We start from the raw sequence: 69,888 nt of genomic DNA, 5'->3' as shown, positions 1-69,888 counted from the left end.
CCTCGGCCACGGGTTTGTTCTCCAGGTCTTCAGGCTGGTATCCTCCAGAGTCCACCCGGGCCATACCGTAGTTGGACTTGGACAGGACCGCCTCTATCTTCTCATTCTTGTAACCCGTCAGGACAGCACTGAAGAAGTAATGCCCATTTATGGGGGCGGTGAAAGTACCTGGAGGAGACAAAGATCGCAACAGAAGAGCGTCAAAATAATGATCTAATTCTGTGGACTTTTACTGACCTGCTGGTTCTGTTTCTTCTTCAAATCAAACACAATGAAAAACACTTTATCAACACTCCAAATACATCTATGACTAAAGAAAAGTAAACTATGCGTCCCTCCAGAGGACATGAGCAGTAACTACCTGTACATAACCATAGAACTAAACTTGTTGTCTTTTTTAAACTCACAGCAGGGCAGGATCTGAGAAAAACACTCACTTCACGTCTGGTTGTTCTGGTTTCAGTTCTCCTAGTCCTAGTTTCAACTCTGTTAGTCCTGGTTTCAGTCCTGCTAATCCTGAGTTCAGGTCATCTAGTCCTGGTTTCAGTTCTATTATTCCTGGTTTCAGGTCCTACTAGGGGTGTAACGATACACTAATCTCACGATACGGTACGATACACGATATTGAGGTCACGATAACGATACGATATTATAGCAGTATTTTTTTAACAACCTTGAATGAGGAACATATGACTGGAAAAAATTGTCTTTATTTGTAGTAACAAAACACAAAACAATGCTGTGCATTTGCCCTAATGTTCCAGTTTGTAATGCTTTATAACTGTTTAAGTTTTAAAGTTTTAAAGAGAAAGCCAGGCCAACCATTTTCCACAAACTGAACTAAAAGTAAATGTCAGGTTTGCATTATGATCTTCAGTTTCATACAAGTACAAATATTTTGCCACAAACTGAAAAGTTTCTCTCATGTTTGACTTGACTTTTTTCTTTTCCAGAAATTTAACAACTAAAATTAAATAAATAAATAAAAGTAAATAAAAACATACAATTTTACATCATAAAAAGATTGATTCATGCTCACCTTATAAGTGTAAGAGGAGATTTATTTTTGTTAAGAAGGTTATTTTGGTAATTCAGGGTTCATTATTTTATAAATCTATTCTTTATATTCTGATGTAAATCAGGGACTATAATGACACTAGTCAGTTTATCTGTAGTGATTAGTGTGTTTTAGATTGGGCGGAGTGATACGCCACAGTACGGCACTAGGTGCTGTGTTGATGTTCTAAAATCCTACACTGTTGAGGGACATTAAAGTACACTGGAACTCAGCAGAAGTTGTCCCCGTGTTTATCCTACTCACGACCCAAAAAGGTTTAATTTAATAAGGTAAGGCTTAACTCTACACCAGCCTTACATAAGTAAAAGTTCAGAGCTCAAAACCCCCAAGAGCCCCGTGATCGGGACCAAAACGGGACTAGTTTCTTCTGAGCGGAGGAAGATTTTGGTCCGCGGGTCGAGGCGCGGCCGTTTCTAGTCAACACAATAGATTAATATTAATAATCCAATATCGTGATACAGTTTGTCACCTCCACGACACGTATCGTGACGTTTTTGTATCGTGACATTTCGTGGCACGATATATTGTTACACCCCTAGGTCCTACTAGCCCTGGTTTCTGTCTTGCTAGTCCTGGGTCCGGATCTTCTAGTCCTGGTTTCTAGTTCTCCAGTGCTGGTTTCAGCTGTACTTATTGTCTACTAGTCACTTTACCACGCAAATGTTAGCATGGAGGCTAGGCTAACATCTATGGTTGAATTAGCTAGCTGGTCCAATCAACAGGGTGCATGATGCTCTCCAGGGATGTGGTGTAGTAAATGTGAAGCGGTGTGGAGGAGGTGGTGGGAACCAGACCGGGGGTCCGGGTCCAGCCCTGTTGCCTAAGGAGATCATGTCCTACACTGTAGGACATGATCATGGTTTCACCTCTGCTAACAATAAGCTACAGCAGAAATTTAAAAAACTTTTAGCTCTCAGCTTCCTGATATGTTGTGACGTATGTGCAAACTTAACTACGCAGACACTTACGTATCCGAACGTAAACCATGCAGTCTCAATCCCTAGGGAACATTACAAGGGCCCTACGCCTGTGGCTTCATTTTTAGGGTGAAGTGGTAGTGGGTGAAGGCTAGTGGTAGAAAGTAGGGGGTGTATTGGGATTGGCCCTTTCTCAGTATTCACCTGTTCCCGGGTCGTAGAAATCTCCCTCATTGACAAAGATCTTGTCAAAGACAATGGTCCCTGCTTGATCCATGGGAAAAGTGAGGGCAGCAGAGAACGAGAGCCTGGGAACGTGAGCGTCGATGCCTGGAAGACCTGCAAGACCTGGAAACAAGGAAAAACAGCAGGATGAAGGTTGCTGACAGTTCCTGGAAACCACAAGTCCAGTGAAATGAGCTGGGAAGCTGCTGTTTTCAGGTGTTCCTCACAGGCTTACCTGGTTGACCTTTCGGACCTGGAACAAAGAAAAAAAAAGAAATCATTAGAACAGGTGAAACAACAAGAAGCTGTGGCAGCAGCCAATAGGACGTTCTGTTTTAAAGAATGTGGAACCACGTCAGCTACTGAAGCTCAGAAACTCCATTATGAATTCCCTCAGAATACTGCGGTTATACTTTCATCTACATCAGAGGTTTTCAACTGGTTTTGAGGGAACCACCATTATAACCAAGAAGCAACTCGGGGACCAACTGGGGATGTTTGTTTTATTTTGCACCTTGCTTTTAAATAAGAGTAGCGGCCTCTATAGGCTATTTATTTGCATCAGTGTATATTTTTATTTGCACCTTTTGCTATAAAAAACAAAATAAACCAAAAAACAGTATATGAAAAATGAACAATAGGAAGCCAAGAGGGCTTATAATATTACAAAGTTCACTCTCACTAATTTGACATAATTTGGATGGGTAAATTATTCACAAAAATGAATAGTAAATGGAAAATAAATTGAGTCTAAAGAATAAATATATTTTTTTTAATTATTATTGTTTTCCATTTACAATTTCACGGACCACCTGCAATACCAGCGCGGGCCACAAGAGGGCCGCGGACCACCGGTTGACAATCCCTGATCTACATCAATGGGAAGCTTCTTTCATTTCCCACTGTCAGTATGTGCTTTATCCTTCTCGTTCCTGAATTTCACTTTTAACATAAAACTGGGAATATTAAAAGTTAAGAGAAACAAATGTAGTCGAGCTTCAGTCAACAGATTTAATTCATTTAAAAAATAGATTTTTCTCATGTTTGGATGCACCTGTCCACAGGTACAACCAAAACTTTGGAAACGTAACAACTCTGTCCTACCAGGCAGACCTCGGGCACCCCGTTCTCCTTGCCGTCCCGGAGGTCCGGCGGGCCCCCGGGGCCCCTGGAGCCCCGGCAGCCTGTCAAAGCCGCCCTCTCCTGGGAGTCCAGGTAAGCCTGTGTGAGGAAGAGAAGAGGGCTGTTGGAGTTTACACATGTGGACAAATCACTAAAAGAACTCGACTAAACAACAATTCACTGAACGATGAAAAATGAAACTCAGACATTGCTTCTGAACCGTGGTTGAACAGAATCATCTAAAACAAAACAATGTCGTTGACAGATTATGTGTAACCCCCGAAGAAAGACTGAAAATAATGTGATCATAGTTGAACTAAAGTGTGTCCTGAAACTAACAGCACAACCGTCTTCAATCTTCAGTCAGGCTTAATATTTATCAGAGAATGAGGTCGGAAGGACCCAGGATGAGGGGGAGAGGTGGAAGTATAAAGGCTGAGTTATGGTTCTGCGTCAAAACGACACCGTGCCTACGGCGTAGGGTACGCGTCGACGCCGGGTACATTGACGCCGTCACCGACGCCGTCACTGACGTGCACCTCCCAAAAATTGTAACTACGCGTCGAGGTGACGCAGACCACACGCAGACGAGAGGGCTGTGATTGGTTCGCTTGGTAGCAACGCATTTCCGGTTTCCGGTTTGAAGCCGTCGTGAACTTTCAACGCTCTTTTCTTCGTGTATGTGTGATTTTTTTTGTTTGTTTTTTATGCACAATAGTTGTCCTTATCTATTTCATTCACTGTGACCGGAAAAAGTCGGATAAACCATTCAGGAAAAGCGGTCACGGGGGGTACTGCACCGCGGAGAAATGGAGTGACGGAGAAGTCCGAAGGTTCACGACGGCGTCACGGTGACGGCGTAGGCACGGCGTCGTTTTGACGCAGAACCATAATTCAGGCTTAAGGTGGAGAAGACCCAGGATGAGGTGGGGAGGTGCAAATATAAAGTGGAGAAGACCCGGCATGAGGTGGGGAGGAGCCAGGATTAGGTTGAGAAGATCCAGGATGAGTTGAGAAGGGGCCAGGATAAGGTGGGGAGGACCCAGAATGAGGTGGTGTGGGAACAAGATAAGGTGGGGAGGAGCCAGGATGAGGTGGAGAGTTGCCAGGATAAGTTGGACAACACCCAGGATGAGGTGGGGAGGTGCAAGTATAAGGTGGAGAAGACCCAGGATGAGGCGGAGAGGAGCCAGGATGAGGTGAGGAGGGGCCAGGATGAGGTGCAGCTGGTAATGATCAGGTCGATGGTGGAGCACAACTGGGCCTCCAAAAGGCAATATTGGGGCCGAGTCAAAGCCAAGTCTTCACCAGCAACAACACTGTAAGGAAAACCGCCAGCAAGAACCACCCACACATACATTTCGAACGTGACCAAAGAGATGTCAACATCTGGCACAAACCAGAGACTTAGCATTAGAGATGCACCGATCGATCGGCCACGGATCGATCGGTGCATCTCTACTTAGCATCAACCCTGTTAATCCTCCCCATCAAGACTAGAGGACTCAGGCCAGAAACCCTGTTGGATACTGGAAGCACCTTCACCCTGATGCAGAAAAGCTTGTGGCAAAGGATAAGTAGGCCGGGTGACAGCTCAGAACCAGAGACCCCTTAACCTTCTTTCTGGCGGCTGCCCAGACAAACAACTGAAGAAAAGTTTTCTTAGGTTATACATGGCACGACACCTTATGGACCATTGAAACGTATGTGATGGCTGATGATGATGTTTCTGTTAATGTTAGTATTGGACTTTCTTAGGAAAACTAAAATTCAGGTCAACTTGGGTGACAATACCTAGGGGTTGCATGTTAAGGCAAAATGGTTCACTTTTACTTTCTCCAAAAACATTGGCACACATGACTTGGGGCCCCTACTACCTCAGCTGTAAACCTGTATGCGTTTCTTGGTCCGTCGTTGTTTCCCACATCTCACGACAAAGTATTTCCACAAGGGCCACAGAAGCTTGGAGCTAAAGCATACCGAGTTTCTCCCATGAAGAGAATGATTATCGTGGATCACGTGAGAAAAATGCTGCAGGATGATGTGATTGACCTGTCACGGTCAGCATGGGCATCTCCGGTAGTTTTGGTATAGTTCACATCAGTTTTGTTTAGACTACAGACAGCTCAACACCAACACACCACAAGATGCTTATCTGATGCCATTCATACACAACATCCTGGGATCCCTACATGGAGCCAAATTCTTTGGCTCATTGGTTCTACAGCCAGGCTACTGGCAGGTAGCCATGGACCTGCACTGACCCCTCTGAATCAGATAAGAGGCTTGATGTTAAACCTTGAAGGTTCTTATCCAGCACCGCTGCATAGACATTACCATCCCCAAAGACCTGGCCTCCTCCACTGAAGATCACAACAAACAGGTGTGATAAGGTAAAAAAGGAACAGAAGCTTCAGTTCTTCTTGCACCTTCAGGAGCAGAACACCAACACTTTAAATGTTTTGACTTGTGGCACTGCTTGTGATGTTTCACACTCGAAACACACAAAGAAACCTGCATAAGGTGAACTCATAAAGGCAGTTCTGACCTTCTCCTCATGTAGTTTGTGCTGACAGAGACAACATGAACCACTGCAATGTGGTGGGAACAGAGTAGAGGACGTCTAAAGGCTCTTACCAGAAGAACCCTGCAGGTCTCGAAGGACATGGTTCAGGCTGGAGTTCAGGTTCTTCATCCTGCTGTGGACGTCGTCCTGGTTCTTCTGGATGGAGTCCAGGATTCCCCCATGATGGATGACGGACTCGTTCAGACCAGAAACGCAGTTCCAGAGACTGGACACGTGTTTGTTTAGACCTGAAAGAAGAAAAGAAGCAGCGTTTGAGTCTAGAAACCTCAGCCAGGACTCTGGTCTGACCCAGAGCTTCATCAGGACTCGCCTCAGGCAGTGCTGTGGTCAGACCTCCTGCCAGTTCCTGGACTCGCTCTGCCATGGTGTTTCTTTCTTCAGCAAGATTCTGTTTCTCTTTTTTTTTTTAGCTTTATTGTCAATAATCAAGCAAAGACAGAATAGCTGACAATCTGGCAACAGTGAGAGGAGGAATAGAAGAGGAAACAAATAAATAAAGAAGTAAACAAACCAATAAATATAATTTCATATACCACACACCTTCATTAAGATACAGGATAATGGTGGTCCTTCTTATAAACCAAAGGCAATTCATTCGCAATCAGGGTTTGCACTGCAAAAACTCAAAATCTAACTAGGAATATTTGTCTTATTTCTAGTAAAAATGTCTCATTTTTAGTCAAAAAATCTCATTACATTGTTTTTTCCAGTGATGAATCTTATTTTAAGTGTAATGAGATTTTTTTGACTAAAAATGAGACATTTTAACTAGAAATAATGGAATAATTTGAGTTTTTGCAGTGATACATTTTACTTATCCTGTGAAGGACAGAGTCATATTGATAAGTTCAGAAAAGTGTTTTTTATTGTTGTGTTTTGATGTATTTGATGTAAGCCCAGTGGATATTTAAAGCTTACAGAAGGCTGCATTTAACTGCTGCTATGTCATTCCTGCAGTATTTCTGCAGGTGTTTTGGTCACTGCTATTATTTGTAATATATTACATTATTTGTAATCAGCACAAATTATCTGTCCCCATATGATAAAATCCACCATCCCCCCTGTTTTTTTTACAGCTCGAGTACTGGTCATAATCAGAATCAAAATCGCTGTTTGGTTCTTGTACTAATCACGAACTATCATCAATCACCTGAGGTTTATCCGTGTTAACCTTGTATCCTGACAGCGCTGGGGCAGAAGTCACGACGTTCAATGCTCAGTGTGAACACAGAACGAGACAGAGATTCTCCCTGACATGCATTTTTTACTTGTCAAGTACAGGGGGCTTTTGCAGCGCTGGTATCTGAACGGTGTCGGGTGTATAAACCCGTAGAGGAGCCCGTGTTAAAAGCCTACAAATCCATTCCTGAGGCTTGTGGACAACATTTCTGGAATTGGAAGAAATCTGGAAGACAACCGCTTTGGTCACACATTTTGGTCACTGCTGTTCTGCATCAGTTTTAGCTTCATTTGAAGATTAGTGTGACCTTGTTGTACTGGAACAGTTTAGGCAGTCTGTACCTGGCTGTATCGCTACTGACATCAATGACAGAAAAGTTAAGACTCCAAGTGAAGCAGCAGTTCTTGCTGATGAGTTTGTGCTCACCGCCAAATACATTTTTTGGTGACAGAGATTGGAAAGATGCTGTTTCTTAAAGGCGGTCCTGATAAAGATCTGTCAGATTTGGATAGTTTGGCATGACAGGGTTGTGCCTTTTGGAGGAAAGACCCAAGTAAGACGTGTAATTATTGCAACAAAAAGGACACTGGAAAAGTGAATGCGCCTCTTTGAAACAAATTAGTCTGTAATAAGTTGCGGGCTTGGCTGTGCCAGGAGACGCTTCCACAGCACGTTGATGGTGTGGCTTCTCCTTTTCAGATGCAGACTAATGGAGCTTTTCCACCAGCACCTACTCAGCTCTACTCATCTCTACTCGGCCTGGTTTCTTTTCCACTACAATCAGCACCTGGAGCAGAAGTAGGAGGTTGGAGTGAAGCTGCTGTGACGTATTTGATTGTGTGATCTAAACGAAGAAGACAACAACACTAAAGATGTAGAACCTATATATGTATTTTATTTAAATTTTTTTTTACTTTTTTGTATTCTTTTTTTAACATGCATGTTCGAAATAAAATCTTCAAATCAAATCAAAATCCAAAGTTGATTTTTTTTTTAATTCAAGATCTTTTTATTAAAATTTTCACAAAGTAAAAAAGGTGAAGTGCTGCATGTCAATTACAAACATTTTGATTAGGCATGGGCATGTTAATCATAGCATACACCAGTGTACAGAATATAAAAAACAATTAAACAGTATGAAAAAATATAAAATAGTAACAAAAACAAACTACAGACCAAACTAATCCCTCCCCTGTCACTGCCAGATTACTAATCACAATATGAGGTCACTCTATCATCAAAAGCCTGCACTAGGAATATAAAAGAAATATGAAGTATAGTTCACAGGGTCTGGAATGCTTCTAGAAAAGGTCCCCACACTTTCTGGAACTTATTTGATTGCTGAAGCGAGTATCTAATTTTCTCCAGTTTTAAGCAGGACATGATGTCTTCCAGCCATTGCGCACGAGTAGGAGGGAAGGGATCCTTCCACCTGAACAGAATTGCCCGACGAGCCAAAAGGGAGGCAAAAGACAAAGTGTGCCCCTGTGCAGTGGTTAACTTCCTTCCTCCCTCCATGACCCCAAACAGGGCAGTCAGTGGGTTTGGTTCTAATCTGATTTTAAGCACCAGAGAGAGAGTATGGAAGACTTCCATCCAGTATTTGTTTAGACATGGGCAGGACCAGTACATGTGGATGAGAGAGGCTTCTGCTACTTTACATCTTACACAGTATGGACTAATATCTGGGTACATGGAGGATAACTTTGCTTTGGAAATATGAGCCCTGTGTACCACTTTAAACTGAATTAAGCAGTGACGTGCGCACAGGGAGGTTGTATTAACCAGTTTGAGTATGGACTCCCAGGTATCCTCTGATAAGGGAAGCCCTAAGTCCTGCTCCCATGCTGCTTTGAGTTTATCTGTAGGGGCACTCTTAAGATCCAGCAACATGCCATAGAAAGACGAAATGAGCCCCTTTTTGAATGGGTCTGTGGCAAGAACTTTGTCAACTGTGGTCAAGCCTATCGATGCACCAGGGCTGGGTGTCTGGGAAAGAACAAAATGTCTAGCCTGAAGATACCTAAAGAAATGTGATTTTGGAAGGCTGAATTTACTACTTAACTGCTCAAAAGATGCCACGGTGCCGTCTATGAACATATCTCTAAAACGAATCATACCCCTCCTGTGCCATTCCTGGAAGGTGGGGTCCTCAAGGGATGGTTTGAAAGAGTGATTTGATGCAATGGGGCTAAGAAGAGAGAAGCTGTGAAAACCAAAAAACTTCCTAAATTGGGCCCAAATTCTAAGAGAATGTTTAACCACTGGGTTTTTGATTGATTTAAGTGAAGGAAGTGGAAGTGAGGAGCCGAGTAGGGCAGGAATTGACAGGTCATCAGTTGGATGTAACTCCATCGCCACCCAGTCAGGGCGGTCAGCGCCGTCGCAGTAGAAGGACCAGAATGCAAGGCAGCGCAGGTTAGCAGCCCAATAATAATAACGAAAGTTTGGGAGGGCCAGACCACCTGCAGACTTAATTTTTTGAAGGTGAGTTTTGTTCAAACGTGGCCGTTTACCCCGCCATAGGTATGTAGATATAACTGAGTCAAGGGACTGAAAAAAGGAACCAGGAATAAAGAGTGGTAAGGTCTGGAAAAGGTACAAAAATTTAGGTAAAATGGTCATTTTAACTGAATTGATGCGACCCACAAGAGACATTGACAGGGGTGACCATTGTGTAAGGGTTTGTTTGGTCTCATTTAACAATGAGATAAGATTCTCTTGGAGCAGGTCTTTGTGTTTCCTTGTCACAGATATGCCTAAATAGGAGAATTTGTCATTTGCGATTTTAAAGGGAAAATTGGAAAGGTCTAAAGCATGCGATTCGAGATTGGTAGGGAAAAGCTCACTTTTGCTGAGATTCAGTTTATAGCCTGAGAGTTTCCCAAACTGACTGAGAAGTGACAGCGCAGGGGGTAATGAGGCCAGAGGGTGAGAGATGAAAAGCAAGAGGTCATCGGCATAAAGCGAGACCTTATGTTCCCTGCCACCTCTCCAGATACCGGACACATCCTCACAAGATCGGAGCGCTGTGGCAAGCGGTTCGATAGCCATGTCAAAAAGCATGGGACTAAGGGGGCACCCCTGACGGGTTCCACGATGCAGATTAAATGGTTTTGACCGTTGAGAGTTAGTACGAATTGAGGCTGTTGGGTGTAAATAGAGAAGCTTAATCCACAGAGCAAAGTTCGGACCAAAACCAAACCTGTCCAGCACAGCAAAGAGATAATCCCATTGGACGCGATCAAATGCCTTCTCCGCATCCAGAGAGACAACGCATTCAGGGATAGCCTCAGAGGCAGAGTAGATAATATTGAACAGTCGCCTTGTGTTGAAGTAAGACTGCCTACCTTTAATGAAGCCAGTTTGGTCTTCAGATATAATTGTGGGGAGGGCATTCTCCAGCCTATGGGCTAGGACTTTAGCTAGGATTTTAGCATCTGTGTTTAAGAGGGAGATGGGCCTGTAGGAGGCGCATTCAGTAGGATCCTTCCCTTTTTTAGCTATGAGGGTGATGCAGGCCTCCGAAAAAGAAGGAGGGAGGGAACCGTGGCTGAAGGATTCTGAAAGAACTGTAGATAGCAGTGGGGAAAGCAGAGTAGAAAATTTCTTTAGAAATTCCGCCGGGAAGCCATCAGGGCCAGGACATTTACCCGACTGCAGTGAAGAAATGGCTCGAGTAATTTCCATCAGGGATATCGGTTCTTCTAATGTCTTCCTTAGATCTGGTGAAAGACTGGGAATACTAAGACTATTTAAAAAGTCCGCAATCTCATCTCGATCAGTCTGAGATTCCGAGGTGTATAGCCTGGTATAAAAGTCCCTGAATGCTTCATTTATGAGTAAGTGGTCTGTAGTTACATGGCCATTTGGTAATCGAATCTTAGAAATATTTTGTTTAGCCTTAGAGCCTTTAAGTTGGTTGGCTAATAATTTGTCAGATTTGTCTCCATAAACATAAAACCTGGTTTTACTTTTCAGAAGTGACTGTTCAATTGGGTGAGTGGTAAGCAGGTCAAATTTAGTTTTAAGTTCTAGCCGCTTTTTGTAAAGATCTGGGGATTTAGTCCGAGAATATTCTTCATCGACCTCTTTGATTTGGCGGGCAAGGTCTGATCGCTCCCTATAAGATTTTTGCCTCACCCTAGCAGTGTAGGATATAATCTGTCCCCGGAGATAAGCCTTGAGGGAGTCCCAGACAGTTAGACTAGACATTCCTGGAGTCATATTCGTGGATAGGAAAAAGGCTATTTCCGTTTCCATAGATTTAACAAAATTTGTGTCCGACAGCAGAGTTGAATTGAATCGCCACTGTCTGTCTCTCTGAGGTAGGTCAGGAAGGGACATGGTTAGAACCACAGGAGCGTGGTCGGAAATGACAATGCTCTGATAAGCACAGGAATGAACCAGGGGAATCAGTTGATTATCAATAAAAAAATAATCAATCCTCGAGTATGTGTGGTGCACTTGTGAGAAAAAGGAGTATTCTCTGTCACATGGATGTAAAGAACGCCACACATCACAAACACCGTAGTCAGAAAGGAACGCCTGAATAAGACGGGCTGACTTACTTGCTGTGCCGGGGTTGGTAGAGGATCGGTCTAGGACTGGGTCGAGCCAGCAATTAAAATCACCACCCAGTATGAGAGAATATGTATTAAGGTCAGGGAGCAGTGAAAACAGTCGTTCAAAAAAGACTGCATCATCTGAATTAGGGGCATAAACGTTCACAAGTACGACCAATGTATTGAATAATTTCCCAGAAACGATCACGTAGCGACCAAACTTGTCAGAAATCACATTGTGCTGCTCAAATGAAACATCCTGACTGATCAGAACTGAAACTCCTTTGGCCTTAGCTTGAAAGGAGGAGTGAAATCTCTGCCCTGACCACCTCGGGAACAGGCGGCTATTATCAGAACTGCGAATATGAGTTTCTTGTAGAAAGGCTATTTCTGTTTTAAGGTGTTTTAGATGTGAGAAGATCCTCTTCCTTTTAACAGGGTGATTCAGACCCTTAACATTCCAGCTCACCAACTTCAAGTATCTACTCATAATATCTAAGAAGAAAAATTAGGTGTGCACAATGACCTAGGCAAAAAAAAAGAGAACGGAAAGGAGGTTGAATGTGACCCACATTGAGTAATGAGTTGAAAAGAGTTAATGCAAAGTTTCTGGCAGTGACATATCCCCCCGACCCACCCCCCCCAACTAAGACAGCTGCTATAGAAAAATAAAAAAAAAGCAGCAAGCTCTTCAAAACAAACAAAGTGCAATAACGCATCTTCCAATCCTACACACTAATAGCTTTTGCTCCCGTATCATGGGTGTATACCTATTAGCACCTTAAAACGTGTAGATATAAATAAAAAAAAGGAATACCCTCTCAAATCTTGACCTGGAAGTCCCGATATGAGCCCAGAAATATTTGTACAAAAATATAAAATATAAAACGTCCGACTTAAGCAGCGTAAAAGTAAGGTTAACAGCTTACAATTATTACAAAACTTATAGGTAAATCGGAAAAGCTTTTTCTTTTTTTTTTCTCTCCCTCTTCACCACTTATTTTCCCCCTTCCCTCAAATAGCCAAAAAGAACTGCAAATTAATAATATTTGCAAAAGGGCAGTCAAACTAACAACAGAGAAAATACTGGTTGTCGCGGGGTTACTCACCCTCCCCTCAGGAATAATGTGACTCACGTAAAAAAAAAGAGAGAGAAAAAAAAGTCAGTCCGTGAGCGTCAGTGAGCCGCACCGGGCTGCAGGCGGAGCCGTGACAGCCTCCAACGGTCCCGTTACGGCGGGTTTGAAGTTTTGCTGCGACTCGTGATGAATTTGCGCGCCTCATCCACGGAGCCGATCCACTTCCTGGCCCCCCCGGACAGCGTGAGCCGGAGCCGGGCGGGGAAGAGCAGAGCCGGCCTCAGACCCAGCTGGTAGAGCTCCGACATGACTCCGCTGTATTCCGCTCGTTGGCTGGCAACTTCGGGGCTGTAATCCTCCACTATCCGGATGGGGTGGCCGCGATATTCCACCTTTCCTCTACGGCGCGCCTCCCTGATGAGGATATCTTTCGTCTGGTACCGGTGAAGGCGGAGGATGACCGGACGCGGTCTCTGTCCCGGGGCCGGCTTGGCGGCGAGCGAGCGGTGCGCTCTGTCTATCTCTGGCGGTGACGGCAGCGTATCATTCCCGAACACCTCACACAGCAGCTTGGAGAAGAAAGCCGCCGGAGAACCGCTCTCGGTCGACTCCGGTAAGCCCAGGATACGGATGTTCTGCCTTCTGCTTCGGCTTTCCAAATCCACCACCTTAGCCTTCAGCCGAGCATTATCATCCCGTAGAGTCGAGCAGATGCCTTCAAGGTCCGTAACTCGCTGGCTGAGGTCTTCTGTGGCGAGTTCAAGGGACGAAACCCGTTGGCCATGGTCCTCGACCGCGAGCCGCGTTTGGTCGAGTTTGGAGTCGAGCTGACTGAAAGTATTTTTGAACTCGGCGGCCAGGGCAGCGCGGTGTTCCTCCAGCAACGTGGTAATGGCCGCCAGGGTTAAGACAGCGCCAGCCTCGTCCTTTTTTCCCGACTTGCCGCTCTTCGAAGCCATCTCGGAGGTAAGTGGGCTCGTTCGAGACAAAGAAAAAGAAAAACAGCAACAGGGAATCCCTTTTAAAGGAAAAAGTTTGAAAGTTTGAGGGCTTGGTGGTTTAAAAAGTTTGGCATTTACGGGAGCACTCACGAAACACGTCTACTCCATCTGCTCACCAACCGGAAGCCCCTCTGTTGAGTTTTAAAAAAATATTGAAAGACAAAAAAATTAAGGATTACAATGCAAAATCGTTTGAATATAATTTAATTATGCAGAGCGATTTAGAGTAAATTTTCTTTTCTTTCTTTTCTTTTGTATTTCTGATAAACTGGGTTATCTTTTGGAAGGTACAGGATCGGCAAAAATAAGCTTCGGCTTCAGCCTGCTCCTTTTTCGGTTACACAGAGTTTGTGTGTTATTGTTTATTGTGTGAAACTGATTAGTGTAAATATGTATGATAATGTTTTGTCAGTTACATGCACACAAGTTAAGTTGCATATAATGTAATTTAACCGAAATAAACTATTCATTCATTCATTCATTCATTCATTCATTCATTCAAAAATGGTCTGCAACGAGGATGCACCACCTACATATTTGAAAACAGCTGTCAAACGTTTTCTTCAGGTGACATGATGACAATTAGTCAATAAATTATTCAGAAAGCAGTAATTGCTTCTGCTATTGGGTCTCAAGCTGACACCAGGTTGCACATGGGGAAGTGATTTCTCGGTCTTGTCTTTTGTGCAGACATGGAACTCGCTGTGCAGGGGAAGTTGCAGCGGTGGCCAACAACTCCAACTGCGTTGTCGGCATCGCCTACGATGCTCACATTGGAGGTAAACTTCTCTTTCTTTTATATGCAGACACTTCCGAGAACCAGTGCAGACATTTGCTCTGTTGTCTTTGTTTTTTAACGACACTCTCGATGTCATTCAGTGAAATATCTTGTAATTGCATGGACATTACTGGAGTCTTTGCATCTACTAATGAAGTCAACCATGTTTTCTTCATCCAGTCATGTGGTTCATAACATACACACTCTGCAGTGGAAATTCTGTAGGTCGGCGTTATCAGACACCTGTGGCTGGGAGGGAAGCACCTGCTGTTGACGGAGAAGCACAATGAAAGTTGAAGGATGTGCAACAGAAGTACTGGACTTAAAGACTCCGGATCAAAATCTTAAGACCAGCTATGAAATTGCAAGAATTTTCATTTTGCACTGCTGGATCTTAAGAAGGTTCGAAGTTGAGCTTCAAAATGCAAAAAGAAGAAATGAGAACAAAGGAAAGAAAATGAGCCTGCAACTGGTTGAAAACAACAATTTAACGTGCCCTCGCCATCCGGAGATCAGGGCCGAGTGATTACTTGAGGATTTAAATACTACTAATATTCATACCACAGTGCAGCGTGATAGATTTATAATCTGAACTTGTGTTTTATGTCTAGAGTCAGATGTATACATGTATACATCAGTGACTGTGCCGTTAGCTGAACCTTCTTTCTTCCATTTCTTCCATTTCCTTCATTCTCGTCGCGAAGCTGCTCTGTTGTTTTGACAGCAGGGATTGTGTTTGTTGGGAAAAGGGATCCGGATGCTGGACGGGGATGTCACCGACATAGTGGAGGCCAAGTCCCTGGGGATTAGACCCGACTACATCCACATCTACAGCGCCAGCTGGGGGCCCAAAGACGATGGCAGGACAGTGGACGGCCCGGGGCCCCTCACCAAGCAGGCCTTTGAGCAAGGCATCCGGAAGGTCTCAAAGAAATTATCTTCTTTCCAAAAGTGTCTGAATAGTACGGAAGAGTATTAGGGCCAGGCAGGAGAAAAATAAAAGTAATATTTTAGAGGAGGAAGATTTTTTTTTCATTATGCACTTCGAGAAAAAAGTCGAAATGTCGAGAAAAAAGTTGAAGTGTTGAGAATAATGTTGAAGTACAATTTCAAGTAAAAGTCGAAATGTTGAGAAAAAGTCAAAATTTCGTGAATAAAGTTGAAATGTTGAGAAAAAAAAAAGGCAAACCCAAAATGTTGAAAGAGCCATATTGGACCAAAAACACAAAAACCAAATATGTCTGGAAATATGTCCGCATAAAATGAAAAGTCTTGTATAAGCCTTAGAATGAAGGCAACACATGCTGCATGTATCTATATTAGTTATAACTGGGGGAAGATCTTTTTTTTTCATAATGCACTTCGAGAAAAAAGTCGAAATGTGGAGAAAAAAGTCGAAATGTTGAGATTAATGTTGAAGTAATTTCGAGAAAAAAGTCGAAATGTCGAGAATAATGTTGAAATACAATTTCGAGAAAAAAGTCAAAATGTATTTCAACATTATTTTCGACATTTCGACTTTATTCTCGAAATTTCAACTTTATTCTTGAAATTTTATTTCAACATTAATCTCGACATTTTGACTTTATTCTTTAAATTGTATTTTAACATTAATCTCGACATTTCGACTTTTTTCTCAAAGTGCACAATAAAAAAAAATCTTCCCCTCTCAAATATGTTTTGTCCTGCATGGCCCTGATACTCTTCCGTAGAATAAAGGCGTATGTGGACATGCACATGTCCGAGTTCCCTCCCAGCAACACATCTCTCTCCACTGTCTGCTCCCACAGGGGCGCAGAGGCCTGGGCTCCATCTTTGTTTGGGCAGCAGGTAACGGAGGTCGGCAGGGGGACCACTGCTCGTGTGACGGCTACACCACCAGCATCTACACCATCTCCATCTCCAGCACCACGGAGAACGGAAACAAGCCCTGGTACCTGGAGGTGTGTAGCTCCATCATGGCCACCACCTACAGCAGCGGAGAGTTCCACGAGAGGAAGATCGTAAGTCCTGCTGCTTCAACTGTACGAGGGGGGGGTCTGGTCCTGAGTACTGGTGTCCAGAGGCAATACAGTCCGAAAGACAGAGTTCAACATTTAAATAAAGCTTGGCAATAAGGCTGGAGATCCATTCAAATGTCAAGAATCGATTCGATTCCGATTCTTAAGATTCAGAATCGATTATCAAGATTTGATTCGATCTGATCCGATATTGATTTGGGTTAGTGTTATTAAAACTGCTTTTTGAGCTGTTGCATGAATTATATGACTGTGTAGTTATGCAATATATTAATACTAGTATTATATTGAGATTCAACAGCAAGTATTGCAGCTAATGATGCTGTAAGGACCAATCAGCTCCCAGAATGATGATATAACTGCTTTCAGAAACATCATGTGGTTCAGAATTACCAAACAGATCCAGGGCAGCAAACAGAGACGGATGAAATCGCTTTTATTTTTTAACACATTCCTTTTTTCATTTTTTCCATTTTTCTGTCTATTTCGGTTTTGAATTTTTGAGAATTTGGTATTTTAGCATTTTATGCAAATGTAACCCCAAGACAGTATATAAAGTAATGAAATATAGACAATTTATGTAATTATAACTGAAAACTTTAATGTTTTCATACCTTTAAACATATTTAAAGGCAAAAACATGGCACCAGTTATTCTCATGTCCAACAAAACATTCCTTTTTCGGGCATAAACAAAAATGTTTTTGTAACCCGCTAGGTGCAACAGGGTTAATAATGAATGGGCTAGTACTAGGTTCGTAGAGGAGGGTTTGAAGGAAAACGACAACCACAATGAATAAATGGAGCCACAAGGTAGTTTAAATGGAAAATGAACTGTATTAAAGTGAAAAGGTTGTATCAAAATAAAATAACACATTCAGTAATATTCAACTGATCTTCAAATATAAACAGAAATTGTCCGTACAAATAATTGTACAGTAATGTCCTTTGAAATGTTCCTTTAAATCAAAAATGTTCCTTTAGGTCAAAAATGTTCCTTTAGGGTGAAAAAAGAACTGCAGCGCGCGATAGTTCAGAGTCAAGTCAAGTCAGGGGATTTGTAAACAGTCAGGGCTCAATAGTCAAGGGTATGTGCAGTGGTCCTACCACAACACACTCAATTAAGGCTGGCCGTCCTCCTCGGCTCAGGTGCTCGTTCTCTGCTCCTTGGGTTAGGAGTGTTTCCACTGGCTCGCCATCTCCGTCCACGAGGAGAATCCAGATCCAGATCCACAGAAAGTTCTGAGGGTTCTCAAAAACCTAGCCTGTATAAAAACAGGACTATTACTACTTTCAAATCCTCAACTTTGTATTATGGCCATATCCAAATCTCATCACACACTACTGGAACACAGTAATGATTAGATGAATGATCTTCTTTAACTGTACAGTTCTCTTTTTTTCTCAAGGTAAGTACCTCAGTAGTTTACCATGAATTATGGTATTTTTTATCTGTTTACCAGATGAAATAAAATGAATTTCAACACTCTTTTTAACCATGAACTGAAAATAACAAAATGCACCTTTAACACACATTAAAATAATACATTCAAGACTTCAGCAGGCTTTAACACATACTTCATAACAGTGCATCTAAGAATAAAACAGAAAATACACACACAGAACAGCAAAATAAATAGCAAACCTCATTGTTCATCAGATAATCCGAGCAAAATAAGAGCTTTGCCTCTTAACACACACACAATGAAAAGTAGTTGTAAGTCACGTTCATGTACAAATTCTCCGCCATTTCATGGACTGATAAAACATGTAGCTACGGCTGTTAGCATTCGCTAGCTAGCGCGAGCTAGCTCAGATAACTCACCAGGTCCCTTGCCGAAAACAACTAACAGGTCTTCAAACACTGCTCCGCTTCCGGTGAGGTATAATTTCAGAGATCTTCTGTGCTGTATTATTATTATTATTAGTATTATTATTATTATTATGTATAGTATATTATATTATTATTAGTATAGGTATCGGACAGGTGAATGGATGAATGAATGGGATGCCTGGGTCTGGGGCCCTCCGTTGTCGGGCCTGCGCGGGTGTCGCCTTGTTGGGGGGTTCCCTCTCTCCGGGCCCGTCTCCGGTCCCCCCCGCTGCCTCTACGGCGGGGCGCCCCTCTGGTCTTGGAGGGCCACTTTCGTGGGGGACGGGTGCGCCTGCCCGCGTCGGCGGCCGGGGCGGCTCTGTCTCTCCGGGCAGGCTGGCCCCCTGCCGGGTGGGGGTCGTTGGCCTGAAGGGTGAGGGCCTCCTGGCCGCGTGTCCGGCCCGGACCGGGTGGCCGGGGATTGCCTGGGTCGCGGTCCGCCGCCGCGGGATCCCTGGCTGCTTCTTTCCGCGCCGTGGGGGCCCCGCCCGCGGGCCCCCTCGGCCGCCGCCGGGTGGGGGGGGGGCCTCGCAGGCGGTGGGTTGCCTCCCTCCTACTTCTCCCCTCTGTGGGGTTGCCGGTGGCCTGGGTTCCGGGCTCTTCCTTGTCGGCCTCTGGTCTCGCGGGTGGCGGGGTTGCTCCCCCCCCTCCCCCACTATAGATACACTTCAGGTGGAGCTTTGTTTGGTTTATTACACACACACACACACACACACACACACACACACACACACACACACACACACACACACACACACACACACACACACACACACATACACACACACATACACACATATAGTCATTTAGTCACATGCATACACACACACACACACACACACACACACACACACACACACACACACACACACACATGCATGATCATATACATACACACACACACACATAGACATACACACTGGCTTGTTCACCTGCATGCTGCGTGTTTTGGATGGCTCCGTGCCGGTTTCGTGCTTTGTTTGTGGTTTTTTGTTGCAGATTTCCAGTGCTTGACGTGTGTCTCCGTGTGTTCCTGCTTCCTGGATTGGCAGTGGATGTCGTCACCCCCCCCCCCCCCCCCCCACCACCTCCCCCCCCCCCCCCAAAAAAAAAAAAAAAAAACACTGGGTTTGTATGTGTATGTTTATGTATGTGTACGCATATGTGTGCGTATATATATGTATATATTACATATAGTAATAATGCACATATATACACTTTTGTTTTCTACCGTCATGGTATCAATCAATAATATGTGTGCAGACAAGGTAAAAAAAAAAAAAAAAAAAAAAAAAAAAAAGAGATCTTCTGTGCTTCTAAGTGAGTTAACAACCGCTTTTTTGTTTAATAGTTGTGACTTTCTTCTGTATTGTCATCTGCTCGTTATCTATGCCATGACTCAGCTTTTCTGCCCGCATTTCTCTCTCTCGCGCTAACTCTCGCGAGAATAGGCGGAACTCTCGCGAGAATAGGATGGAAGTGTGGAGTGTGTGCAAAATAAATAAATAAAATAATAACCCAATGAGAGTTAATAAATAAAATAAACATTTTCAAAGAAACAATAATATTACCAGTTCCAATTTTGTACTGGATTTCATATATATATTTCTAGTCCCAATTATCTACTGGGTTACATTTTCTACTACTGTTTCATGATATAAAAACTCCTGCTTCAGTGTTACTTTTGATTTGTGTGTCTGAAGTTACAGATTTCTTACGGAAAAGTATTAGGGCCATGCAGGAGAAAAACTATTTGAGAGGGGAAGATTTTTTTCTATTGTGCACTTCGATAAAAAAGTCGAAATGTTGAAAAAAAAAAGTTGAAATGCCGAGATTAATGTTGAAATACAATTTCAAGAATAAAGTCGAAATTTCGTGAATAAAGTCGAAATTTTGCCCTTTTTTTTCTCAACATTTCAACTTTATTCACGAAATTTTGACTTTTTTCTCAACATTTCGACTTTTTTCTCGACATTTCGACTTTTTTCTTGAAATTGTACTTCAACATTAATCTCGACATTTCGACTTTTTTCTCGAAGTGCATAAGGAAAAAAAAATCTTCCTCCTCTAAAATATTATTTTTATTTTTCTCCTGCCTGGCCCTAATACTCTTCCGTAGATTTCTACTTGTTGTAGTGTTTAGTGTTCAAGTATGCAGATTGTTAGCAGTCATCAGTGGTTGGAGGGAAGGAGGTGCAGGTGACTGGTCCTCGTTGCACACAGAGATGAGCAGCTGTTCTTGTTCATGGTGAAACACGATCAGGGCTGCCACGAGTCATACGTGTGCTGAAGCACATTTCTTATCTAATATCTGAACATCTGTCCTTCTTCCTGGCAGGTGACCACCGACGTGTGGCAGCGCTGCACCGACGGACACACCGGCACCTCCGTGTCGGCTCCCATCGCTGCAGGGGTCATCGCGCTCGCTCTGGAGGCCAAGTCAGTCTCTTCCCCGTGTTGTTATTTCATTAAAAGGAACCCTGGTTATTAAGACTTGTAGTCCCTAATTAGCCACAATTGTTCTCTTATACTAAAATATGTTGTTAGAAACACATAAAATAATCTAATTGCTTTAAAAATCTACAATGTTTATCACATATTTTGACCTGCGGGAGGCGCCATGTTTTACCTGCGCAATGCATTCTGGGGGCGATGACGTAAAGCGGTGGCTCTGGGAAGATAAGCCCCGTTAGTTTAACTGGGACAGGTATCTAAAACATAGATGAGCAGCACTCTCCCGGCCGTGGAGGCTGACGAGGGAGCCCATAAGACGTCTCGGTTCAGGCAAACTGGATCAAAGTTCTGTGATGCACGTGAGATCTGCAAAAATGATCAATGTCGTGCGCATCTCACCAGTGCATTAGGCTCCTACGGAAACGGCGTAGCCTACGGCGTAGACGGCGTAGCCGGGGCTTTAGAGCCTGCAGCGCACTGCCATCCGCTCTCCGCTCTCCTCTCTCCGCTCTCGCCGCCGCCGAGATGGAGACGCCGGTGGGCAATATGCACGTTTGGGAGGGCATAGCCCACCCCTGCCCCCCCTAAAACCGGCTTCGGTGCTGGGTGATGACAGATCAGATGCTGAGGGGACTGGCCCGGGACTTTGACGAAACGGGAGGCGCAGACTTCGCTTCAAATAGGCAAGAACATCTTTATTTAATTTAATGACGCCAGATCTGGCTGGGGTTTTTATTGTAGCATCGGCTATCTGCTAGTTGAAACGTGTGGTCGGTTAGTCTATCTGAGTTTTATGGTGTTTTTGTAGTTCATGCTTTATGGTGCGGTACTTTTTTTTTTTTTTTTTTTTTTACTTTTTTGTAGGTGCGCCGTCACCTTAATGTTTAGCTGTGTTTTGATCTGTGTTTCTGGTGCGCCGTCACCTGTTTAGGTGTGTTTTCATCTGTTTCTGGGTGTCAAAACAGTGGACGGGGGTTAGCAGGAGCCACCGTCTGACGTCACTACCCAGAATGTATTGCGGTGTAAACAACAATGGCGACCTACTAGTTAAATTATATTTTCAAATTTTATAAAAACGAAGACATCAACAAGGTTTTTTATATCACATTGTTATAATTGATACCAACATTTATCTTTTAAGACCTACATGTCTTAATAGCCAGGATTCCTTTTAACAAGTAACGTTTTCACAGGGTACTATCAAGTACTACAGTATATTTCTGTTATCGCAGTACCCAGAATGAATACTTCATATTTGCTTGCTCCCACAGAAACATGAAATGCAACTGTCGTTTATATGAATTCATTTCATGGTGTGCTCATTGATTGACTGCCCAAAACATACTATTGTGCTGTTTTTGAGCTGCGTTACTAAAGTTTAAATAGCACAAATGTTTCTGGATGTTGTTAGGGAGTTAACGTACTGAGATCAGTGAAGGTGTTGGAGCTGGAGGAGCCTGTAGTGCAGTAAACCAATAAACAGCAGCTGCTGTAGCGGCTGACTGATCCTATGCAGGTTACGTCAGCCCCTGTTTCCCCGCGCCACAGCATCTGCAGCTCATGCAGCATCCGCTTCCTCTTTAAGCCAGAGAACCGTTTATAACCTACAACCCTTTCTTCTAACAAAGCTTAACCGTGGAGGTGTGCGCTCCGTCTCAGCGGCCTGTGTGATCCCCCAAGACCTTATCTCAGATAGTAGATATTTGTATGTGTTACTGAGTGTTTTGGCTTTAAAACAGGGCGCCTAAAGGCACAGTCTCCAACGCGCTGTAATGCGCTTTCATACATGTTTTCTGGGTTACTTACATGGGATGAATTGTTGGTTGAAGGTCCGGGTTGATTTGCTGCAGGTTGAGTGAATGAATGAACAAATGTACGAGTGGATGTGAGCGAGTGTGCCGTGCGGTCTTATAAACAACAAAAACATAGAAGTTGCTATGCATGCATGCATCAAAAAGGCTGATGGTTCAAAGTACAAATAAACTCGTTCAAAATGTCAAAACTAGATAAAGATTTAAGCGCATTCAAACTATGCAAGTGTACGGAAGCGTATTGCATTCACTTGAGAAAAAAAAATCTGCTCTGTTTTTATGAATTAACGAGATAATTATCTCAGAATTCTGAGAAAAGTTTTAATAAAAAAAAAATCTGCTCTGTTTTTACGAATTAACGAAATAATTATCTCAAAATTCTGAAAAAAGTTTTAAAGAAAAAAAATAATTCTGCTCTGTTTTTCTGAATTAACCAGATACGTCACAACTTGCAAGAAGCTGTCATTCACTAGAGAGCTGGATTTCATGGAAGCAAACATGTTCCTGTCCAGTTTAATCCAGTTTTATTTTGCTTTTGGTTTGAAACATTAGGAGATACTCTTGTCTTTAAGTTATATAGATGGTATTGTTATTAGTTTGTCGACTTTGCGCAGGAACCTCAGGACTTTGTGGTTGTTCAGACGGAAAGCCCATTCTGATCTGCTGGACATTGCAACTTTTCTCCAGGATAATTATCTTGTTAATTCAGAAAAACAAAGCAGATTTTTTTTTTCTCACGTGAATGCAGTGTGTGTCATCAAGTGTCTAACGAGTGTGCGGTTGAAACAATTTCTGCTCGGCATCCTTCAGCACCCGCACACCTGCGCCTGCTCTTCTTAATGAGATGTGTGTTGATGACGTCAACTCAACTCAAAATGCGACGCCTTGTAGTTCTTTACAAAACAAAACAAGAAAATGTCTCGTACCCTGAGTGTGATCCAGATAACAGGAGCGGTGTGTTGTGCAGCCTCCTGCTCACCTGGAGGGATGTGCAGCACCTGCTGGTGGAGACGTCCAGACCGCTGCACCTGAAGGCTGACGACTGGAGGACCAACGCTGCTGGACACAGAGGCAATCTGCATTCTACTTCTAATGCTAAAATACTACATTGCTGTTTTAAGTACTTGAAGCTTTCACTTTTCTCATACATTGCTGTTGTCACACGCCCGAGCCCTTTTCACTCCGACAGCCGAGTGATTTCTCTTGGTGATGGTTGTTGTTGCAGTCAGCAGCCTGTACGGGTTCGGTCTGGTGGACGCAGAGGCCATGGTGATGGAGGCGGTGAAGTGGAGGACCGTTCCTGCTCAGCACACCTGCAGCCACGTGTCTGTGCAGCATGGCAGGTGAGCAGCGCCCCCTAGAGGGGGTGGGGGGGGGGCTTTAACTAGACAGGATTTGCTGGCAGGCTTGTGGAGGTTTTTTTGTTTTTGTTTTTTATCCTGTGCATTAATGGTGAGTTAAAAAAAATGTACGGCGTTCAGAGGACGTTAAGTCAAAGCGTTATTAATGCGTTACCTTTGACAGCCCTAATTGTTTTATGTGTGGCCCCTTGAGTGTCCTTGTTGCTGCCTTGCCTTAACGGTGTGATGCTCAGCCTGGTTCCTGTTCAGGCACCTCCCTGCCGGCCGGAGCCTGAACAGCAGCATCAGCACCTCCGGATGTTCAGACACGCCCCAGCAGCATGTGGATTACCTGGAGCACGTCGTCGTCAAGGTGTTCATTGCTCACCCGCGACGGGGAGACCTGGAGATCAACCTCCATTCTCCGTCAGGGACCAGCTCACAGCTCCTGGCCAAGAGGTGAGGGAGCTGGACATGGGAGCGTCTGTTCAAACACTGTCCAGGCTGATGCAAGAATTCTTCTTCCCTTTTCTGATATCCATGTATGACCTTTAAAAAACACGTTCTTTACCAAATATACACTAAATGACCACATATTGTGTGCTCCATCCCCGGACTGCGTTGCACCGTTCAGCTGCGCTGGAGCCAGAGGTGGGTAGTAACGAGTTACATTTACTCTGTTACATTTACTTGAGTAACTTTTGGGAAATGTTGTACTTTTAGGAGTAGTTTAGAATCACTTTACTTTTTACTTTTACTTGAGTAGATTTGTGAAGAAGAAACTGTTCCTCTTCCTCCGCTACATTAGGCTACGTTGAGCTGTTACTTTTCTTTTATCCCTTTTATCCACGTACGCGTAAATCTCATGACATCACTGGGTGATTCTTTGGGAAAAATGTTAGTTTTTGCATGTTTTGTCACATTTACACAGACTCAAACACACACAGAGTTTCTATGAGTTCATGTTTGTTCTACTTCTGCCTGGTTAAAAAAGAAAAGTACAAAGGCTGGAAATTTTGTGCTACTTGTGCTTAATATTTTTTTTTATTCTGTTATTATTTTATTTATTAAAGTACTTGCATTTACTTTAAGATTACTTTAATTTAAGCTATTTTTTTATTTTTTATTAATTTTTATTTATTTTATTATTTTATTGATTTAATTTGCCTGAAGATGATTATTTTTTACTTTTGTTTGTTTGAATCAGACGTTACTCAACAGTTACTCAGTACTTGAGTAGTTTTTTCACCAAGTACTTTTTTACTTTTACTCAAGTAATTATTTGGATGACTACTTTTTACTTCTACTTGAGTCATATTATTCTGAAGTAACAGTACTTTTACTTGAGTACAGTTTTTGGCTACTCTACCCAGCTCTGGCTGGAGCCGGGTGGTTAGACACAGGATAGATGAAGGAAACGCAGCGGTTGACATCCCGTCACCCATCCTGGTGAAAGATTCTCAGGAACCAGATGTTCTCACATGCAACAGTTCCATTGAACTGCTAGTGGTCTCATTGATTACATTGTCACGAAGTGGGGTGGACGGGACCCAGATGCAGGAGACCAGGAGACAGGAGTTCCAAAAATAGTGATTTATTATCAAAAAGCCCTGCTGAGCAGGATCCAAAAAACCAGAATATGAACGTGACAAACCTGACCAGAAACATGGAGGGAGGAAACAGTACGGAGCAGCAGGGAGAGGGGGAAAGACAAGACCAGATATACAGAAGCTTGACAAGACACAGGTGCAGACAATCAGGGCAGATGGAAAACAGGAAGTCAAAACAGAACTGAAACACAAAGACACAGGTTTCAAAATAAAACTGGAACTAAATAACCAAACCGTGACAACCTGTAGTTGTAACAAACCTGTGCAGGCTGTACTTCACAAACTCTAAAAAAACTGTCTGGTTGTATAATTTGGTTAAAAAGATGAATCTCTAGCAGCAGATTTTTTTCATTTAATTGATTTGAATTGATTTTAAAAAAATCAGTTCTACTGATATAGCGTCTCAACAGAAGTTGTGTCTAGGATCTTTTAAAATTTAAGAGACCAGAGCATGACCCCCGATCAATTATTACATAAACATAAACAAAGGCAGGTTAAAACAACAAAGTTGAAAGCTGATTGGTTAATTGGTTCCTTCATGTATGGTCTTCTCCCTGTTGCGTTTGCAGATTGTTTGACAGCTCTAAAGAGGGCTTCAGGAACTGGGAGTTCATGACTGTTCATTTCTGGGGTGAGAGGTCAGAGGGCACGTGGACCCTGGAGATTACTGATTCACCGTCGAAGCTGCGTAACCCTCAGGTTCTGGGTAAGACGGGTCCACACAGGAACGTTTTACATCTTATCTATCTTTATACTCACACCAGTGGCATTTACCAAGGGCTTACTATCAGTTATTTGAAATATATTTCTTTTTTTTATTTTTTATTTGGAAGAGCCTTGATTTCAGTTTCAGTTTCAAAGTTTATTTAGACGGGACAATGCATATTAATTAACACTACATTGAGCAGTGTAAAAACACCGGGTTTAGCAGAAATGCTAGTTTCCACCCGCAGTCCCCACAAACAACCAGACACACTCACACTCACACTCACACCTACGGGCAATTTAGAATGATCAATTAACCTAGCATGCATGTTTTTGGACTGTGGGAGGAAACCGGAGTACCCGGAGAGAACCCACGCAAACACAGGGGAAAACATGCAAACTCCACACAGAAAGGTCCTGCTGGGCCTGGGTCACAGATGCAGATTTACATAGCGCCGAAATAACTTCAAGTTTTAAAATATTTATATGGAACATGGAAAGCTTCTCATCTGAAATATTACATACAGAAAATTACACACAAAGCAGAATGAGTAAAGATTGTGCAGTAGATTATATCAATATATTCCTCCCGTGGGAGATTAATAAAGTAAACCTTGACCTTGAATATATCATATTACAAAACACATTTTGATCCCACTCCTTATTTTTGTCAAGTTAGCAAAAGTCAGACCTAATAGGTTTTATGTTCTCAGTCCACTTAGACACATCTGGTAACATTTCTCCTTCTCCATTTTTAGGGGGAATGACAACTTTTCCATTTCATATATTTCATATATTATTCCCATCCATTCATCTATAGTGGGGGATTCGCTGCAAAGAGTATCTGTAGCAGTTTCTTATCTTTGTTATTCCACTTTCAAATTGGATGTCACCCATATATATATAGTATCAAACCGGTAAGGAATTTTGACTCCAAATATATTATGAATGTGTTTGTGTTTCCCCCCAATAGGGTAAAATAACCTTGCAATCCCAAAATATATGGAAGTGATTGGCATCCTGAGTCCCACATTTTCTCCTGCAATCATTTCTGCTTCCCTGGTGTTGCTTTTGTAGAGGTGTAATAAAAAAACCTTACAATGTTTTTCCAACAGAATTCTCGCCATGTAGAGTTAGTTGAATCCATTGTACTTGACAAATTTTACTTCAGCCTTCCGAATCCTCTGTAATAATTACATTTCCCTCCTTCTCTCACTTCTAATTTCTGTATATTGTATTTTAAATATATTTATTTATATAATAGTTATGGGCTGTTACTTTGCACAGGGAACCTGAAAGAATGGACTCTAATCCTTCACGGCACCTCTCAGAACCCTCGGCAGCCCGACGGTACTCAGGTCCACTCCAGAACGCCGGAGGTCCCAGGAGGGACCGTGCAGGAGCCGGGTCTCCAGGAGGACGAGGACGACGAGGAGTACGACGGTGAGGGCTGTATGGATTCATAAAAGTACATTTTTAGAGACTTATTTCTTGGCATTGGTACAGTGGGGCAACAAAATATTTAGTCAGCCACCAATTGTGAAGTTCTCCCACTTAAAAAGATGAGAGAGGCCTGTAATTGTCATCATAGGTAACTTCAACTATGAGAGACAGAATGGGGGGAAAGAATCCAGGAAATCCCATTTTAGGATTTTTACTAAATTAATTGGTAAATTCCTCAGTAAAATAAGTATTTAATCACCTACAAACAAGCAAGATTTCTTCTTTAAGAGGTTCATCTGTCCTCCACTTGTTACCTGTATTAATGGCACCTGTTTTAACTGGTTATTAGTATAAAAGACACCTGTCCACAACCTCAAACAGTCACACTCCAAACTCCACTATGGCCAAGACCAAAGAGCTGTCAAAGGACGTGAGAAACTAAATTGTAGACCTGCACCAGCTGGGAAGACTGAATCTGCAATAGGTAACAGCTTGGTGTGAATAAATCAACTGTGGGAGCAATTATTAGAAAATGGAAGACATACAAGACACTGATAATCTCCCTGGATCTGGAGCTCCAAGATCTCACCCCGTGGGGTAAAAATGATCACAAGAACGGTGAGTAAAGATCCCAGAACCACACGGGGACCTAGTGAAGGACCTGCAGAGAGCTGGGACCAAAGTAACAAAGGTACCATCAGTAACACACTACAATCAGGGACTCAGATCCTGCAGGGCCAGACGTTCCCCCTGCTGAAGCCAGTACATGTCCAGACATGTCCCCCTGCTTAAGACAGTACATGTCCAGGTCTGAAGTTTGCTAGAGAACATTTGGATGATGCAGAAGAGGATTGGGAGAATGTCATACGGTCAGATGAAACCAAAATAGAACATTTTGGTAGAAACACAACTTGTCGTGTTTGGAGGAGAAAGAAAGCTGAGTTGCATCCAAACAACACCAAACCTACTGTGAAGCACGGGGGTGGAAACATCATGCTTTGGGGATGTTTTTCTGCAATGGGACCAGGACGACTGATCCGTGTAAGGGAAAGAATAAATGGGGCCATGTATGGTGAGATTTAGAGTGAAAACCTCCTTCCATCAGCAGCATTGAAGAGGAAACGTGGCTGGGTCTTTCAGCAGGACAATGATCCAAACACATCGCCACGGCAACAAAGGAGTGGCTTCGTAAGAAACATTTCAAGGTCCTGGAGTGGCCTAGCCAGTCTCCAGATCTCAACCCCATAGAAAATCTTTGGAGGGAGTTGAAAGTCCTTGTTTCCCAGCGACAGCCCCAAAACATCACTGCTCTAGAGGAGATCATGGAGGAATGGGCCAAAATACCAGTAACAGTGAGAAAACCTTGTGAAGACTTACAGAAAACTTTTGACCTCTGTCATTGCCAACAAAGGGAATATTCCAAAGTACTGAGATGAACTTTAGTTATTGAATGACCAATTACTTATTTACCACTATAATTTGCAAATACATTCTTTAAAAATCAGACTATTGATTTTCTAGATTTTTTTTTCATTTTGTCTCTCATAGTTGAGAAATACCTGTGATAAAAATTACAGGTCTCTCTTACCTTTTTAAGTGGGAAAACTGGTGTCTGACTAAAATTAGAATATTGTGATAAAGTTCTTTATTTTCTGTAATGCAATTAAAAAAAACAAAAACGTCATACATTCTGGATTCATTACAAATCAACTGAAATATTGCAAGCCTTTTATTATTTTAATATTGCTGATTATGGTTTACAGTTTAAGATTAAGATTCCCAGAATATTCTAATTTTTTGAGATAGGATATTTGAGTTTTCTTAAGTTGTAAGCCATGATCAGCAATATTAAAATAATAAAATGCTTGCAATATTTCAGTTGATTTGTAATGAATCCAGAATGTATGACGTTTTTTGTAATTGCATTACAGAAAATCACAATATTCAAATTTTCTGAGACAGTCCTGTATAAATGTAAGAAAGAAGAAATTTAATATTGATTGGAATTCACAGAGATACATTTTTTTCATTGAATTTAAGACAAAATTAGAAATGGTGAGCTATTTCTACAGATTACGTAGAGCACGGGTTTTCAATCCTGGTCCTCGGGCCCCTGCCCTGCATGTCCTGGATGCCACCCTGCTTTCAGCACACTGTGGTACAAGGAGCTGTGTCATCAACAGAGATGTGCAGACCTGGATGACAAGCTGATGAGGAGCGTTAATTAGAATCAGGTGTGCTGATGCAGGGAAACATCTAAAACATTCAGGGCAGAGGGTCCCGAGGACCAGGGTTGAAAACCCCTGACATAGAGGGCAGTTCTGATGGCTTTAATCCTCAGGTCCATAAGGTTATTGATTGTAATGGGGATAATCCATGTGCTGCAGGGCCGTGCCACCGTGACTGTGGAGACCAGGACTGTGACGGGCCGGGGGCTGAACACTGTCTCAACTGTGTTCACTTCAGCTTGGGGAACGTCAAAAGTGGCAGGTAACCAGTGTTGAGCAAGTTCCTACTTCTCATGAACTAGTTCAAAGTTCAGTTCACATAGTTTAAAAATGAATAGTTCACATTCATAGTTCACCATTTTCATTTTGAACTAGTTTAAATTCAGTTCATTTCAATATTTTTAGGTGAGAAGTACGAATGAAACACCCCCCTATCCTAAAACTGTTCACTGTACAATCATGTTTTGTCCTAGTGGCTTTTCAACTTTACTCAGAGGCTGTAAATCTCCAACAACGTAGTCCATTATCAGTTTGTCTCCCTGTTGCAGGTAAATCCTCCCCCTGAAGGAGCAGCAGTGACTGGGGTCGTTTGGGGCTGTTGGGTCTTCTTGGTCTTTCATGATCACTTTGTTTGATTGTCAAGGACTTGCAGATATTTCCTCCCACTGGACGGATGCTTTAACTCCACATGACGTTTACAATGTGAAGTTGACGAGGCAGACGCTTGGACTTGTTTTCTCAGTGCAGGTGGACATAATTTGCACAGAAAGGTTAGATTTTTACCGTCTGACTCTTTGGGAGACGATGTGTAAAACTCCCACAGATAATGATAAGCGGATCATCATCTGACGTCTCGCTGACGCAACGTCTCTCTCTTCACTGTCATGTAAAGATGCACCGGGCTCGGGCCGCCGTTGCCATGGAGCTGGTGCCCGTTGCTATGCTAGTGTGTGCACTGCATTGTGGGTAATGTAGTGTGAAGTTAAATGTTCCCGCTGGTGAAATGTATTCTGTAATTATTGGACCTAAACAGTGAATTTGAAACTTACATAATCTGAACAGTTCAAATTCCAGTTCTTGATCTGCAGATCTGAACAAGTTCATGTTCAAGTTCTTTATTTGCAAATATGTTCAGTTCAGTTCAACGTTCTCACAGAAATGAACGTGTTCAATGAACGCGTTCGTTTGAACTCGTTCATGCACAACACTGCAGGTAACAGAGTAAACGGATCAATGGTTTGGGTGTTAGGGCTGCTCAAGCTGACGCACAGCCAAGCCCAAACCCAGACACTCAGGGAAAACATCTACCCGTCACAACAATGACTTCCTACTTGAGACATCATCGGAGGCTGACGGTGTATTCAAAATAAGAGAACAACAAATGATGGAAGACTTTATTTTGTGACTTCAAGTATGTCTTGGCTTATTTAGTCCGATGGCAGATAGACTGACGGGGCTGCGGGTGTTGGTGAGCACCTCTTCAGGCTAGGTGTCATGTCGCTCTTTGAGGGGACCCAGGGAGTCATGGCAGAAGAATAATAGCGCTTTTCCACTAGCACCTACTCGGCTCGACTCAGCTCGGCCTGGTTTCTTTTCCACTACAATTCAGCACCTGGATAAGAAGTAGGAGGTTGGAGAAGCTGCTGTGACGTATTTGATTGTGTGATCTAGACGAAGACGACAACAACACTAAAGATGTAGAACCTGGAGGAGATGATAGATGTGCTGCTGGATCTGTGGCTTGTGTTTGATATCAAGTTAAAAAATGAGAGTGAGAGAAGCTTCAACGGGCGACGCTTTTTAATTTTTGTTAGTTTGTCTCTGTGCTGCTGAAAAGTCAGCTGGAGCCGTGAGCAGCTATGAAGAGACAGAGCTCCTGGTAGATCTGGTCGTTCCTTATCTCCGTCTAGATCCCTTTTTAATTCTCTCCTCAGCACCAGGTTTATGAACATCTGCACCTCAGAGTTGGATCAGAAACAGACTTCTGCTGCCGTTGATGGGGGAATAAAATGAACAAGAATCCATCAGAGTCTCTTTCTCTGATTTCCTCCTCCTGATTCAGACGTCTGACTCCAACACCCCGACCAATCGGTGGCCTGTAGTGTGATGATGTCAGATACAGCCGACTCAGCAGATTAGAACCTCAGCAGAATAGATACAGAAAAGTATCTACTCGGCACGTTAGACCCCTAGTGGGAAAGGACCAAACCGAGTGGAGGAGAGTCGAGTCGGGCTGAGTAGGTTCTAGTGGAAAAGTGCCATAAAGGACCAGACAAGAGACCAAACAAGGACAGCATCGTAACAGGGACGTAACCTCTGTGACTACGGCGTAACCCAGGTGGTTCCATTAACTGAGCTAAAAATGACAAAGGTTCAAAACCTATGTGGACAAAGAGCGGCACTTCTGCGTCATACAGACGGTTTTCTTGTTGTTTCCATGACCTCTGGGAGAAATCTTGGTGAGGGGCGTCCTCTCTTTCCCAGGAAGTCTGCCTGAGTTAGACCACTGAACCGACTTCCACACGGGGATTCTTCATTCTCTGTTAAGCCTGAATTATGGTTCCGTGTCAAAACGACGCCGTACCTATGCCGTCGCCGTGACGCCGTCATGAACCATTCGGACTTCTCCGTCACTCCATTTCGTCGCGGTGCAATACCCCCCGTGACCGCTAATTCGCAATCTTTTCCTGAATGGTTTATCCGACTTTTTCCGGTCACAGTGAATCAAAGAGATAAGGACAACTATTGTGCAAAAAAACAAAACAAAACAAAAAAAAAAATCACACATACACGAAGAAAAGAGCACGGAAAGTTCACGACTGCCTCAAACCGGAAACCGAAAATGCGTTGCTACCAAGCGAACCAATCACAGCCCTCTCGTCTGCGTCGCCTTGACGTGTAGTTACAATTTTGGGAGGAGCACGTCAGGCTACGGCGTGTGGTCTGCGTCGACGCGTTGTTTTGACGCAGAACCATAACTCAGCCTTTACTCTTATCAGCTACAGTAACTGTTGTTGGATGTTGTCTTCCGGGTGTAGGACCTGTGTGAGTCACTGTCCCCTTGGCTACTACGAGGACGCAGCGTCCCGCCGCTGCAGGCGCTGCCCCCGAGGCTGTGAGAGGTGTGAGGGCCCGTCCCCCGGCAGCTGCCTCTCCTGCAGGAGGGGCCTCCACCTCCATGCCACCAGCTCCACCTGCACCCACACCTGCCCCCCCGGCCACTTCGCAGATGAGAGTGAGTACTATCCAGAATATTACCACAGTCTCACTTTAGGTACCATATATTTACTTGATACACAGGTCCTTCACTTTTCTTTTTCTTCAGTGGTCATAAGAGTGAGTGATGAATGGCAGCCTGGTTAAATATCAGGTGCTGGAGTCTGCAGAAGTGCAGCACCGGTTAGAGCATGCTGTTGTCTGACTGTAGTATTGGTAGTAGTAGTAGTAGCATACCCTTCGCTATGGGCGGGCCATAGGGGGCCGGGCCCGCCCATAGCAATGGGTGTGCTGGGTGGGGGGCGGGGCACGTAAGAAACAAACATTTTTTTAATCTTTATTTTATTATTTTTTTGTTAAAAATACTTAATGTTGCTTTCTTTATCACTAAAATATTAAAAAGATAATGGAAGAATGGTGTGTTTATGTTTGATCAACGGCAACGTCAGATTACGACGTAGCCTACGTCATAACCATTACGCGCCATTCGAATTTATGAATGAATCTGCGGTCTAGTTTTCGCTGGCTTTCTATTTAGTTGACATGGATATACGAAAGTGGTTTAAAAATCCACCGACGATCAAATCAGAACCAACACTTCCTGATGCTGCCTGCGGAGGACAACAGTCTGAGCCAGACCTGGAGCCCGTTATCAGCTCCACAGAGCCCGACCCCGCCCCCGGCAGCGGCCACAGAGAGGAGGCTACCGGCAGCAGGTCAAGTGCACCCGCGACTGGGGCAGTATTGGGGCCACAGCTGCCTGATGCATCTGTGAGTGATCTCGGCACAGACAACCCCAAACAGGTTGTCTTAAAAAAATACCCTGTCACAATGTTTGGCTCAAAAAAACGATCATTTTCCTCCAGCTGGTACTTAAACAGGGACTGGCTGGAATACTCCGTAGAAAAGGACGCAGCATTTTGTTTTGCTTGCAGAAAATTCAGATCATCATCAGATGCGACCTTCTCCATAAAGGGATATAATGACTGGAAGCATGCCATTGAAACAGGCAAGGGCTTAAATAAGCATGCGGCTTCAAAGGAACACTTAGCGTGTGAAGCAATGTGGAGGGACTCTGACAAACGTAGGGAGACAGGAAAGGAGATTTCCACTCTATTAAATTCAGAGCAACTGGCTCGCAACAGATATTACATGTCTGCAGTGATTGATATGATCGAGTTTTTAGTGGTCAATCAACTGCCGTTACGTGGACATAATGCTGGTTTTGCCAGTGTGCAAGATGACAAAAATGGGGCTGTTCTTGTCTCTTTTCGAGTACTCCATGCGCAAAGACGCAGAACTGACGAGGATTACAAAAACAATTCCACAAAATGCACGCTATACCAGCCCGCAGATACAAAACGAAATAATCGAAATGATGAGCAAACTTGTGACAGAGGAAATAGTGAGAAAAGTCGGGGATGGCTGGTATTCAATTAAAGTGGATGGCACAAGGGATCCTTTAGGCCGAGAAAATATCTCCATTGTGGTGCGTTTTGTTGACGAAAACTGAGGTGTGTGTGAGCACCTCTTGGTGATGGCCACGTCTGAGAAAGGTGATGCAGAGACTCTGACAGGTGTGATCATTGATGAGCTCACTCAGCACAGACAAAATTCTGAGCCAGGTTTATGATGGTGCATCACTCATCTGGCAGGCATGGTGGTGTGCAGAAATTGCTCCAAAACAAGCTGGGTCGCAACATACCATACATTCACTGCTTTAATCACCAGCTTCATCTGGTTGTGATTCATGCTATGTCCAGTGAAGCAGCTGTGGAGGATTTTTTTGGAGTATGCAACATGCTGTACAACTTCATCAGGAAGCCAACCGTCGCTATGTTGTACAAAGGCGAGACCCTGAAACGTCTCTTGGACCAGAGATGGACTGGCCACTTGGCAACGGTCAAAGTTGTGGTGAAGAGTTTTCAGGACATTTTCACATTACTGACCGAGGTGGAGAACACACGAGGCCTTGGAGCGGAGGTACGCGTCGAGGCAACAGGGCTGCTCCGTGCCATTACGCAGCACAGTTTTCTGTTCATTGCGCACCTTGTCATGAAACTGTTGTCACTTTTTGAGCCGCCAAACAAACTACTACAGGCCAAAGATATGGACTTTTTCACTGCAGTGACTCTTGTGAATAGCGCTTCTGACTGTGTGAAGACACTGCGCACAGAAAAGGAATTTGCTGCGCTATGGGATCTCTGCGCTCTTCCAGTCACGGCCAGCGAGGCTGTGCCAGTGACCGGCCCCGGTCCAAGCAAGAGAAGACGCACTGTCAACAAGAACCTCTGTGGATTTGCAGTTGAAGAAACCATTGGGCAAGCACAGAGTGACATAGATGAAAAGACAGAGTTCAAGAGGCTATTTTACAGTGTCATCGATGCTGTGCAAGGAGAGATGGATGCGCGTTTTGGAGAGCGCAGCAGCGAGCTCATAGGCGCACTGGCTGCTCTGGATCCAGAGGCTGAGAATAATTTCCTGGACCCATCAAAGGTAACCCCTCTACTGGAATTAGCTGGAGCTGATGTGGTTGAATCTGAATATGCTGTGGCCCGTGAGTTTTTGGCGAAGAAAATGACGAACACCCCGGTCCCCCCCGAAGATGGAAAATGGACAATAGCCAACATCCTTCGCACATTCAACTGTGCTCTCCAGGCTATGCCGACTGTTGTCACAGCATACACCCTTGCCCTAACTTTAGGAGCTTCCACAGCAGTATGTGAAAACTCATTTTCCACGCTCAAAAACGTGTTCTCGGAGCATCGGCGCAGTATGCTGCACAGACGCAAGGCCCAGCTGATTCAGCTCGCTTTTGAAAAGGACCTCACTCACAGGTTCAAGTCCCAGTGGAAGGATTCATTGATGAGGAGGTTCAGCTCAGAGAAACGCCGCCTCCTGCTGTACTGACACAGGATGGACTAATAAGAGGACAGCAGTGCCTCCACTAAAAGTGGGATCAAAGTGCGTGTGCCTGCAGGACTATTTCAGAAAATTAGAATATTGTGATTTTCTGTAATGCAATTACAAAAACAAAAATGTCAAACATTCTGGATTCATTAGAAATCAACTGAAATATTGCAAGACTTTTATTATTTTAATATTGCTGATCATGGCTTACAGCTTAAGAAAACTCAAATATCTTATCTCAAAAAATTAGAATATTCTGGGAATCTTAATCTTAAACTGTAAACCATAATCAGCAATATTAAAATAATAAAAGGCTTGCAATATTTCAGTGGATTTGTAATGAATCCAGAATGTATGACATTTTTGTTTTTTTAATCACATTACGGAAAATAAAGAACTTTATCACAATATTCAAATTTTCTGAGGCAGTCCTGTATGTGTGCGAGCGCGTAATGGAAATGCATATCCCTCTGTTGACTGTTTTAAAATGCACCCGCCGTGTTGCTTTTTCAGTTTGAGACACGATTCTGGTGTTACATATGTTGCATAGTCAAGTGTTTTGTGGATATTGCTTCAATGTTTTTGCTTCAATGTTTTGTGGATACTGCTTTGATGTTATGATTAAAATTGCGAGGAATGATGCTATAGCTGGTCATATTTGCTGTTGGTTATGTTTAACGTGATTGTTGGAGCCAAAATACTTAGATTTATTTTGTTTTATTTAAACTGAATCTTGAATTGTCACCCCCTTTATGGTGACGTCATGTTTAGCCTGTCAATCAGCCAGGTGGGTGGTTGTCATGGTACCCATTATAACCTTCCTGGGTGGTGATTGCACGCAGGTGCGACAGGGGGAAGACAAACAGTTTTTGACCGTGCAAGGTGTGCAAAGAAGACAAGACGTGCAAAGGCGTTCTTGTTAAGTTTATGTTGAGTTTAAACAGTGGAATTACGTTTGTTTTGACTACTGCTGAATATGGAATAAATGGATTGGCATATCTGACCCGGATTCTAAGTCTGAGCGTTTGAATCAATTTGAAGCACGCGTCCTAACAAAACCAACCCTGTTGCCCTGAGTATAGCCTATTGGTACAGGCTCTACAGTGATGGTTATGTGTATCAGTGCTGCGCGAATATATGGCTGAAGTAATGGTGCCCCCCCCATGCAGTTCAATTCAATTCAATTCAATTTTATTTATATAGCGTCTAATACAACAGAGTTGTCTCTAGACGCTTTCCAGAGACCCATACCCAGAACATGACCCCCGAGCAGTTATTACATTAATGGCAGGTAAAAACTCCCCTAGTGGGAGAAAAACCTTAAGCCAAACAGTGGCAAGGAAAAACTCCCCTTTAGGAGGGAAGAAACCTTGAGCAGGACCTGGCTCATAAGGGGGGACCCTCCTGCCGAGGGCCAGACTGGTGGGTCAGGGACGGCAACAGCACAGCAGGCAGGTGGAAGCAGCAACGGGATGACCAGGGGTGGGGACCGCAGGCCAGCACGCAGCTCCCGAAGCTCCGGCCCAATCAGCAAGTCCCAGGTTGGGGTGCAGGGTCAGGGAAAGACTTGTGCTCCGTAATGCAAGCTACAAGCCACCCACGACCACCTGCAGAGAGAGAAAAGGGAGGAGAAGGGGGGCCAGCAACGGGATGACCAGGGGTGGATGACCAGTTGATATGCCTCCCTTAAGACTGAGGTCTGGCGACGGGTCTGAGTAGTAGTAGTAGTAGTAGTAGTAGTAGTAGTAGTAGTAGTAGTAGTAGTAGTAGTAGCAGTAGCAGTAGTAGTAGTAGTAGTAGTAGTAGTAGTAGTAGTAGTAGTAGTAGTAGTAGTAGTAGTAGCAGTAGCAGTAGTAGTAGTAGTAGTAGTAGTAGTAGTAGTAGTAGTAGTACTGTGCGGATGCTCTGCTCGTTCAGTTGTACTCAGCCTGTCGTATCAGGGGTCAACAGGGTTGAAGGAACTGGTGTTACTGACCTAACTGTTGGAGGTTGTGATGGGAGGAATCTGACACACAGACAGCTAGGAGGCTGCAGTAAACGAGTTTAATGAGTGCAGCTTTAGACGACGTGATGATTATGTGGCAAGAAATTATCAACTTTATTTATAAAGCACTTGACTGAGTTGATGTAATGTTTCCTTTTGGTTTGACTGCTACTATTACTGCTAATACTAGTACTACTACTACTACCACCACCACCACTACTACTACCACCACCACCACTACTACTACTAATACTACTACCATGACTACTACTACTACTACTACTACTGCTACTACCACTACCACCTTTACTACCACCACTACCAAAACTACTACTACCACTACTACTACTACTACTACCACTACTACTACTACTACTACTACCACCTCTACTACTACTACTACTACCACCTCTACCACTCCTCAGGTACACATTCCCAACAGGAACAATGAGAAGTTGACTCTGATCCAGTGACACTGGCTCTTTGCCGTCCCTGTCAGATCAGAGGAGGTGTGTGAGTTGCCATGACAACTGCACGGCGTGTGTGAGCTCTGCAGACAGGTGCACGGCGTGCGGCGAGGGCTACAGGTAAAGGAGACTGTTCTTTAGACCTCTGGAACCCCCAGTGGAACCTGTCTGAGTGTGGTGTGTGTCTCCAGCCTGGCCGGGATGACCTGCCTGCCTCTGTGTGCCGACGGAACCTTCTTCCACCTGGAGGAGATGACCTGCAGCCCCTGTCACTCCTCCTGTCACACCTGCACAGGTCAGTGTGTCGGCAACCACCCGCACGTTTGTCACATCCTGGGATTGGGTGGAATCATGTGAAAGGGAAAGCTGCCCTTCAATCCCAGCCTTTCATTTGTACACGTGGGTTTTAGGAACACACCCGGGTTGATGTTCAGAGCTGTCAAAAGTATTCACATTCATTACTCAGGTAGAAGTATAGATACTAGAGTTTAAAAATACTCCTGTAGAAGTTGAAGTATCAACTCAAGTTTTTTACTCAAGTAAAAGTATAAAAGTACTGGTTTCAAAACTACTTAAAGTATAAAAGTAAAAGTAATGTAAGGGGGAAAAAAGCCATGAAGGACAAAATCCATTGAAAATGAATGAATCTTAGTATAATGTAAATATATTAAAGAAGCATATATGTGTACTATTGACATTAACATGTGTTTCAGAGAGCAGGAGATATGATGACTAGTTGCCTATAAGTATTGTAATGGTGCAAAAAGTCAAACTTCAGAGGCATGTTATCATTTATCCTAACCTTTATTGGAATGTACATCCAAGTTTAGTTGCAGGAATCTGAGGGAACGGATGTAAGAACAAAACTGGACAAGAACATCTGAAACAACCACAACCAAATTCACTCTATCCGGATGGAGCAATTTAACTGGATAGTTTTTTTTTTTAAAGGCCGAAATGAAATAGAGTAACGAGGCTGTTTTTAAAATGTAAGGAGTAAAAAGTACAGATAATTGTGTGAAAATGTAAGGAGTAAAAGTAAAAAGTCGTCTGAAAAATAATGACTCCAGTGAAGTATAAATAACCAAAATTTCTACTCAAGTAAGGTAACAAAGTATTTGAACTTCGTTACTTGACACCTCTGGTGATGTTGGGGCACGCTCTTATGACTCTTTTCCTCTTATGGCGCTTTTCCACTAGTACCTACTCAGCTCTACTCATCTCAACTCGGCCTGGTTTTTTTTTCATAACAATTCAGCACAATTCAGCTGCTGTGACGTATTTGATTGTGTGATCTAAAGGAAGAAGACAACAACACTAAAGATGTAGAACCTGGAGGAGATGATAGATGTGCTGCTGGGTCTGTGGCTTGTGTTTGATATCAAGTAAAAAATGAGAGAGAGAGAAGCTTCAAGCGGCAACGCTTTCTTTTTTTGTTTGTTTGTCTCGGCGCTGCTGAAAAGTCAGCTGGAGCCGTGAGCAGCTATGAAGAGACAGAGATCCGGGTAGATCTGGTCGTTCCTTATCTCCGTCTAGATCCCTGTTTAATTCTCTCCTCAGCACCAGGTTTATGAACATCTGCACCTCAGAGTTGGATCATGAAACAGACTTTTGCTGCCATTGCTGGTTGAATAAAATGAACAAGAATCCGTCAGAGTCTCTTTCTCTGATTTCCTCCTCCTGACTCAGACGTCTGACTCCAACCCCCCGACCAATCAGTGGCCTGTAGTGTGATGATGTCAGATACAGCCGACTCAGCCGCTTAGAACCTCGACAGAATAGATACAGAAAAGGTTTCTATTAGAAAAAGTACAGTAGGACAAATTGTGACTGGCGCGTATTTCCCTGCTCTTCTGATGCCGCTGCATCCTGACTCGCTCTGCAACGTCTTTTTCTTCTAAAGTCTGCGGTGCAGGTGTGTTTTTTCCAGAGAAGAACATAGTTATGGGTCGTTGTTGTCGCTCTTTTTTCTTATACATTCTTATAAGCCGACATGCCACCATCGATTATATTTGAGAACTGTAATGAACGACTCATCAAAGAGTCCCATTCGCTGAAGTTCATTGGTCGTTGTTGCTAAGCAACCAACGTTATTGACACAGGAAGTGAAGAAGCGGGGAGACTGTTTAGCCAATCAGAATGCAGAACACAATGCACAATGCAGCGAGACGTGAAAGGTGAACCGCGTTATAACCTGGGATTACTGTATTCATTTAATTACATGTTTTGATCATAGTCTGATAAAGCCTGGGAATTAAAAAGGGGTTGCTTTCCTTTTCACATGAGCTAATGCCCTCCCGTCATTCCTGAAGCACTGGGTGTTCTGAGCACTGGGCCCGGACTCTTCACAGCGTAATGTGTGCTGTCTTTTCCAGGGCCGGGGGAGGAGGAGTGTATTCACTGTGCGGAGGGTTTCCTGCAGCAGGAGTGGCAGTGTGTGCAGGCCTGTGCTCCTGGATACTACTCTGGAAAGGCAGCAAGACTCCCTCATAAGATCTGCCACAGGTTACTCCTTTATCTTTGAATGCATGAGGGCAACTGTGGCTCCAGAGGTCAAGAAGTCACCTGCCAACTTAAAAAGTTTGTGATTGGATCAGCAGTCACCTGCCAACTGTAACTGTGGTGCAGTAAATGACTGCAGCGGCTGAGTAGAAACAGAACGGTTGGAGACTGAGGCCACGTTTACACATAGCTGGGTATTTACAAAAATGGATATTTCCCCCTCTACATTTTGAAAAATACCATCATTTACACGAACCCGCATAAATACACTTTAAGGTGCTATGAGCAGCCAAACCTACAGGGGGCAGTGTAACGAGAAGATAAAGTCATGCTAGCCAATCAGAATCCTGGAAAAAAACATCAACAAATGACACGAGTAACTTCCAGTTACTTCCAAGATGAACGAGAGTCTTTCGTTTGGAGTGACAGAGAAGTGGAGTTACTTTTAAGTGTGACATAAAATACAAGAAAATATTGACGGTGGCCAAACTAATTGTAAACACAGGTTGCACACATGGCGCTGGTGATGTTTCTGTCGCATAATGTGACGTTCTGAAGACTAAATGTCCGTTTCGCTCTGTTTACAAGCAAACGTTAAGACAGAGGTTTTGCAAATCTCCACTTCGGCCGGAGTTTTCAGAAATGATAGTTTTCGGTGACTTTGAGCTTCGTTTTCGTGTAAACGAACGGCCAAAACGCATGAAAACACCACCGTTTTTGCTACGTGGAAACGGGGCCTGAGAGTGCTGTCTGAATGGGAGTGGATGGGGGGCTGCCAGTTTGAGCAGAACCCTTGTTTTGTCTCCAGGTGTGAGGACAACTGTCTGAGCTGCAGCGGTTCTGGGAACACGTGCAACAAGTGCAAAGCAGGCTACCGTCTGATCAGCAGGACCTGCATCGCAAATGCAGCTTGTAATAATGGTGAGTTGGATGTTATGACCCCACACTGGTTTTAAACGTCCTGGAAGGTTCCTCACAAGTCCACCTCTGCTTCCACCTGTCTGTGTAGATGTCTGTGTTGGGCACCCCACAGGTAGAAATTGGTCTGGGTTCTTATAGGTTAATTACAACATGTACATGGCTTACGGAAACCAACCTTGTGGCCCCAGTGGGATCATAATGACCCCCGACACGTTTCTTATGAGGTCTCCCTCTCTGTCTCCCTCCCAGCTGATGAGGTGTTCTGTGAGATGGTGAAGTCCAACCGTCTCTGTGAGAGGAAGTTCTACCACCAGTTCTGCTGCCGTACCTGTCTGATGAATGGATGAAGAGCTAATCGTCCCTCGCTCCTCTGGTTTCGCTCCAAATCACACATTCGAAAAGAAACAGATGAGTGGTTGCTGGTTTGAAGAGTCTGACTTGTATTGAGTTCTTTCTTTTCCAAATGTGATGTTCAACATCACCAGCCACTCTCTATTCTCCAGGTGAAATGTGTAGAAAATACTCCAAAGACTATATATTATGAACCTGAGGCTCAACACTATGTTATCTGTGTAAGTCATTTTATCCCCTTTATATAAACTGATCCAACTAAATTGACCACACCTGCCGATGTTTTTGTGTAAAGCTTTATTTTGAAATGGTACCCCAATTTATTGGCTGCCCACTTTGCCCCAGTCCTGCTTTGTTATACCTGCAGATAATTAAACATTTTTAATCAATGTCTTGCTTCATCACTTTTTAGCGCTGTTAAAGTTGCAGCAGCAGTTGCTTTCATTGTAGCAATTGTTCTATACAAAAGCCATTAAAATATCTCTTAAATAATAATTTTATTTATTTTTTTTATTTTATTAGTTTGCACACAATAAAATTAACACTTGCAATCAAAATAGTAAAACAAATGTGACAGGAGGGGTCAAAAAGCCAACAGGCTTATGCAACGGACCTCCCCTCAATTTAGGAAGTAAAACAGTAATTACAAAAAATCAAAAAACAAAAACAAGAAGACGAAGACCATAAACAAAAACAAAGAAGGTTTGACTACATGGTTATAGATCATCAACACACACAAAAAAAAACCAAACAAACAAACACAAAAAAAAAAAAAAAAAAAAACAAAGAAAACTTGCCATTTTTTAAATGTGAATTAAATGAGATGATAAATTTCTTTTAAAAATCTCTAGAGAAGCAGAGCTTTTGATAATGTGAGATTTGGAGTTCCATATCTGCACACCGCGATATCTGAGGGAAAACTGGCCGTGTTTAGTTTTATAAAAAGGAAAATGAAAATGATTAACCTGTCTAGTTTTATATGAATGTATTTGAGAATTATAAGTGAAAAAATTACAAAACGATAGTGGTAAAGAAAAAGGCAAAAACATATGTTTGTATAAAAACACACATATCTGATGAATATTTATGTCAAATACTGAAAGAAGTTTGAGTTTTCTGAACAAAGGAGTAGAAGGTTCCGTAGAGTTAGAAAAAGTTGCCAGTCTTACAAATCATTTTTGCAAAAAATAAAGTTGACGAAGACTGGAAGGGTATGTATTTGCCCAAACAATATTACCATAAATCAAATAAGGATAAATCATAGAATAATACAGAGTTAATAAGCAAGAAATATTAACGAGATTCTGCAGTTTGCTGATGATTCCCAATGACTTCACAGTTTTATTATGAATGAAATTTATATGTTTTTTCCAATTCAATTTCTCATCAACCAAAATACCCAAAAATCGAGTATGTGAGACTTGGGAAATTTCATTTCCATCTACTGCTACTCTAATATAATCTTTAAGATATTTCCTACCCCTACCTGCAAATATGATAAAATTTGATTTTTTGATATTTAATGCAAGCTTGTTGAGTTGGAACCATTTTGAGATTCTCATCATTTCTTCATTTGTATTATTAATTAGAGTATGTAAATCAGTATGTGATAAAATCATATTGGTATCATCAGCAAATAAAATGGGAAAAGAAAATTTACAAACTGATGAAAAATCATTTATGTAAATAAGAAATAATAAGGGTCCTAAGATAGATCCTTGCGGAACACCGCATGATATCTGAGTTATATTTGAGGCACAACCATTTATAACTACATATTGTTCCCTCTCACTCATATAATTTGCAAACCATTTGAGTATATTTCCTTGGAAGCCATAATGTTTCATTTTAGCTAACAAAATGTCATAATTAACTGTGTCAAATGCTTTACTGAGATCTAAAAAAATACCAAGTGCAAATTTGTTGTCATTTATAGCTGTATGTACTTTGTCTGTGAGTTGCAATAATGCCATAAAGGTGGAGTGGCCTTTTCTAAATCCATACTGATGCTCGTATAGTATGTTGTGCTCATCTAGATGTTTTAAAATTCTATTATAAATTAATTTCTCCAAAATTTTAGAAAAACAAGGTAAGATAGACACAGGACGATAATTTGTAAAATTTCCTGAATCACCAGTTTTAAATAAAGGTGTAATTTTTGCTTTTTTTAAATCCTTTGGAACAATACCAGTTTCCATGGATAGACCTAAAACATGAGTGAGAGGTTCGAGTATGAAACTAGATATCTCTTTTACCAGTGAACTACTAATTTCATCATGGCCAGCAGAGGTGTTTTTTAAATTTTTTATGATATCCCTTACTTCATTTATTTGTGGTGGTTCAAATTGTAGCTTATCTGGATATTGTTGTTCTAAGAAATCCAAAGGACTACCCACAGTGTTATCAATCTTATTAGAAAGAGAAGCACCCACATTTGCAAAAAAAGTATTAAAACCACATGCGATTTCATATGGATCGCTAATTAAAATATCTCCATTTTGAAACTGAGAAGCCAGACCTGATGTTTTCTTTCTTTTATTTAGTAATTGATTAATAACATTCCATGTTGATTTTATGTTATTTGTTGATTCCTTCAGTTTCTTTGAGAAATATGTTTTTTTTGTTGAACGTAAAATATTCACATATTTATTTTTATATGTTTTATATTCTTTTAAGTTTAGAGGGGTTGGATTCAAAATATATTTTTTGTAAAACTTATTCTTTTTCAAAGACATTTTTTTGAGATCTAACGTAAACCAAGGCTTATGAAAATCATCATTCTTCTTTTTTCTTGTTTTTTTAAGTGGAAAACACTGATTAAATAAACTACCAAATAAATTCATGAAATTTGAATAGGCTAATTCAGTATTGTTCTCACAAAGAACATTTTCCCATGAGATATTTGCCATCTTAGATCTAAAGTTGTCCTTATTGTTCTTATTATATACTCGATGATAATAGTTGACAGAAGAATTATTCATTGCATTATTTGTTTTAGTCATACTAAAGATAGGTAAATGATCAGAGATATCAGTATATAATATACCACTATTGTAATCCCAGTCAAAGAAATTTGTAAAAATATTATCAATAAGGGTTGCAGATGTGTTAGAAATTCTAGTTGCCATATGAATTAAAGGATAAAAATAATTGGAATACATAGTGTTTAGAAATTCTGCAGTTTGTGGATGATTCTCTTTCTTAAACAAATTTATATTAAAATCACCTATAAGATAACAAACTTTATCCTCTTTGGATATAAGTTCAAGAAGGTTCAAAAGCCATTGATTGAAGAGATCAATATCTGTATTGGGTGGCTGTATTGGGTAATCAGAATTTATATTTAATATTAAGTTCATTTATTTCATTAGGCAAGTTGTTTGTTCGTTATAACTATATCATTTATTTCTCTATGCGACATAAGCTTCTACACTTTCCTTTTCTTTCAAATTTTGGAAAGACCCATGAAATGTATTACATCTATGTTTTCAGGTGAATTCTTTTCAAGAAAATCAACAACATGAACTGGGAGGTGCATTTGGGCTGATGTTTGGCTGTAAAAATATCCCGTTCTCAGAGTGCAGGTTTACTTGTAGTTCCTAGAGTATCTAAATGTAGATTTGGAGGGCGGGCGTTCTGCTATCAGGCGCCACTACTATGGAACCAACTTCCAATCTGGGTTAAGGGGGCTGACACCACCTCCACCTTTAAAACTAAACTTAAAACATTTCTGTTTAGTAAAGCCTATAGTTAGTGTTTAGTAAACCTCTAGCTGGTGTTGGTAAATCTCTAGGTAGTGTAAACTTTAGTGTGTCAGAGTCGCTCCTGTGGTTTCTTGTGCTGGCCCCCCCTTCTCCTCCCTTTTCTCTCTTTTGTCCATGTTGCAGCATCCTTTGCCGGACACCGGAACCTGCAGGTGGTCGTGGGTGGCTTGTAGCTTGCATTACGGAGCACAAGTCTTTCCCCGAACCTGCACCCCAACCTGGGACTTGCTGATTGGGCCGGAGCTTCGGGAGCTGCGTGCTGGCCTGCGGTCCCCACCCCTGGTCATCCCGTTGCTGGCCCCCCCTTCTCCTCCCTTTTCTCTCTTTTGTCCTGCAGGTGGCCGTGGGTGGCTTGTAGCTTGCATTACGGAGCACAAGTCTTTTCCTGACCCCGCACCCCAACCTGGGACTTGCTGATTGGGCCGGAGCTTCGGGAGCTGTGTGCTGGCCTGCGGTCCCCACCCCCGGTCATCCCGTTGCTGCTTCCACCTGCCTGCTGTGCTGTTGCCGTCCCTGACCCACCAGTCTGGCCCTCGGCAGGAGGGTCCCCCCTGATGAGCCTGGTCCTGCTCAAGGTTTCTTCCCTCCTAAAGGGGAGTTTTTCCTTGCCACTGTTTGGCTTAAGGTTTTTCTCCCACTAGGGGAGTTTTTACCTGCCATTGTTTATGTAATAACTGCTCGGGGGTCATGTTCTGGGTATGGGTCTCTGTAAAGCGTCTAGAGACAACTCTGTTGTATTAGACGCTATATAAATAAAATTGAATTGAATTGAATTAAAAATACTGTTCTCTTTAATGTATCCTCCTTTTTTAATGTATTATGTCCCTTTTTAAAAGGACGGCTTACCTGTGTTACCGCATCTTATCTGCCATCCAACTGATGGTGTGGTGTTGAACCTCTAAAAGAAGAAACAAAACAAAAAGGAAATGTTTTCCGCAAAAAGATCCGACTCTTACGTGTTTGGAGATCCCAACATGCCAGGAGTGATGTGCAGACACTGAGGCGTCTTGACTTCAGGGAAGCGCGGCGACATCGGGGTCTGGGGTTCCAGGTCCGACAGCGCAAAGTCGTCATCACTCGGATTCATGGAGGGCATCTGTGCATGCAGACAGATGAGAGGAACATTTAGTCCATAAACTGGTTTACCGTCTTAATAGGGCTGGGAATCGATTCAAATGTCAAGAATGGATTTGATTTCAATTCTTAAGATTCAGCTTCGATTATCAAGATTTGATTCGATTCTGATATTGATTTGGGTTAGTGTTATTAAAACTGTTTTTTGAGCTGTTAAGTAAGGTAGCTAGTAAGGGGGATGATGTAAATACTCTTGGCCAAGCTCCACCACTCTCTGTCACTACTTTGGTTCTTAACTTCAAAGTTTGCCTGTCCTCCTCCGAGGACTCTTGTTGTTTTGACAGTTGCTTTGATGACTGCTTGGAGTCTAACCGGGACTTACGAACCTTCCCACCTTTCTTAGTGGACACTTCTTTGTCTTTCTTCCTTCCTTTACTGGAAGCCTCATCATCAGATGCCAGACGCTCCAATGCAGCATCACTGACCGGTGGGGACTCGGGGGAAGAGATGACAGCCTGTCTTCTTCTCCCTCTTGTAAAGGGCTTGCTGTGTGGCATTTTTGTTGACGTTTGTGCAGAAGACTTCTCAGACTCACTTTGCCTGTGTGGAACAACATCAGCGTCTGCAGCAGGGCACGGCCTCCTTCCGCTGGACTTCGTTATTCGCCCAGAAGCCCCTTCAGGGCTGCTTAGCGTCTCCACGGTGAGATCAGATACATATGTGGACTTCATGTGAGGGTTAACTTCAGTCCTGTTTTTGGTGTGCCTTCACCTTCCTCTCTGCGCTATGAGAAAAAAGTTGAAATGTTGAGAAAAAAGTCAAAATCTCGAGATTAATGTTGAAGTACAATTTCGAGAAAAAAGTCGAAATGTTGAGAAGAAAGTCAAGATTCCGTGAATAAAGTTGAAATGTTGAGAAAAAAGGTGAAATTTCGACTTTTTTTTCAAAGTGCACAATAAAAAAAAATCTTCCCCTCTCAAATATTTTTTCTCTTGCATGGCCCTAATACTCTTCCGTAACGTTGTGCGTGAGAGTTGAATGTAAGTCATTGATTTGTTGGTGATAATAATGTAAAAGCGCTTATTTGTTGGAGTTAAAGGGCCTTAACCACGTGCAAAAAGCTGTAGGATGTGAGTGGTCGCTGTGAGCACGTTGAAAAATGTGTGGGTAGATTGGGCGACAGCGCCCTCTGCTGGTTGAAAAACCTTACAGCACCCAGAGCTCCGGAGCTCCGCAGCTGTGCTGTTGACATATTGCACAGGTGGGTGAATCTCATGAACATGGTACAACTAATAGCAAAAATTAAAAAAAAAAAAAATTGTATACACAAATGTTCCCCCCCTTTTTTTTTTAACAAAATAGGATCTAATTTCACTATTCAATTTGAAATTATAACCCATATGCACATTTTTGAGTTTTTTTCAGACATTTTTATCGACACTTTGAGGAAATAAATTAATTACCGTACCACATTTTTGATTAAGAAATATGAAACAAACACAAAAGAATTCACCTTTTTTTGACAGCAAGGACTTCAATATGCTCAAGGGTAGCAGGTATCACCCAAAATATGCATTATTAACAAAAAATATTATTTTAATGCAAACAATTATTTCATCACCGTAACATGAAAACCGTTTTTCACATCAATTTTCATTGTGATTTTGTTTTAAAGCATTAAATTGAAGAAACAGCACAAGCACAGTATAAATAGTCTGACACATTGTATTAAGGGATTAAACATTAAGGGTAATTAATTAATTTAATTTCTATAAATCATCAAATATTATACACTGCAGTAATGAAAAAAGTATATTGGTAATGAATAATAATGTTTCGGTAGTGAACAATTCATAACTAAACTAACTACATTAACTACATATTAACAATCAAAACAAAACAAAACAAGTCAACTCAGAACGACATATATAATACATTGCATTATCATATTCAGTTTAATCCCAAGCAACCGACCCCAAAGCTGTGTTGACTGTGATGTCACAAATTATGCTTTCTTTTTACACTTAGCCCAGATCTCTGGCACAACACTGAATTGCCTGGCAGATGACGAGGAAGGCAGTGGTTCAGGGATAATTTCTTTGATGTCTTCCGCATAGTACCAAACCTTGTCACCAGAAAATTTTATGGAGGGGGTGTAGAAACGGTTGTCACCAGCACAGCTCATGGTGTCAACCTCATACTGGCCACTGGCAATCTGGATTAATGAATAAAAATGATATATAAAAATACCAAAATGATGAACATTAATAGCATTAAAGCTAGGGTCCACGATTTTACATATTGTACATTTTTATTAAAATCATTTAGAAGGTTGTTATGGCCCAATAGTGTTACCTATGAAATATGATCAGCAAAAAGAGCCAGAGAAAATAATTCTTCTAGCTGCTGTAATCCTGCAAAGAAGCCACCAATAGTCTAGAGGTCAATCTGCCTGAATGTCAGTGATTGATTGGACAGGCCTCCCCCTACTCCCCGCCTCCCATTTCACATCTGAAAGTACGGCTGGCTCCCGTACCGGAGGGGATGTGTGTGGGGAGAAGGTTCCTTTTTTTTTTTTTAAACTGAAGATCTTAGACCCGAGCTTTAAGTGTAACACCTTGTCCAGCACATTTTGTTTTAAGTATAATTAAAGGAGATCTATTATGCAAATTAGTGTTTTAGTACATACATACAATGTTATAATGTTGGATGTCAACTGCAAACCTCAGCAAAGCCACAAAACACAAGCTATAGGGTTTTGTCCGTAATCTGGCAACGAGGTTTCCTGCCTCTCTGAACAACTTGTTGCGAGATTACTGCGAGATGTGTGAAAAACCTGACGTCAGGTTTAAGCGTCCAATTGAGACGAATGCGCCGACAGCGTGGAACCTGCCCATAAACATGCCTCGTCTGCCTCTCGCCCCGCCCCCTGGAAGCCTCCACTGAACTGGCCAATCAGAAAAAAAGTGGGTCACGGGGAGGGACAGCAGCCAAAATGACGTATTTCAGACAGAGGCTGTAATCGCCAAGAATGGGGACTTTTGTGGACACCAGTATGAGATAACTATGGAGTTTTTTTAGCTGGAAACCATGCAAAGCTACTCTGTAGGTGTTCAAAACTGACATAATGATAGGTAAAAGTCAGTGTAATAGATCTCCTTTAAGTGATTATGACCCCCACCTTTGGCATCACATGTGGACCTGCATCTGAACTCACAACAGAATATTTCCACACATGACTTCCTTTCTCTGTTTTCAACGCTATGAGTTGTCTTAAACGTACCTGTGTTACAGTGCTAGGATAGTGGTCTCCGTCATAGTCCACAAGGACCCATGTTCCGACTTTGATGGTCTCTTCAGACTCCTCTGGAGACTGGATCCCTGTGGGTGAAAACAAACTCCTTTGGGGAGAAGCAGTCACAAGAGCAGCTACAGAAGCAAGAGACTTCTCTGAACCTGTAGAAAAAATATTTAAGTTTAGTTTTATTTGCAAAAACATGAAAATAAACAACCTTATCTTAAATTATAAACATGTAGGAGCAGGATGCTTACTTGATGCACTTTCATAGTCCCTGGGACTGATTTACGGGATGGAGCAACCAGTTCCCCACATTTTACAATGTTCTCTTCTGTCACCTCAAAAAGCCTCACAGATGATTGCTTTGACAGATTCTCCAGCAAAGCAGCAGCGTTTGGGATGTCTGTGCCATAGGCCACCAAAGATCTGCCAGGTTTTTAAGTGCACCTCTTACTCCATCAGGAGCTCCTTTCCCATGGGAGGCCTCAGTGAAGTTCCACATCACAGTCTTAAAGCCTTTCATAAAAGGCACTGTGGATGCCAGGTAAAAGGCTACCTTATTCCTGTACTGAGACGTCGGTCCATCTGAGAGAAAGTGTTTCTTTGCCAGGGGGCAGATGGCTCTAATGTGATCCAGGACTGGCTCCAAATGGGCCCATGTGGCGACAGCATCATGTTGTAGGCTACCAGATACAGTTGCAAATGATTCAACTTGTCCACCACTGAAGCACATCACCCCTGTGCAGTGTGACTTGCTGGTGGGATCCACCAAAGTGAGTGTCCTTGATTTCTTTGTTCCATTTGCAAGTGTAGTTTTCGCTGTAGTCGACATGGACCACAACGTCATTCTCAGTCAAGCTCTCTTTCACTTGTTTAATATATGAACTGGTGCCCAATGTTGTACAAATGTGTACAGAAACAGGGCAGGCCTGTTTTTGTTAGCTCGATAAGCTTCTCAATGGTTGCAACTTCCTTTTCCACGGTTGTTCTTTTCATCTCAAACTCAGTGGTAGTGCCATCCTGCTGTTTTTTCGCCGTAAATGTCGACCTAGTGACCCATTCACTCCATGACACAGTGTTATTTTTTGTGGTAGAATCCATAACCACAGAGAATGTAAGACCCTGCAGGATTCACACCTGCCATACATGCACTCAATACTTTCCTTGTCACAAACAGACGAAGCCACCAGATCAGTTGTGGACATTGTGTTTGTTACCCCGAGTTGGTGCAATTATTTTACTTTGCTGCTGAAATTTTCGTGTATTTTACAGGCACATGTTTCTCGGTCTGTCACTCTTGGTTTCACAATCCAGAAGGGCCTGAGCTTAAAAAACTGGGAGTGGGAGACATTTAGGCTAAGGTTCTCTCTGAGGAATTTCTTGTGGAGATTTTCTATGGTATCCGTGAGGAACCTCTTCCTGTAAATCTGCCCATCCTTCCTGACCTCCCCAGTTTTACCATTGATTACTGTCGGAACATCATCTCTGTGCAACATTTTTACTAGCCCAAGTTAGCAAAGCTTAACCATTCATTTCCAGTACTTCTCTGCACACCCTCATTAGATTCCTGTTGTTTTCCGATTTTCCTTAGTTATCCTATGTTTATTTGTTTATTTGATTGGATCCCCATTAGCAGCTGCACAGCATCTACTAATCTTCCTGGGGTCCACCCGTAAGTTCACATAGAGTAATGAAAAAGTTCAACTAAAATACAAATTATAATGATAAGGAAAAACTTACACTAAAGATGACTGCAACCATTGCAGCAATAATTAAAACTATGATAACAATTAAGTAAAATTACAAAACAAAAAAACAGAAACAACAAGAAAAAAATACTACCCAATAATAAATAAATAAAATGAAACAGAAATAATTATCTCATACATCAACTTAAGGAATAAAACAAAATAAAACAGTAACAACAATCTTAATCATCATCATCTGTGAGTGTGTATGTGTATGTGTTTCTGTCCGTGCCCTCGTCGTGTGCCTTCTACCTGTGGGCTGTCATTTGACATTTCAGTAGCCTCTTGAAACCCAGTTTTGTTTTTTCTTTGGTGATGGTTTCTGGCAGTGCATTCCATGATGACCTGGCTCGATACAACACACTACTTTGCATAGCGTCCTTTTTTGCTTTAGGCAGTTGGTAACAACCTCTTGTTTTATAAGTATGTGTGTCAGAACATAATGTAAGTTGATTATATAGACAGATGGGATGTTTTGACAATCTAATTTTCCTTAAGAACACAAGGAGTGACGTTGTCAGCCTCTCCGTGACTTTTGTCTTACATATTTCCGTAGATATTGTTTATTTCACTATAGGAGGACCACACGACAAGCCCTTATAGGTTTTTTTGGTTCCTCCGCACATTTTCTGATATATTGTATTTCTTTTTTTATTTCTTTTTCTCTACATACTGTTCGTCTGTACTTTTTAAAACTGTTGTATATTTTTATGTGAAAATAAACTAAAAGAAAAAAAAAACATTTTACATTGAAACTCAGTATTCATTGACATTACAAAATCACCTTTTAAAAAACCTTAAAATAGAATTTTTTATTTTATTTTACTTGACTAGTATTTAAAACCAATTTTCAGTCACCCAAGATCCGGTGACAGAGTTGTTTTTTTGTTTTTTTTACTCTCCCTTGTGTAGCTTTGTTTTGTTTTTTATTCATATATGGAAAGGATTCTATATAAGCCACCAGGTTTCTTCCTTTCCTTGCATGTTATTTCATTGTTTTTCATTTTTTGTTCATATTTGTCTTATATTGCTAAATAAATAAACTAAAAAAAATAAAAAATAAAACAGAGCAGCAGGAGGGTATAAATAGAGCAGGAGGAGCTTACATTAATATATTATATTAATATTATATTAATTCTGCTCTTGCTCCTCGGACAGTGCAGACGTGCTTCACAGCTCTGAGCCAGTGTTTCTTTGTGCCTTTGCCTGAAGAAGACTCTTAAAAGAGTTGAAACGTTGCGTCGAGGCACACATTTACTTGAGTTGGCACACATTTGTCTTATTGATTTTTAATCACATTTTTCATTTTCCTAATTATCTTTTCATTATATAAAAAAATCCTAATTGGACTGGACAACCGTCATTGGGAGCTGCCCGGACAGACCGTACACCTCCTGTCTATGGGGGACAGGTTCCTTGTCCTAACCCTAACCTTAATCTCATTCGTCTAAAATTCAAGTCTTAGATTTTGTTAATTTAAAAACAGGGTTAAAAAGATTTTAATCTTAAAATAAGTATGGCATTAATTTTTTTTTAGTCTTTATAAACAAAAGTTCTTTATTTTGAAATAATTAAAATAAACATTACATACATTTTATTAAATACAAGGTTAAAAGGTTTAAAATAATAGAATAACTAATATATTCCATTCAGTATTGAAGGGTTAGGTCATAAATGACACTAAATCATTTATGTGTAAAGTTCCTGGTAAAACAGCCGGTAAAGACGGTTAAAAACAGAGGGTATAAACGGCGGAGCCACCAGGAGGCTCATTCTGCTTCTGGCATTCAGAGCAACAACATCTCTCAGCAACCTGTTCACAGTTTTACTGTTTCAAGCCTGAGGAAGACCCAGAAACGGTCCAAACCTTTTCATTTGGCAGACTTTCCTTAGTTGTTTTCGATTTAAAACCCCCTTGCCATTAAAATATAATCAGAAAATGTGGAATTCATCTTTGGTAGCCTCTTCTCAGTTTTTTCTAAACTAAGGTCACATTTTACAGCAGTTTCCGCAACTACTTTCCAAATATCCTTAAAGGTATTGTGACATGAAAAACACATTTTTCTTGATTTTTTGTGTTTTGTTGGGTGTCTTGACATCAATTACACCCAAAAAACAACGAACTTTTAACATTCAGTGTATTGTGTGCTTTCTGGGATTTTCCGCATAACTGTGCAAAAACGGCGCACCTGGTTTGCTGGCGGGTCGTTACGTAACGATCCGCTAAATCACCGCCCCCTCCACCCAGCTCCCTGCCTCCTCTCTTCTCCAGCGCACCATAAAGGCCGATTTATGGTTCCGCGTTACACCGACGCAGTGCCTACGGCGTAGGGTTACGCGGCGACGCGCACCGTACGCTGAACCCTACGGCGTAGGCTCTGCGTCGATTTAACGCGGAACCATAAATCAGGGTTAACACGGAGCTGTTTAAAGCCTCTTTTGTTCTAATCACCGGAGGAAAACTGCTAAGAAGACCCGCGGCCACTGACTGGACTTAAGATAAGGGGACACTTTATTTACATGCCTTTATTTTTGTGATTGTTTGCTGTGGACTGTCTGCTTCGCCCTGCTGCTTTTCCGTGCATGCTTCGCCTGTCGCTCCCGGCTTAACTCTCCGACGCCGCTGTGAGTGTATTGCTCGCGGGGAGCTGCGGTCCCGGTCCTCTGGTCCCGGTTGGACTTCATCCCCGGGCTGTAGTCGCCCTGTCTGGGCTGTGTGTCGGTGTTTGTGGTTTGGTGTGCGCGCGTGTGTGTGGAGACGCCGGCAGAAGTGTGTAGCGGATGGTTGGAGGAGGTTTGGAGGAGGAGCGGCGCAATGATTGACAGGAAAGGGGGAAAAGGACCCGTTTTTCACGGCGCAAAAAAACACTGTCATAAAAAGGACAGAATGGAGTACTAGAGTGAAGTTTTTCTTGTTACAAGAAACAAGAATGTGTCTTTTAGACACATTTAAGGGATGTTGGCCAAGACTTTTAATAGTGTTAAAAGCATGTTAAAAATGATGTCACAATACCTTTAAAACAGATTTAAGCAGTGAGCCTTAAGGCTGAAATATGCTTCTGCGTCAAACCAACGCAGAGCACACGCCGCAGCTGTGACGCCGTGCTGAACCCTTCAGACTTCTCCGTCACTCCATTTGGTCGCGGTGCAGTACCCCCCGCGGCCACTAGTTAGCGATCTTTTTCTGAACGGTTTATCCGACTTTTTCCGGTCACAGTAAATCAAAGAAATAAGGATAACTATTGTGCAAAAAACCAAAACAAAAAAAATCACATATAAACGAAGAAAAGAGCCCTGGAAGTTCACTACTGCTTCAAACCGGAAACCGGAAATGCTTCGCTTTCAAACGAACCAATCACAGCCCTCTCTGTCTGCGTGTGGTCTGCGTCTCCTCGACGCGTAGTTACAATTTTCGGGAGGTGCACGTCAGAGACGGCGCAGGTGACGGCGTGTCCTCTGCGTCAATCCAAACCACACGCCGTAGGCACGGCGCCATTTTGACGCAGAAGCATAATTCAGCCTTTACAGTGAACATAAAACGCATATTTTGCCACTTACTGGATCCGTGTGCAAACGCCAGATTCAGGGCTTAAAGTATTCCGGCACCGTGCCGGATCTCCGGCACGGTTCTCCACAGAGCTGCGGTGTGTTTCCTCGGCGTGCGAGTTCGACTGCTTAAAAAAAAAAAAAAAAAAAAATTTGAGGAAAAAAAAAAAGGTTTGAGTCAACCGAGTTCGTCTACCAATGGAATGAGATGAAAGCAGCTCTGGCGCTCAACCAAAGACACTAGCCAATCAGAAGTAGAGCGGGGCGGGTCTTTGACGGCAGCAGGGTGCAGAGCGGTGTTTCAACCTGCCGGAATACGAATCACCGACTTCAAAATGGAGAAAAAAATTAATGAATGTCGGTTTATAAGAATCTTTTTGCCCAGAAGAAAAAAAGAGCGACAAAAAAATATCCATAACCATGTTCTTCTCTCGAAAAAACACACCTGCACCGCGGGCTTTAGAAGAAAAAGACGCTACAGGAGTCGGGATACAGCGGCATCAGAAATACGTGCGAGGCGGCGCTGATCTCCGCTATTTATAATAATTGTAAAAAAAAAAAAAGGGGGTTGCTACTATGCGGATATCACTTATCACGGGTTCTTTTTGGAACGTAACCCCCACGAAAAACAAGGGATTACTGTACATGAATACTCATGGCATACATACAAGTTTTGGATTTAAAAATAAGGGAAATTTTCCGCCACCCCCTGTCCCATCAGCCCAACCGAGGTCCAGTATTACATTTTAAGACAGGTTTACAAAATATTTAAAATATCTACCTGTCAATCACTTACAAACTACAATTATGTGCTCTTTATGTACCTTTGTTGATACTGAAATGCTGTGGACATTCCTATGTATGTAGTTCCTATAATTCCCCTTTGAAAACAAAGGGGAATTAAAGCACATTTACTTATTTGAAATATTTTCAGTTTATATACAAATTGATTGTCTTAAAGTGAAACATTTTCTTTTAATTTGTCATCATCACTCATGTGGGTCTCTGGCTCCCATTTTTAGATATATTTACAAGATTTTCTGGCAGAAATGTCTTCTCTGTCGTTACATCCATCTGATTTGTTGTTTTTTTTTCCCGTTGTTGCCACTAACCTTGTGAGAACTGCCCTCCAGACTACAGCAAGGGGCAGTTCTCGCGAGGTTAGTGACAATTCAGTTTGTAAAGGCACAATAACCCTTTAAAAAAATTATTATATCATAAAACGGGAAATTTACAGGAAAATACTAATAAAGGGGTACGGCGGTAAAGAGGGGTAAAATACAGTAGTTTCCCGGCCAAAACTGGAGACTTGACAGGTATGGGCATAGCACCAGAATTAAAAAAAAAAGATTGATTACCAACCATTTAATTCAGTAAAGGACAATATATATATATATATATATATATATATATATATATATATATATATATATATATATATATATATATATATATATAAAGGAAAATAATATTCAAATTAGCCTATGTAATTTTTGTTGCTTGCCAAATTGCCGAGCGCATGTGCCCCCGCTCCCGGAAAAAAGTTCAGGCTCAGGATTTTTTTTTACTTTAAGCCCTGCAGATTGCTTCCCACTCATAACAGCAGCTCCGTTGTAGCCCTGACCAACTGGGTTGTTGCGATACTCCAGCCCATGCTTTTTGAAACATTTAATGATCAAACTACTAAGACCTGCTGCATCAAGCTGATCAGCCTTCACAAAATCCAGAAAACTCATGAATGGCACCGTTATAGAAATATCTTACAACAAAAGACATTTGCTCTTTCTTCTGCAGGTCTTTCGTTTCATCTGCAATAACACTGAATACCTCACTTTGCTTTACTTCATTAATTATTTCCTGTTGGACCATCTCTGCAAGTCTCCAGAATTTCGTTTTGTATGTTTTTGCTGGTGTATTTCGCATTGCCATGTGCCTTCAGGCGCTTTTCAATCAGTGGGTCATGTTTTGCAATTGTATTGAGGATGGCTAGGAAGTTGCCTGGATTATCTGAGCCTTCAGACTCCCTGTTCCCACGCTGAGAGACATTTTGAACAGCAGTTAGGAGCAGTACCTCAGCAATGGATTTGATATACATTTGGTTCTCAGCTATTTTTTTCCCCCTTTCTTTGTTCATTGATGTAATCATAGATGTTTTCTTTTCAACGGCTAGTTTGTGCTGTGTCCATACAAACATGGCACTTCTATGATGTGAAGATTTACAGTGATCTTTAAAGCCACCACTTCTGCACAGTGCTTTCTTCCAATTGCAAAATCCAGAGTTGGACTTAAACACAGAATTTGAAGCACTTGGAAGAGTGAAGGGGCGGCAAGGGTAGCAATAAACAGAGTCTTTAGAGATGGAGTACTCCAGCCATGCCAAGTCTTTGTACCACACTTCACTGAACCCTCTCTTCCGGTTTCCCTGCTCTGTCTTGGGGAACATCTTGAGGACCAGTTGGACTGGAATGCCCTTTTTAACTGTATTTTAGATATTAAGTCATGGATGGCAGATAATTTCCTACAGCTCAACCAGGACAAAACAGAGGTTTTAGTTATTGGTCCTGAAGGCCAGACAGAGAAACTTTTACCAAAACTACAAGATTTTAAACCTTCGCAATGTGTAAAGAACCTGGGTGTTATTTTTGACTCTGAGCTCACTTTTATGCCACACATAAAGAATATTAAGAAGATAGCTTTTTACTATCTTAAGAATATAGCCAGAGTCCGCCCGTTTCTCTCTCAGGCCAGCACGGAGGTGCTGATGCAGGCTTTTATCTCTAGTCGTTTAGATTATTGTAATACCCTGCTCTCTGCTCTTCCTAAAAAGAGTATTAATAACCTACAGCTATTACAGAACTCAGCCGCTCGCGTGCTGACGAGGACCAGAGGGCGGGAGCACGTTACACCTGTTTTAAAATTGGCTCCCCGTCCGCTTCAGGATTGATTTTAAGGTTATTTTACTGGTTTTTAAGTGTCTTAACGGTCTTGGGCCATCTTATTTATCTGACCTGCTTTTACCGTATCAACCCTCACGGACCCTGAGGTCCTCTGGCACCGGCCTTTTAACCATTCCCCCAACCGGGACTAAAACCCACGGTGAGGCTGCATTCAGCCATTATGGCCCTTATTTATGGAACAGCCTGCCAGAGAACCTCAGGGCCGCAGAGAACGTTGATATTTTTAAAAGGAGGCTCAAGACACACCTTTTTAGTTTGGCTTTTATCTGATCTCATTTACCTAGTCTTTTCAGCTATTTATTTTATTTATTCATCTTAAGTTTTGTATAGATTTTTCTAAAATTTTACACCTTTTAGGCATTTTTACTTTCTTTTAATCTTTTAGTTTTTAGCTCCAGTGTTTCCTCAGGGGGGTCCTCCACACTGGGAGGTGTGCCTGCTCTGCCCATGGGGGTGTCGTCATGGTGGTCCCTCAAGCCTGACTCCACCTTCTGTGTGGGGTCTGCCCTGGTCTGTCCGGGTTGGGGGGGTCTATGTGGCGATGCTCCTTGTGGATGTGGTCGGTGATGCCTCTCAGTGTGGACGGCCACCCATAGTAGGTAGTTTTTTCCTCACCTTGATCGTTAGTGCTAAGCCATGTCACCAGTCCACTTACTGTGTGTGTGTGTGTGTGTGTGTGTGTGTGTGTGTGTGTGTGTGTGTGTGTGCGTGCGTGCGTGCGTGCGTGCGTGCGTGCGTGCGTGCGTGCGTGCGTGCGTGCGTGCGTGTGTGGGCGTGTGAGTGTGTGCACATGTGTATGAGTGTGAGTGAGTGTGTGTGTGCGCGTGGGGGGTGGAGGGTGGGGTCGTATGGGATGTTTTAAATTCTGTTTTTGATTGTTATTTTATTCTTCTTGTAAAGCACCATGTGTTGCATTCCTAATGTATGAACGGTGCTATATAAATAAATAAAGTTTGAGTTTGAGTTTGAGAATGTCTGCTCTGGACTTTGAAATGTCTACAAAGAAACAAATAGAAGAAATATGTTAAGATTCAACATTAATATCAAACAGTATGCAAAGACACCTGAGTTTTTTTTTTTTTTATGTATTAGACCACTGTACCTCACACAGTGTTAAGGCCGTGACACACCAACCCGACGTCGCCCGCTCTCTGCCGACTGCTGAGTCGGCTCGCGTCGCCTGTGTCGGGCTGTGTCGGGGTCTTGAACACACTGCAAAGACGACACCCGACGGCCTGACTAGCACGTACGTTCTGCGCATGCGTGAGAGGTAATTCCCCTCCATACCAGCAGGCAGCGGTAGTCTGTATTCACTCAAAAACAAGGGAAAACCGGAAGTTCTGGGAAGCGCTTTTATTTTCAAAGTTTTATTGAGAAAACACAAGTGCAATACAAAAGTAAGTAACGTTATTATATAACTTTTTCAATTTAGTGTAAGGACAACGATTAAAAATTGTGACAAAGCTACGTTGCCTATTTGTAATGAATGTAGAACTTGGCATATTGGTCCTAATAACGTTAGGTCTTTAATAGTATGTTAGGTTTCTGTTAGTTATCTTAGCGTGCTTTCTAGGTAAATAAAAATGTCATCAAAAGTGTTATGACAACCTTATATATCGGGAGTTCGTTGTATTTTCATGAAATAACTACTTTTCATTGCTGTGTTTTGACAGAGAATATGTCCGGGAGCTGAAATAGGAGCTGCAGAGAGAGCGACTCGCCAGAGAGGAGAAGAACTTTGTTAATAATAAAATTAAATTCAATAGACTGATATGATCATTTTAATACATTTATTAAAATTGTGACAGCTTTGATGTACAGACAGTGCAGCAGCGCAATAATCAATAATCAATAATCTATAATATATATATGTGTATGTATATATATATATATATATATATATATATATATATATATATATATATATATATATATATGTATATATATATATATACACATATACACAGTACTCGAGATGAGGGGGGATGGCATCCCCCCTGAAATAAAAACGGTCTTATGTCATTTCATCAATGAATGTGGTTTTACTGCTATTTCAACATTTAGTCATCACGAGAAAAATAACACCAGAAAAATAACTTATTTGACAATTTTCACCTGTTTCAAGTAAATTTTCACTTGAAATAAGTAGAAAAATCTGCCAATGGGACAAGATTTATCTTCTCATTACAAGCAATAAAATCTTGTTCCACATGCAGATTTTTCTACTTATTTTAAGTGAAAATCTACTTGAAACGTGAAAATTGTTGTTTTTTCCAGTGATGCATTTAACTGCTGCTATGTCATTCTGCAGTATTTCTGCAGGTGCTTTGGTCAGTGCTATTATTTGTAATATATTATATTATTTTGTAATCAGCACAAATTATCTGTCCTTATATGATAAAATCCACCATCCCCCCCGACTTTTTTTACAACTCGAGTACTGGAGATACATATATATATATATATATGTATATATATATATATATATATATATATATATATATATATATATATATGTATATATATATATATATATATATATATATATATATATATATATATATACAGTTGTAGCTTTTTTTTGTCTGTTTTGTCAACATTTATCTTCCTAAATGATTTATTTCAGCCAGCGATAATTCTCCACAGAGCTGCAGGTTTCTCCCCGGGAAGACCCAGCGATCACGTCTGTCTCCCCGGCCGTGAGCTGCTCCCCGGGGCCGGCGGCTCTTCCATACCTGCCAACATTGGGCTGTGAAAAAGAGGGAGATTTTCTGGGGTAGCGGTTGGAATGCTCCACTCACAACATCCCCGCCCTGATATAAACAAGGCGACTTTTAATGAGCTTTAAATCCATAGCTACAATGAAATGTGCTAAAATGTACCTCCCAAAATGATTCTACAGCCTTCTTGGAGCCAAATAAGTTTAGTATTAATAACAATAAAATACAATATTTGTAGAATTTTCCAGGTTCCCTTTGTCACCCAAGGACCTGTTGTAATTGTAGGTGTCACACTTTGCAGCTTCAATCACTTTCTTGGAGGAACATACTTGTGGCCAGGGCTGGTATGGTTTATCCTGCAAGAAAGGAGTGCGTAAAGAGTAGAATTATCCATACTCATTGTGTTTCCTGTGAGGATCGTTTCCACCATGCTGAATGACCTCTCTGAGCTTCATTGCTGTGAGGGATGCAGAGCATTGCCTTCATCAGTGATGCCAGATTTGTAAAGCTCTCCTCTTTCCCTAGAAGAACCCAGAGCTGTCAACTCTATCTTCCTGTGGGAGATCCTTGCTTGCTATGACTTGACACTCCACCAACTCTTCCCTCAGCTTTTTTTCAAAGCATTTTCTCAAACAAAACGAATTTTCAAATTTTCAAATAACAAAATAACATATTTGAACCATTTTCCAAACAATAAAATAACTGAAAAAATCTGAAAAATGGTTCAAATATGTTATTTTGTAACTTGAAATTTTTTAAATATGTTTATGTAATACTTTACTGATGAGAGAATATGTTTCTCTATTTTTCTTGTTTTTGTGAGGGGGGATATATATTGTTTTTCGGCACTACCTTGTTCTCTATAGCTGATATGAATTACTGTGGGATCGATAAAGTTCTTATGTTTGTCATCTGAGAAAATTAAATATATTATATTTGGTGCCTAATTGTTTCCCAAGTATATTAGTGCGTGTGTGAATGAATAAATGAGACGTAAAACGTACATTTCTTTGTAGAAAGGCGCTTTATGAAAATAAGTCCATTCACTTGTATTAGTTTACAGCGCAGTCTTGAACATCCAATATGGCGGCGACGTTGACGTATCGCAGCAGCTCCATGGGGCGGAGCTTGGACGTAGGCAGTGTTTTTGGGTTGGGTTGCCAGGTTTGTCAGGAACCCGTTAATATAATACATCCATGCAGGAACCCCGACACGTGAAACACCATCGACTCATTTCACTTTAAAATCGGGAGATAAGCGGGAGAAATTACAAATCGGGAGCAGGGCGGGAGAAATGGTTGAAAATCGGGAGACTCCCGCTTAAATCGGGAGTGTTGGCAGTATGGGCTCTTCTGATCCCCGAAACATCGGATCAAATTTCTTAACAGGCGTTATTTGGATAAACTAAGCCCAGGTTGGGGATCCGAATTCTGATACAGCTGAATTCTGATCCTCTTCTAATATAATCAGGCATCAGAATGGCTTGTCCCAAAAAAAGAGGAAAATTCTCGACGCGGATGAGTGAGGGCGCAACGCACACGAACCCTCTAGGGGGGTCCGGGGGCATGCCCCCCCGGAAAATTTTGAAAAATAGACTCAAAATGGTGCATTCTGGTGGTCTCAAAGCTCCATAATCACATCTTTTATCAATGCAAGAATACACACAAAAAAAATCTGAATTTTTGCAAAGAATGATGCATTTTGATAACATAATAACACGCATTCATCATCATGGGTAATTCTTCATGCATGAATAAATCTTGAAATCAAGATAATTATATCTTAAACTTCTACAATGGCCAGAATCCCCCTTTCACACCTAAATTAAATGACAAAACGACAAAAGACAAGCAGATCCTTGTCTTTCAGAACTGTGGTGTGGAACTCCGAACAGATCTGCTCAAAGTTCAGTGATGAGGAGCTCACTTCATGAGCTCCACTTAACTATTTGTTATAATTTTGATTATTTAATTCTTTATTGATTTCATAAAATATTCAAATTTTTTGAGATTTTTTATTTGGGGTTTTCATAAGCTGTGGGCCATAATCATTAAAATTATAACAAATAATGGCTTGAAATATCTCACTTTGCATGTAGTGGGAAATAATATATTTGTTTCACCTTTAGTTGAATTTACAGAAACTAATTAAGTTTAGCAATATATTCTAATTTTCTGACCTTCACCTGTATATTATGACCAATAAATAAGAGCATAATATATGTCCCGTATCATACCATATCAGGCTCAGGGGATGTTTCAGGTATGAGGAACTGTGCAACAGATGCCTGGCTCCTCTGTGACTTTATATTACGTTTATGGAGGTTCCTGCAGCATGCTGTCTGACACACCTCAGAGAGACCTCTGTTTCCTCTTTTAGGACGAGGTGGGGTGTCTGGAGACATCTTGACTTTTTTTTTTTGTTTAAAGTCGCGTGTGTCGATGCAGTTAGCAGCAGTGAGAGGTAAAGGCTGATTTATGGTTCCGCGTCAGACCAACGCAGAACCTACGCCGTACCTTGCGGGTCGCCGCGTACCCTACGGCGTAGGCTCTGCGTCGATTTAACGCGGAACCATAACTGAGGCTTAACGAGGCAACGGAGCGCAAAGGGGTTCTGTATTGGTTCAATACGGAACGCAACTTTTAATTCCCAATTACGTAACAATTCCGTATTTCAAGGGGCGGGTGGCAAACCCATACTCATCTCTGCACAGCCTACCTGCAACACAGCAGTGCTGCTGCTTTTTTGTCCCGCTGCAAAAATGTATTTTAAACGGAGCTGTCGGCTCCTCTTCATTTCTGCTGCTGCCGCGTCCTGGCTGTCTGTCTGTGAAGGCTGATTTATGGTTCTGCGTTAAACCGACGCAGAACCTACGGCGTAACCTTTTTTACTTTTTTATTTTTTTTTCTCCCCCCCCGTTCCGTGGAAACCGCAGAAATTTTTTGCTGAGACCAAAATCCGCGGAATTCCGCGGATCCGCGGAAGAATCTGATGCCTGATAATACATATTTGGTCCTTTTATCCTTCGCCATTTGTTTACTTTCATCACTTCCGTTTCTCTTCTCGTGCACTGATTCGCTACCTGAACAGCCAATCACAGAGTGAGCTGTTTAAACGACGGCCGACGCCGATTCAACATGTCGAATCGGCTGAAAAGGTCCCGACGGGCGACCGACCTGTGGCGATGTGCGGGACACACCGGGGAAACTAGCCCGACAGACGCGCACCGACGCTCACCGACGGCCGATTTTCGGCTTGGTGTGTCAGGGCCTTTAGGTTACAACAGCAAGAGAAGAGAATCATCTTCATGCCATCACTTATAAACAGTACACCAACTTAAAGCGGCACTATGTAACTTTTCCACCTTAATATCATATTTCCAGAGTCATTGTGATGGTACATCAACTTCCAACAGGTTTAATGAACCTCTGTTATGGTCTGAGGGGTCTGTATCACCTTCACTGGCACTATGTAACTTTGAGGAGCATGGTAGGAACCCTGCCACACTAAAAAACTACACATTTTTACGGCTTTGACTGCTTTACGGCATACGTCACTTCCCCCTCCTTCCCGATTCGTAGTTGAGACGAAAATGGGCGGGGCTTGGAGCGCAGAGCAGGAGGTAGCCCGTTGCTGTGTTGTAGCTGCAGCAGCTCCACATAACAGACGTGGAGAAAAGATCGCTAATGACTTAACTTTTCACCACTTTCCTGCTTGGAGGCAGAACCACGGAGGCCAAGTATCTGATATAACAGAGTAAAAGAGTGAAAGAGTCGTCGGCTCGGTTGGATCGCGGCTGTAACGACCAAACATAACGTTCCTCAGTAAACAAACAAACACGCACACAGACGGGCGTCGGATCAAAACACGGGTTTATTAAACCACAAACAAACACTCACAGACCGGGGTCGGATCATTCAAACGGGTTTTATTCCCCACTACTCCAGCTAAACGCAGTTGCTGGCCAGCTCTCTGCGGTGCGATTAATTTTGTTGAGGAAAAAATATTAACTATTTGATTTGTAGCTGCAGAGGAAAAAAAATCTCACGAGGAAAACAAAAATATTGCTCACGCCTCGGAGCCTCTTCAGCATAATATAGCAGTCAAAAAAAAGAAAAGAAAAGTAAGAGTAATACAAAACTATTTATTTTTTAGCACTTCTGACTGGTAAGTCTAGTATGTTGTACTATTATACTAATTTATTGAAACACATGGCGAGTCAAACATTTACCAAAGCAGCTGCCAAACACTCCTAAACAAGGTAGTAAGACGTGGGTTGTGCAGAACTGCGGCAGGAAATCCTTTCTGAAGAGTGGAGCTCCGACGAGGAGCTCCATTCTTTAGCAGGGATTTCATATGGATCCAGACCGTTAATAATCATTATTTTCTCCATATACCGCTCCCTGGCTTCCTTGTTTAAGGTATCCCGGTAAATTCCAGTTCCTTTCCAGCAGTTTAACATCTTTTTTTTTTGCGTTCCGTCTGTTCACTTGGTGAAACAGAAAAGCGTCCTGTCTTCTCTCAAAACAAATGCACGCGACGGGACAGGAGTTTTCCGGCAGTAAGTGCTGGTGCTCATGGGAAACGTAGTGTTCTTTTTGGTAAAGCACTACCGCTTTTGTCCAAAAGATGCCGACAAACTCAGAAAAGCTGAAAGTTACGTTGTGCTGCTTTAATCAATGCATAGCTTTTTTGTAGAAATGTGCTACATATTGGATCTGTGAAATGTGTATTATGGTGTGTGTGGCTAGACACCTTAATTGTTTTCTGGAAATCTGGATCGATAAAGGTAAGTACCTCTACTGTACTATTTTTAAGCAATGCATAGTTGTTCAAAAGAATACTGGGCATACATACCATCAGGTCCCGGTGGTGGCACAGCACTTGTTTGCACGGACTCTTCTGCACTGCACTGGGACATGTCTACAAAGATTTAACGGAAAAGAATGAAATAATCACAGCCAGAACAATACCCATTGCTTGTAATTTTAGTCATAATTTACGACTAGTACTTAAGTAAGAGTTGTGATAGGCGCATCACTTGCAAACAGTGCAGCCAAATGCATTCCAGTATTTTGCACATTGGACAAAAGGAAAGAGCCAACCGGAAGGATACAGAGCAGCTAGAGAAGTCCTTTGAAAGCTGCACAACTTCTTCAACTTGTGGCCATACAGGGGTTGGCCACCGTAAGGGTATTCTTCCCATCTTGCCTGTTAAAGGAGCTTGAGGCTGGATTGTGGCAGGATTTATGAAAAAAATCTGTATACATTTTAAGTTTTCTAGTAATAATGTCAGATGAAGCGTTCCAAACCCAAAAGAATGAGCCCTCTAGTGTATCTCTCCTTTGCCTTGAACAGGCTGTGTGCTGCAAAATGTGCTGCAATTCGGTCCCGAATTTCCCGCGCTGGGCTGCGGATGTGACGTCACATGACGCTGCATGCACGTTCTCCCCGTTCTCCCATGCCGGCTTCACTGTTGGCTGCAGTACCCCCCAACGGCCGTCGTGGTGAAGGGTGGCGCTAGAGAGTCTCATTTCTTAAAAGGAGCCTCATGCTCCTTTAAAGAAAATTAGCCGTTGGCTATAATCTTGCATATTTACATGTATATGTTCATTAATATGTATTGTCCCTGTTATAAATAAAATAAACTCAAACTCAAAGTGAAGAGTTCAAAGGGAACTAAGGTTGTTGAAACATATGCATTTCTGGACCCAGGGAGCACAAGTACTTTCTGCTCTGAAAAACTCCTTCATAGGTTGAACACAAGGATGAAAGGCCAAGATTCATCTCCGCACCATGAGTCATAATAAGACAGTGACAAGTTCCATTATTAATGGCCTGGAGATTTCAGAATTATCTGGCAAACATTTCTTCCTAATGTCTTCTTCCTAAAACATTGGCTTCCTAATGTGTTTACCCAGAAAGACATGCCTGTCTCTACCGACAACATCATCAGTGATGAGCAGCTGGCTAAATGCCCTTATCTGAAAGATCTTAAAATTCCTCAGATAAATTTGCTGATGTTGACTTGTTAGTTGGTACCAATGCATCCAAGCTGATGGAACCCTGGGAGGTGATCAACAGTCAGGGTGAAGGACCCTATGTGATCAGAACCTTACTGGGGTGGGTAATAAACGGTTCAACGCAGGTATATGGCAACAGTGAGAGTGGCTACCCTTTAGTTCATGCCAACAGAATTGCAGTTGACAGAATTGAGGAACTGTTAAACAGCCAATACAACTATGACTTCTTTGAAAAGTCCTCCACAGAACAAGAGGAAATGTCAAGAGAGAAAAAGAGGTTTGTAGAAATAATGGAAAGTTCTGCTCAGCTCGAGAAAGGACACTACAAATTCCATCTGTCTTTCAAAAGTGAAGACGTCTCAATGCCAAACAACCTTTCCGTTGCTCTGCAACGTGTTTGTGGTCTAAAAGGGAAACTTAAAAAAGATGCAAGCTTTCATGAGGAGTACACCAACGTTATGGCTGAAGTAATTAAAAATGGCTATGCTGAGCAAGTGCCGCAGCACCAGTTGGAGGGGACAAAGGGTAAAGTGTGGTATATACCGCATCATGGAGTATACCATCCACGGAAGCATAAAAAAATAAATAAAAGGTCTGGTACGTGTTGTTCGTCTCCAAACCGAGACAAATGTGATTGAAAGACCTGTAACAAAAATATGTCTGTTATGTGATAGTAAGTTATGTGAAACATGGATTAGGCTCTTATGCATATTGATGTACTGTATTTTGAGGTTGGTTTGCATCATTGTGGCTCCTTGAATGTAAATGTGTTAATTGCTTCGTCTTCTGCAAGACGCAATTAGGGGCTGGCATGTAGGAGCCATATTTTATTTTTATTGTTTGGTAAGTTCTTCTTCCAAACAGCCAGGGGGCTGTATTTATCCATTTATGAGACCTTAGGCTGACACTGACAGCGGAGTCATCCCAGGTTATTTAAGTTGATTACAATTTGACACAGGTGATCCTGAGGAAAGGGGAAGCAAACAGTTTTCGACTGTGCTCTGTGTTAAGTTACGGTTTTTCTACTTTATTTTCACATATTGTTACTTTTATAAAGACTGTTAATAAAAGTGGTGATCATCATACCATAAAAGGATCCCGTTGATCTTATTTAGCGCAGTACATGTCAAAACAAACAATCAGCAGCCAGTAGCGCAGAAATATTAGATTTAGTCGCTGTCCCCGATCAGTCCTGACTTCATGTTTTCATTCAATTGACTCAAAATCAGTGTTGGATCATAGTACCACTCTGGCTGCATGAGATACGCCTCTTGATTTTATATTTAAAATCGTTTCATAATTTTTTATACATTTTGATATTTAATATATATAGCTTGTTAGCTCCTAATCAACTTTAAACACAGTATCTATGCTTATATCTCACATTTCATTTTGAAAACATGAAGTCAGGAAAACACAAGTCAGGACAGCTTCAGCCCTTTTCTGTGTGCCTGTGTTTACTGTAAAGTCTGTAATACGTGTGCATTTGAAATGTTGGAGCAGCTCACTCAGAGCCGCGGAGACGCTCGCTCAGAGCCGCCCTGGACCCTGAGGGAATGAGAGGTTTACCCAGACCGTCTGTCGAATATCCCACTGAAAACTAACTTCACTGCGGTCCCCATCAGTTTCTGTAAGTAAAATCTAATGACTGAAAGAAACACTATCTTTTTTGCAACATGATGTGTTTTTATACTAAAGTGGGTGTTGAGAATGTTTCCACCCCTCAAGACCTGATTTAACAAATGCATATCTGCGAGAAACAGGAACTGGATATCTGACATCTTTGAAGCAGGGCGCAGACCTCATGGAACCAGAAGTCCAAGCTGAAGTTAATGACCTTTTTTTGTCCTTGTTATTGTATCTTGATGCAGTGATTTGATCAGACGAGTTACAACCGGAGAAGAGCAGGAGAAGACTCTCAGTTTCAGGGCGTTTTTACTCTGACTTCTAAAATCATGGACGGTGGGTTTTTGATTCTTTTGATTCTATGTATATAGACAAGTAAAAACATATATTTTGCTATTGCTGTACTTCCAGTATTAATTGTTATTTAAATAAATATATTCTATATTATCATTATAATATCACCCATCCTTTTGTGCATATCAGATGAAGGTTAGTGGTTTAGAAATCCCTCCAATTATTTGTTTTACTAATTTCATATCAATATCATTACAGTCAGTTTACATTTTATTACTAAATGTATTAGTTATTTCAATAATTTTGCTCTCCTCCACTGCTGTAAGAAACATTGAGCATGGATTCCTTTTAATTCTACTATCATTCTCTTCTTCTGTTGACACAGGGATATTTGCCGCCAAGTTAGGTCCCACATTTACAAAGAAGTTGTTAAAACTATTTACGACATCCTCCATATTATAATTTTTAATATCC

At 42.0% G+C, this 69,888-nt stretch overlaps 3 protein-coding genes across 3 annotated transcripts in view; 2 read left to right on the top strand and 1 right to left on the bottom strand.

Annotated features, from left to right (window-relative positions):
* Positions 1–2,602, bottom strand: part of LOC133419001 (EMILIN-1-A-like) — a 3,326-nt gene extending 724 nt beyond the window's left edge. Inside the window, exons 1-4 of the mRNA XM_061707982.1 lie at positions 2,584–2,602; positions 2,456–2,473; positions 2,200–2,343; positions 1–168 (exon numbers count right to left, since the gene is read on the bottom strand). The exon at positions 1–168 is cut by the window's left edge and continues 724 nt beyond it. Of these exons, the coding sequence (XP_061563966.1) occupies positions 1–168; positions 2,200–2,343; positions 2,456–2,473; positions 2,584–2,602 (349 nt within the window). The remainder of the gene's footprint in view (positions 169–2,199; positions 2,344–2,455; positions 2,474–2,583) is intronic.
* A 10,520-nt stretch (positions 2,603–13,122) lies between these two features.
* Positions 13,123–42,425, top strand: LOC133418992 (proprotein convertase subtilisin/kexin type 6-like). Its single transcript, XM_061707970.1, has 17 exons — positions 13,123–13,196; positions 14,445–14,533; positions 15,282–15,454; positions 16,323–16,535; positions 20,761–20,861; positions 23,655–23,758; positions 23,913–24,030; positions 24,298–24,486; positions 26,207–26,343; positions 27,630–27,785; positions 30,173–30,275; positions 33,052–33,248; positions 38,623–38,710; positions 38,782–38,885; positions 40,966–41,095; positions 41,901–42,013; positions 42,263–42,425. Exons 1-17 carry the CDS (start codon positions 13,123–13,125, stop codon positions 42,358–42,360), a joined length of 2,187 nt encoding a protein of 728 aa, XP_061563954.1. The 3' UTR covers positions 42,361–42,425.
* Positions 42,426–68,930: 26,505 nt separating this feature from the next.
* The window catches only part of LOC133457497 (GTPase IMAP family member 9-like), a 17,450-nt gene continuing 16,492 nt past the window's right edge, over positions 68,931–69,888 (top strand). The window contains exon 1 of the mRNA XM_061736846.1: positions 68,931–69,124. The gene's annotated coding sequence lies outside the window, so the exon portion shown is untranslated. The remainder of the gene's footprint in view (positions 69,125–69,888) is intronic.

This window comes from Cololabis saira, chromosome 2 (assembly GCF_033807715.1).
Source record: "Cololabis saira isolate AMF1-May2022 chromosome 2, fColSai1.1, whole genome shotgun sequence".
Lineage (NCBI taxonomy): Eukaryota > Metazoa > Chordata > Actinopteri > Beloniformes > Belonidae > Cololabis > Cololabis saira.
The sequence above is the reverse complement of the archived record's forward strand: the minus strand, read 5'-3'. Positions and strand labels throughout refer to the sequence as shown.

What these genes read in the sequence shown, in the direction of transcription:
- LOC133418992 (XM_061707970.1), top strand. Translation starts at nt 13,123, where the DNA reads ATGGGGTGGCCGCGATATTCCACCTTTCCTCTACGGCGCGCCTCCCTG. An exon ending in GGACGACGAGGAGTACGACG is followed by an intron (nt 27,786 to 30,172) that starts GTGAGGGCTGTA and finishes CATGTGCTGCAG; the next exon opens with GGCCGTGCCACCGTGACTGT. An exon ending in CCTCATAAGATCTGCCACAG is followed by an intron (nt 41,096 to 41,900) that starts GTTACTCCTTTA and finishes TTTTGTCTCCAG; the next exon opens with GTGTGAGGACAACTGTCTGA.